The 71,205-nt window shown below is 45.0% G+C and overlaps 4 protein-coding genes and 1 long non-coding RNA gene across 8 annotated transcripts; 3 read left to right on the forward strand and 2 right to left on the reverse strand.

The window, feature by feature from the left end:
• Positions 1–13,030: 13,030 nt before the first annotated feature.
• LOC110518659 lies at positions 13,031–16,547 on the reverse strand. Its single transcript, XM_036972838.1, has 2 exons — positions 16,398–16,547; positions 13,031–15,987 (listed from the first exon to the last, which is right to left on the reverse strand). Exons 1-2 carry the CDS (start codon positions 16,493–16,495, stop codon positions 14,793–14,795), a joined length of 1,293 nt encoding a protein of 430 aa, XP_036828733.1. The 5' UTR covers positions 16,496–16,547; the 3' UTR covers positions 13,031–14,792.
• Positions 16,548–21,087: 4,540 nt separating this feature from the next.
• LOC118947738 lies at positions 21,088–21,689 on the reverse strand. Its single transcript, XR_005041920.1, has 2 exons — positions 21,547–21,689; positions 21,088–21,128 (listed from the first exon to the last, which is right to left on the reverse strand). It is a non-coding gene; the product is annotated as an uncharacterized LOC118947738 (long non-coding RNA).
• Positions 21,690–22,769: 1,080 nt separating this feature from the next.
• On the forward strand, positions 22,770–38,897 carry LOC118947721. The gene is made up of 6 exons (XM_036972775.1): positions 22,770–22,830; positions 37,038–37,139; positions 37,528–37,675; positions 37,768–37,804; positions 38,049–38,248; positions 38,489–38,897. The coding sequence occupies exons 3-6, from the start codon at positions 37,623–37,625 to the stop codon at positions 38,895–38,897; spliced, it is 699 nt and encodes a 232-aa protein (XP_036828670.1). The 5' UTR covers positions 22,770–22,830; positions 37,038–37,139; positions 37,528–37,622.
• Positions 38,898–38,899: 2 nt separating this feature from the next.
• Positions 38,900–40,893, forward strand: LOC110513488. Its single transcript, XM_036972850.1, has 3 exons — positions 38,900–40,165; positions 40,371–40,449; positions 40,692–40,893. The coding sequence occupies exons 1-3, from the start codon at positions 39,353–39,355 to the stop codon at positions 40,853–40,855; spliced, it is 1,056 nt and encodes a 351-aa protein (XP_036828745.1). The 5' UTR covers positions 38,900–39,352; the 3' UTR covers positions 40,856–40,893.
• Positions 40,894–63,292: 22,399 nt separating this feature from the next.
• LOC118947724 lies at positions 63,293–68,960 on the forward strand. 4 transcript variants are annotated; one of them, XM_036972781.1, is made up of 9 exons: positions 63,293–63,370; positions 65,018–65,119; positions 65,249–65,306; positions 65,513–65,660; positions 65,752–65,788; positions 66,035–66,315; positions 66,569–68,243; positions 68,436–68,514; positions 68,759–68,960. In XM_036972781.1, the coding sequence occupies exons 1-9, from the start codon at positions 63,359–63,361 to the stop codon at positions 68,920–68,922; spliced, it is 2,556 nt and encodes an 851-aa protein (XP_036828676.1). In that variant the 5' UTR covers positions 63,293–63,358; the 3' UTR covers positions 68,923–68,960. The 4 variants fall into 4 exon arrangements, with proteins under 4 accessions (XP_036828676.1, XP_036828678.1, XP_036828677.1 ...); XM_036972784.1 differs by lacking the exon at positions 65,249–65,306 and having other exon boundaries at positions 63,294–63,370; XM_036972783.1 differs by lacking the exons at positions 65,249–65,306; positions 65,513–65,660.
• The last annotated feature ends 2,245 nt before the right edge of the window (positions 68,961–71,205 follow it).

Below are 71,205 nucleotides of genomic sequence, written 5' to 3' on the forward strand. Positions count from 1 at the left end.
GACAAACATATGTGCAACAGAGGGCTCTGGATGAGAATGGTGCCTATCACCTGGGGTGACGCCAGAGTGCCCTGTCTGCTACCTCGATTCCCAGAGGAACCAACCGGCACCGACCAGCAGTGTGACCTCTGCGGCCACATATGGTGCACGAGAGGGAACCCCCTCCGGTCTCCCTGTGACCACGCACCTCCCAGCTCCATGGGTATCGGAGAGGGTGTGCGGGAGGATGGAACAACCAGACCCCGATCTGGACGTCCGCGAGTAGCCAGCAGGTTGTCCAGCCGGATGGACAGGTCCACCAGCTGGTCGAAGGTGCGGTGGTGTCTCTGCAGACCAGCTCCCGACGGACGTCCTCCCATAGACTACAGCGGCTGGTAATTGTCGATCAGGGCCCTGTTGCTCCATCCAGCGCCGGCAGCCAGGGTCCTAGACTCCAGCTCAAACTTCTGTGCGTCCTCATCTCCTGCCTCAGATGGTAGAGGCGCTCACCCGCCGCTCTGCCCTCGGGGGGTGGTCGAATACTGTCCGGAAACAGCGGGTGAACTCCTCAAAATCGTCCAACTTCGCATACTCCCCTCCACACACAGCTCTGGCCCACGCAGGGCTTTCCCGGTGAGGCACGAAACGAGGGCGAAACTCTTCTCACGGTCGATGGAGCTGGGTGGACCGTGGCCAGGTACATGCTTAGTTTAGGAGGAAACCCTGGCATCCGGCAGCATCCCGTCATATCCTTGTGGTATGGATAGATGGATCCTGCTAGGTTCAGGTGGGAAAGGGGTGTTCAGGGTAGACCCGGTTTGTCCTGGTAGAGGCGCTGGAAAAACTCCCTGTGGTCTCCCAGCGGTCCATATTCTGGACAACGCGATCCATGGCTGCGCTCAGTTTTGGAAATCATCGCCATATGTTCCATGACGCGCTCCTCCACCTCCACGGCTGGGGGGTACCTTCTCCTGCTGACTTCATTTTGGTCGGAGTTCTATCACAGTGTGTTTATAGGTGGCAGGGAAGTCAGGCGCAGGATAATTAAAACTTAAAACAACTCCAAAACATGAAATACAATGAAAAAAAGTGGGTACGAGGACCCGTCGCGCACCAAATACAAAACACGAATACTGAACATTAAAACAATCTCTGACAAAGACATGAGGGAAAACAGACGGTTAAATACACAACAGGTAATGAATGGGATTGAAACCAGGTGTATAGTAAGACAAGATAAAACCAATGGAAAATGAAAAATGGATCAATGATGGCTAGAAGAACCGGTGACGTCGACCGCCGAGCACCGCCCGAACAAGGAGAGGCTTCGACTTCCGCAGATGTTGTGACACCCACAGGGTGGGCTTTTTCATACATGCAGGATTTTCTTTCCCAATGTACCTCTAAATGTATTCTGCTCAACAGTATCTCCGTCTCAGACAGATGGACAACAAATCCCCAGCCGTGATGCTATCCTGACTGAAGCAGTAGGGTATGTGTCAACACAAATATTGAAATATCTCTCTGACTGGAATAAGGTTCTCATTGGCAAGGCTTTTCTTCGTCAAGAGAGACATCCATACAACGGTAAAAGAGCACCGGATCCCACTTTCTCTCACATTTGACACCGTTCAGAGGTAAATCAGGCACTCCTGAGATAACAGTCATAGGATGCCTGCCCTGTGCCTGAGCAGAAAGATGAAACTGACTCTGAAAGCCCCACCAGCTCTACCCAGTACTGCTTTATCTGCTCTGTCGGAATGCGGGAGACACTGTCAAAGGAGATGAGGATATCAAAACACAATGCTACACTCCAAAGTGCTGCCGTGGCGCTTTCCTGAGCTGAACAAACTAGCTGTAAAACCTCTCGCTTTCACTGGCTTCTAGATCAGAGCGCTTGCGTCATTGCTATTTTACAAGAGAATGAGAAATCGACTGAAGGGAAACAGTCAACCATGTTTCTTGTTTGAGAAATTTGACTTCATCTTGCCCTCATTCTTAAAAAGCTAGGGATGAAAATGATCTATTACAATAATAAAAAGCTACAAAAAACGAATGCACAATTCTGTATTTCATCACTTTCTACCTCTGTCAGACACACACACACAGGACACACACCACACACACAGGGAACAAGAGCAAAAAGTTGCGGTGTGATTCATCTACTGTCCTTAACACCATGACAGCTCCTGTCCTCTGAGGTCTGCTCAAACTCCTCCTCCCCAGGTTTAATGGGACCAGCCATTATGACCCTCAGAGGTTCCTCTGTGCTGTGGTTTCTGATTTTATGTCATGCCACAAAAACCCCTTCATGCTTAGCTCTGCATTGACCCACAGTGAAATCCTCCAATCCCTCACACTCATAACTACAATGACCTGTTACTCTGTTCATGTCTGTGATCAGCCTGATCTCATAGACTAGACGTAACATAGTAAATGTAAATCCGGGACACTCAAATTAGTATAATATGTTATGTTTGGTATGGTTATATAAGACAAATGGTTATTTAAGGCAAAAACGAAAGTAGGGTGGTTGGTCAGGGTGGAGGGGTGGGCATACAGTATAACACGGATGTTCTAACGATCCAAAGGTTATGATTTTTGAATCTCATCACAGAGGACTTTAGCTAATTAGCAAACTTTCAACTACTTACTACTTTTAGCTACTTTGTAACTACTTAGCAACCCTTCCCTAACTCTAACCTTAACCCTTTAACCTAACTCCTAAACTTAACTCTAACCTTAACCCTAACCCCTAGGCTAACTAACTTTAACCAGGTAACTTGTTTTTGATGGAAGAGGGAGGTGCAGATATGGGATAGATGGTAGAAGAGCAATGATAGGACACTGCCATCGTTTTTCTGAAAAAAAGTGCCTGATTTTATTTTTTATTTTATTTCACCCTTTATTTAACCAGGTCGGTAGTTGAGAACAAGTTCTCGTTTACAACTGCGACCTGGCCAAGATAAAGCATAGCAGTTTGAACAGACAACAACACAGAGTTACACGTGGAGTAAACAATAAACAAGTCAATAACACAGTAGAAAAAAATAGTCTATATACATTGTGTGCAAAAGGCATGAGGAGGTAGGCGAATAATTACAATTTAGCAGATAACACTGGAGTGATAAATGATCAGCATGGTCATGTGCAGGTAGAGATACTGGTGTGCAAAAGAGCAGTAAAAGTAAATAAATAAAAACGGTATGGGGAAGAGGTAGGTAAATTGGGTGGGCTATATATCGATGGACTATGTACAGCTGCAGTGATCGGTTAGCTGCTCAGATAGCAGATGTTTAAAGTTGGTGAGGGAGATAAAAGTCTCCAACTTCATAGATTTTTGCAATTCGTTCCAGTCACAGGCAGCAGAGAACTGGAAGAAAGGCGGCCAAATGAGGTGTTGGCTTAGGGATGATCAGTGAGATACACCTGCTGGAGAGCGTGTGCTACGGGTGGGTGTTGCCATCGTGACCAGTGAACTGAGATAAGGCGGAGCTTTACATAGCATGGACTTGTAGATGACCTGGAGCCAGTGGGTCTGGCGAAGATTATGTAGCGAGGGCCAGCCGACTAGAGCATACACGGTCGCAGTGGTGGGTGGTATAGGTGCTTTAGTAACAAAACGGATGGCACTGTGATAAACTGCATCCAGTTTGCTGAGTAGAGTATTGGAAGCTATTTTGTAGATGACATCGCCGAAGTCGAGGATCGGTAGCACCCCCATAGAGACTGCCAGAGGACCGGACAACATGCCTTCCAATTTGACACACTGAACTCTGTCTGCAAAGTAGTTGGTGAACCAGGCAAGGCAGTCATTAGAAAAACCGAGGCTACTGAGTCTGCCGATAAGAATATGGTGACTGAAGGAGTCGAAAGCCTTGGCCTGGTCGATGAAGACGGCCCTGCACAGTACTGTCTTTTATCGATGGCGGTTATGATATCGTTTAGTACCTTGAGCGTGGCTGAGGTGCACCCGTGACCGGCTCGGAAACCAGATTGCACAGCGGAGAAGGTACGGTGGGATTCGAGATGGTCAGTGATCTGTTTGTTGACTTGGCTTTCAAAGACCTTAGATAGGCAGGGCAGAATGGATATAGGTCTGTAACAGTTTGGGTCCAGGGTGTCTCCCCCTTTGAAGAGGGGGATGACTGCGGCAGCTTTCCAATCCTTGGGGATCTCAGAACATCTGCTATCTGGATTTGGGTAAAGGAGAAGCTGGGAAGGCTTGGGCGAGTAGCTGCGGGGGGGGGGGGGTTGGAGTAGCCAGGAGGTTGGAGTAGCCAGGAGGAAGGCATGGCCAGCCGTTGAGAAATGCTTGTTGAAGTTTTCAATTATCATGGATTTATCGGTGGTGACCGTGGTACCTAGCCTCATTGCAGTGGGCATTGTGGAGGAGGTGCTCTTGTTCTCCATGGACTTTACAGTTGTCCCGGAACTTTTTGGAGTTAGAGCAGGATGCTAATTTCTGCTTGAAAAAGCTAGCCTTTGCTTTCCTGACTGACTGCGTGTATTGGTTCCTGACTTCCCTGAACAGTTGCATATCGTGGGGACTATTCGATGCTATTGCAGTCCGCCACAGGATGTTTTTGTTCTGGTCGAGGGCAGTCAGGTCTGGAGTAAACCAAGGGCTATATCTGTTCTTAGTTCTGCATTTTTTGAACGGAGCATGCTTATCTAAGATGGTGAGGAAGTTACTTTTAAAGAATGACCAGGCATCCTCAACTGACAGGATGAGGTCAATATCCTTCCAGGATACCCGGGCCAGGTCGATTAGAAAGGCCTGCTCGCAGAAGTGTTTTAGGGAGCGTTTGACAGTGATGAGGGGTGGTCGTTTGACTGCGGACCCGTAGCGGATACAGGCAATGAGGCAGTGATCGCTGAGATCCTGATTGAAGACAGCGGAGGTGTATTTGGAGGGCCAGTTGGTCAGGATAACATCTATGAGGGTGCCCTTGTTTACAGATGCAGGGATGTACCTGGTGGGTTCCTTGATTATTTGTGTGAGATTGAGGGCATCTAGCTTAGATTGTAGGACTGCCGGGGTGTTAAGCATATCCCAGTTTAGGTCACCTAACAGAACAAACTCTGAAGCTAGATGTGGGGGCGATCAATTCACAAATGGTGTCCAGGGCACAGCTGGGAGCTGAGGGGGGTTGGTAGCAGGCGTCAACAGTGAGAGACTTATTTCTGGAGAGAGTAATTTTTAAAATTAGTAGTTTGAACTGTTTGGGTATGGACCTGGAAAGTATGACATTACTTTGCAGACTAACTCCTCCCCCTTTGGCAGTTCTATCTTGACGGAAAATGTTATAGTTGGGTATGGAAATCTCAGAATTTTTGGTGGCCTTCCTAAGCCAGGATTCAGACACGGCAAGGACATCAGGGTTGGCAGAGTGTGCTAAAGCAGTGAGTAAAACAAACTTAGGGAGGAGGCTTCTGATGTTGACATGCATGAAACCAATGCAATCACAGAAGTCAACAAATGAGGGTGCCTGGGGACATGCAGGGCCTGGGTTTACCTCCACATCACCCGTGGAACAAAGGAGGAGTAGTATGAGGGTGCGGCTAAAGGCTATCAAAACTGGTCGCCTAGAGAGTTGGGGACAAAGAATAAAAACACCACACCTTCCAAACCCCAGGAAAGTTACTCTGTCCTCTTCCACCCTAACTTTGAAAAAACTGTGGATACCCCTAAAACAATATTGCATTAACCCTCCACCATAGAAAATAACATGTAAAGAAAATAATCAAAGAAAGTTAGTTAGGATAGAGCCCTCCACACCAAACACTCAAACTCCAAAAAACTCCCAGCATGCATTGCAAGAGAGAGAGAGAGAGAGAGAGAGAGAGAGAGAGAGGTGGGGGAGAGGGAGAGATAGAGCGAAGATCGAAACAGCAGGTCCGTGACAAGGCATCTCGTCCGGAGAACACACATTTCTCTTCATGTGATACATGATGTTTGGCTGTGCTGTGCGAAGTGTTATCTTATGGGTTTGGTGATTGTTCTGTGTGAAGCCGTATTCTGCATTGCATCATGGAATGTGATGTGAAATCCCTGGGCCTATGGCTGTTGAAGATACTCCACTGCACTGCTGCTGTGAGCAGGAGTGGGAGAGAAGTCATGCTTTTATTATACTCTTGTTCTGTCACTCCTTCTCCTGCCTCTCCATCTCAAAGGCTGCCAAATATTTTGAAGAGTGGTTAAAGAGGTGGCTGTGTGTACACACACTCAGACTCCAACTCTATGTATAGGTTTGTCTTATTCCAGAATACACCCATAATTGTGATCAACACAGTATGGTTCTATGTTTTCCACTCTGTGATTAAAAGTAGTTCTCAGAGTAGAGCTATTTTGAATTGACCAAAGCCCTTCTCCCCCGATTGCTCAGTTTAGCCTGGTGGCCAGCTCTAGGAAGAGTCTTGGTGGTTCCAAACTTCTTCCGTTTAAGAATGATGGAGGCCACTGTGTCCTTGGGGACCTTCAATATTGCAGAAATGTTTTGGTACCCTTCACCAGATCTGTGCCTTGACACAATCATGTCTCTGAGCTCTACGGACAATTCCTTTGACCTCATGGCTTGGTTTTTTGCTCTGACATACACTGTCAACTGTTGGACCTTATATTTTCAACAAAATGCTCCAAGATGACATAGCAGTCAGACGCCTTTTGTCCTCGTCTTGTCGTGTCCCGTGTATATACATATATATACATATATATTTACAACTTTCTTCCTTGTTATATATATTTTTTTTTTCCATAAACTCATCTTCAAAACACTCTCCTGCAACCCGCCTCACCAATTTATATTTTAAAAAAAGAAAGTATTATTTACCTCAAATCTGTAATCCATAGAAGCTAACCAGAAGCCTGCCAGAAGCTAGCCAGAAGCTAGCCTGAAGCTAACCAGAAGATAGTTAGCTTCTTTACTGGCTAATCATTAGTATTCAGCTAACCACGGTTTGTGGTCATCAGTTATCCTTTAGCTCGAAAATCTATCGGCAGTTTTGTACGGCGCGGCTCGGACCGGAACATACCGGACCTATTTTTCTCTCCATGTCCCCGGATTTCAACCGCTAACTCTGGACATTTATACCTGGATCTCGCAGCTAGCTAGCTGCTATCCATGTGACTATCGGCTTACGTCGATTCCGGAGCAAACATCAATTATTCCGGAGCTAGCCAGCTGAAGAGTTCCATCAGTCACTCCTGGGCTACAATCACCTATCCGGACCCGTTTTACTGCCAACGTGGAGCCCCACCGGGCCATCACAACTGGAGTACTGACGTTATCTACCCAAGGGAGTTATCCGGCTGGCTCCTCCGTCGCGACGTTACCTGAACTTCCATCTGCGGTCCGCTAATCGTTAGCTGTCTTATCGGCTGCTATCTGAATAGACCTATCGGACAAAAAAAATGTATAATGTTTTTTTTTTCTTCTTGGGCTTCTATAACTATATCTATTTTTTTTTGCGAATTGGATTGATCCCCGCTACCACAAGGAACCCCACTAATCCTACTGACGGAAATGCACGAGGTGGCTAAAAACAGACCTCCATCCTATGCTAGCTTGCTACCGATGGCCCGGCTAGCTGTCTGAATCGCCGTGACCCCAACCAACCTCACTACTTTCTGGACCCTTTTGATCATTCGACTAAGCATGCCTCTCCTTAATGTCAATATGCCTTGTCCATTGCTGTTCTGGTTAGTGTTTATTGGCTTATTTCAATGTAGAGCCTCTAGTCCTGCTCACTATACCTTATCCAACCTATTAGTTCCACCACCCACACATGCGATGACATCTCCTGGTTTCAATGATGTTTCTAGAGACAATATCTCTCTCATCATCACTCAATACCTAGGTTTACCTCCACTGTATTCACATCCTACCATACCTTTGTCTGTACATTATACCTTGAAGCTATTTTATCGCCCCCAGAAACCTCCTTTTACTCTCTGTTCCAGACGTTCTAGACGACCAATTCTTATTGCTTTTAGCCATACCCTTATCCTACTCCTCCTCTGTTCCTCTGGCGATGTAGAGGTGAATCCAGGCCCTGCGGTGCCTAGCTCCACTCCTATTCCCCAGGCGCTCTCTTTTGATGACTTCTGTAACCGTAATAGCCTTGGTTTCATGCATGTTAACATTAGAAGCCTCCTCCCTAAGTTTGTTTTATTCACTGCTTTAGCACACTCTGCCAACCCGGATGTTCTAGCTGTGTCTGAATCCTGGCATAGGAAGACCACCAAAAATTCTGAAATTTTCATCCCAAACTACAACATTTTCAGACAAGATAGAACTGCAAAAGTGGGCGGTGTTGCAATCTACTGCAAAGATAGCCTGCAGAGTTCTGTCCTACTATCCAGGTCTGTACCCAAACAATTTGAACTTCTACTTTTAAAAATCCACCTCTCTAAAAACAAGTCTCTCACCGTTGCCGCCTGCTATAGACCACCCTCTGCCTCCAGCTGTGCTCTGGACACCATATGTGAACTGATTGCCCCCCATCTATCTTCAGAGCTCGTGCTGCTAGGCGACCTAAACTGGAACATGCTTAACACCCCAGCCATCCGACAATCTAAGCTTGATGCCCTCAATCTCACACAAATTATCAATGAACCTACCAGGTACCTCCCCAAAGCCTTAAACACGGGCACCCTCATAGATATCATCCTAACCAACTTGCCCTCTAAATACACCTCTGCTGTCTTCAACCAAGATCTCAGCGATCACTGCCTCATTGCCTGCATCCGTAATGGGTCAGCGGTCAAACGACCTCCAGTCATCACTGTCAAACGCTCCCTGAAACACTTCAGCGAGCAGGCCTTTCTAATCGACCTGGCCGGGGTATCCTGGAAGGATATTGATCTCATCCCGTCAGTAGAGGATGCCTGGTTATTTTTTTTAAATGCCTTCCTAACTATCTTAAATAAGCATGCCCCATTCAAGACATTTAGAACCAGGAACAGATATAGCCCTTGGTTCTCCCCAGACCTGACTGCCCTTAACCAACACAAAAACATCCTATGGCGTTCTGCATTAGCATCGAACAGCCCCCGTGATATGCAGCTGTTCAGGGAAGCTAGAAACCATTAACACAGGCAGTTAGAAAAGCCAAGGCTAGCTTTTTTTATTTGTTTGAATTTTTACCCATTTTTCTCCCCAATTTCGTGGTATCCAATTGTTGTGGTAGCTACTATCTTGTCTCATCACTACAACTCCCGTACGGGCTTGGGAGAGACGAAGGTTGAAAGTCATGCGTCCTCCGATACACAACCCAACCAAGCCGCACTGCTTCTTATCACAGCGCGCATCCAACCCGGAAGCCAGCCGCACCAATGTGTCGGAGGAAACACCGTGAACCTGGCAACCTTGGTTAGCGCACACTGCGCCCGGCCCGCCACAGGAGTCGCTGGTGCACGATGAGACAAGGACATCCCTACCGACCAAGCCCTCCCTAACCCGGACGACGCTAGGCCAATTGTGCGTAGCCCCACGGACCTCCCGGTCGCGGCCGGTTACGACAGAGCCTGGACGCGAACCCAGGGACTCTGATGGCACAGCTGGCGCTGCAGTACAGCGCCCTTAACCGCTGCGCCACCCGGGAGGCCAAGGCTAGCTTTTTCAAGCAGAAATTTGCTTCCTGCAACACCAACTCAAAAAAGTTTTGGGACACTGTAAAGTCCATGGAGAACAAGAACACCTCCTGCCAGCTTGCCACTACACTGAAGATTGGAAACACTGTCACCACTGATAAATACACTATAATTGAGAATTTCAATAAGCATTTTTCTACGGCTGGCCATGCTTTCCACCTGGCTACTCCTACCCCGGTCAACAGCACTGCACCCCCCACAGCAACTCGCCCAAGCCTTCCCCATTTCTCCTTCTCCCAAATCCAGTCAGCTGATGTTCTGAAAGAGCTGCAAAATCTGGACCCCTACAAATCACCCGGGCTAGACAATCTGGACCCTTTCTTTCTAAAATCTATCTAATATCTAATATATCTGCCGAAATTGTTGCCACCCCTATTACTAGCCTGTTTAACCTCTCTTTCGTGTCGTCTGAGATTCCCAAAGATTGGAAAGCAGCTGCGGTCATCCCCCTCTTCAAAGGGGGGGACACTCTTGACCCAAACTACTACAGACCTATATCTATCCTACCCTATCCTACTCTGAGGTCTTCGAAAGCCAAGTCAACAAACAGATTACTGACCATTTCGAATCTCACCATACCTTCTCTGCTATGCAATCTGGTTTCAGAGCTGGTCATGGGTGCACCTCAGCCACGCTCAAGGTCCTAAACGATATCTTAACCGCCATCGATAAGAAACATTACTGTGCAGCCGTATTCATTGATCTGGCCAAGGCTTTCGACTCTGTCAATCACCACATCCTCATCGTCAGACTCGACAGCCTTGGTTTCTCAAATGATTGCCTCGCCTGGTTCACCAACTACTTCTCTGATAGAGTTCAGTGTGTCAAATCGGAGGGTCTGCTGTTCGGACCTCTGGCAGTCTCTATGGGGGTGCCACAGGGTTAAATTCTTGGACCGATTCTCTTCTCTGTATACATCAATGATGTCGCTCTTGCTGCTGGTGAGTCTCTGATCCACCTCTACGCAGACAACACCATTCTGTATACTTCTAGCCCTTCTTTGGACACTGTGTTAACAACCCTCCAGGCAAGCTTCAATGCCATACAACTCTCCTTCCGTGGCCTCCAATTGCTCTTAAATACAAGTAAAACTAAATGCATGCTCTTCAACCGATCGCTGCCTGCACCTGCCCGCCTGTCCAACATCACTACTCTGGACGGCTCTGACTTAGAATACGTGGACAACTACAAATACCTAGGTGTCTGGTTAGACTGTAAACTCTCCTTCCAGACCCACATCAAACATCTCCAATCCAAAGTTAAATCTAGAATTGGCTTCCTATTTCGCAACAAAGCATCCTTCACTCATGCTGCCAAACATACCCTTGTAAAACTGACCACCCTACCAATACTCGGCTTTGGCGATGTCATTTACAAAATAGCCTCCAATACCCTACTCAACAAATTGGATGCAGTCTATCACAGTGCAATCCGTTTTGTCACCAAAGCCCCATATACTACCCACCATTGCGACCTGTACGCTCTCGTTGGCTGGCCCTCGCTTCATACTCGTCGCCAAACCCACTGGCTCCATGTCATCTACAAGACCCTGCTAGGTAAAGTCCCCCCTTATCTCAGCTCGCTGGTCACCATAGCATCACCCACCTGTAGCACGCGCTCCAGCAGGTATATCTCTCTGGTCACCCCCAAAACCAATTCTTTCTTTGGCCGCCTCTCCTTCCAGTTCTCTGCTGCCAATGACTGGGACGAACTACAAAAATCTCTGAAACTGGAAACACTTATCTCCCTCACTAGCTTTCAGCACCAACTGTCAGAGCAGCTCACAGATTACTGCACCTGTACATAGCCCACCTATAATTTAGCCCAATCAACTACCTCTTTCCCTACTGTAATTATTTTATTTATTTATTTAGCTCCTTGGCACCCCATCATTTTTTACTTCTACTTTGCACATTCTTCCACTGCAAATCTACCATTCCAGTGTTTTACTTGCTATAATGTATTTACTTTGCCACCATGGCCTTTTTTTGCCTTTACATCCCTTCTCTCACCTCATTTGCTCACATCGTATATAGACTTGTTTATACTGTATTACTGTTTGTTTTACTCCATGTGTAACCCTGTGTCGTTGTATGTGTCAAACTGCTTTGCTTTATCTTGGCCAAGTCGCAATTGTAAATGAGAACTTGTTCTCAACTTGCCTACCTGGTTAAATAAAGGTGAAATGAAAAAATATAGAAAAAAAATATAGAAAGCATCTCAGAGGGTTGATCTAGCTGCAGATAGCTAATTATCCTCTATGTGTTTTCCCTTGCTGCTAATAAGCTCTTACCAATCTAACTAAATTAATAGAGAACATCTGGTTATCTGACAGTCTATGCAGCAACTATTGTATTAGAGTCAAGCTCTGGTTATTTTATTTATTTTCCTAGACAAGTCAGTTCAGAACAAATTCTTATTTACAATGACAGCTTAGGAACAGTGGGTTAACTACCTTGTTCAGGAGCATAACAACATATTTGTTCAGGGATCTGACGCTAGCAACCTTTCGGTAACTGGCCCAATGCTCTAACCACAAGGCTACCTGACGCCCTATGTTCTGCCAACTCAAAAGCTGAACAATAAATGTGTAACCAAGGGGGAACTAGTGCATTTCTCTGAGAAAATCTGCTTCAGTATTATCAATCTTCCAAAACACTTGAAATTCTTGTAAAATCATTGGCATTTATTTGATCAAATAGACTTTGAAAGGGTAGACATGCAGAAATTCCTCTTGTCAAAAGTCTTGCTGTTACAAAAGTAGTTCTTTATGCAGCGTAACAGGTTACAGGTTCTTCTTGGTGAAGCGCCTGAATGGCTTCATCAGTGCTGAAAAGACCCTGACAATCAAGGATCGTTTTTTGACAGGCTGAGATATGGAGGGAGAAACCTCTCCAACTGGAGCTAGAAACACAAGAGAAATGGATGGGGTAAGAGAGAGAGAGAGATGCAGTGTAGTAACATTGAAAAATAACAGTGCTATGAGTTTGGTAGGCATACCTATGTTTCTAACACACACCTAAACAAAACTACAAGCTATAGCAGAGCTCTAAAACATCCTTACCTATGCAATGTCCATCAGTAGAGGGAATCTCAGTCTGGTCCTGGACTGAATGGCATTTTTGTGAATGAATGTCATTTTTGTTTCCTCTCTTGGAACGCTAACAGAAGAAAGGTAAAGAAAATGGTACAGAGAATAAATAAATAAATAAATGGAACACTTCTGAATCCAAGGCAACAATTTAGTGGTGAATAAAACATATTTATTTCATGTATTTGTCTTATCGTAGCCACATCAATAACATCAGCACCTAACTGGAACCAAAAACAAATGCTAACTCCCTGCTATACCTTGAAGTTGATCCTGAGTTTGGTCATTGAAAAGCAAAGGAAGCTCCTTCTTGCTTTCTGCTCAGCCCCCCTCTCTGTCTCAGCCTGGTCTGATGGGTTTGTTGCAGCAGAAGCTGGTCTTGACGCCTCCTTGTATCCCTGTACCAGCTGCTGGGTCAAGGACTTTACCAGGACTCGGTCAAATGCAGGGTCCTGGGAGGAAATAGCTGCTTGCAGGGTGTTATAAGAGCCAAACTCCTCCATGAGGTTTTTATGTACACCTCTGAACACCCTTTGGATGTTCAGGTTCTGGGAATAAGCCTGTGTCCTGGTGAATCTGGATGCAGCATAGAACTCAGACAGGACTTGTCTGATGAGTTGCTGAGATGTTTCTGTCAGATCTGCTGCCTGTTGGGAGGGTCTATCTAGGGCTGAGGGTCTGATCTCCGATAGCAACCTTATCACCAGTATGGTGACAAAACAGATGCCATCATCTTTGCTGGAGTCCATCAAGTACTGCAGTGGGAATGCAGTGGGAATGCTGATGTCCGGGGTGATTAAGAGCTCCCTCAGATGGCCAGAGCTGCTGGGGATACACACCTCATTCTCTTCAATGTCAATCCCATCTCCCTTTGGTACCAAAGTTGTTCGCTTGCTGGTGAAAGACGGAGTGGAGGATCGAAAAGAGGCTTTAGCACTCGGTGGTCGGCTGCTGTCAGTCATTGGACTGTTACGATGCTGGGGGTCATCTGTGTGTGCCATCATCTTTGTCTTTAGGTCACTTGAAGAAATCTCTGGCATTTTAGAGACCCTGGTGTCGATGCAGGAGCTCCTGACGATGGGGCAGGTCAGATCAAAAGGCACTTTGTCAGGGATGGGAGTGCCAGGGAGGTTGATCTCTAACTCACACTCTGACCTAGGACCATTTGAAGAGCTGGACAAGGAACTACGGCCATTTAAAGAAGTGGACAAAGATGAACATGTTCTAGGGATGTCTTGGCAGACTTGTTCACTGTCATCCTCACTTTTCTCAACCTCCTTCAGCATAGTTCCTACCATATCATTGATCTGAAGGAGCTCCCTGGAATCCTTCATTCGCCCGAAGTTTGAGACTTCACTCTGGATAGCAACCAGGATTTCCCCAAGGGTCGCTTTGGAAGAAGCCTTTTCTGTCCTTTCGGATCCGGATGGCTTCAGCCCTGTGAAGAAATCCTTAAGTGTGTTCTTCATACTGACGCAGATGGTCTTAGCTGTTGACCATAGCTTCTCCTCTGATATTTTAACACTCAATTCAGTATCATCCAGTTGGGAGCCCCCGTGGGAGCACTGCGAAACTCTCCCACTTCTTTCCAGTAGCACAGTGTCAGTGGACTCATTTTTCTGGAAAATAGTCGCCATTCCTTTGACAAAGGTTTCCACTAATCCAGAGGCTGTATTCTCAGAGGACATGGATTCTGAAAGGACATGGATCTCAGATGGTGAGCTAGATGATAAGCCAGCCTGCAGACTTTTCTGAAGACCAGTATGGCTGATCTGTGTGATAAAGGAATGACTGGATCTCATCAGCACTTTACTCACTGCCTCTTCTGCCTGAGTCTGAAAGTCATTGCTAGAGAGCTTCTTAATGCTCTGAATCAGACTAGTTGAGGACTCTGTGATTCTGACACTCTCTTCTGAGCTCAGTTGAGAATATTGAGTACTCACGCTCAAGTCTTCATTGGGTGAGGGTGACTGGGAAATAGAATAGTCATCAAGCTTTGATAGGACACCATCAACAAACCAACAAGCCTCAAGGGACTCATCAGATGAACTGACAACGGCCAAGGATTTACTCTCCACTTTTGATAACTGACTTGTAGATGGAAAAAACACTGCTAAGAACTTCTTGAGTACTGGTATCCAGATTGGAGAGACAGAGAGCTGGTATTGGTTGGCTCTCTCTGGGAACTCTACTAAGTTCGGTGCTGGGTAACTGGACCTCAACAGTTGAAACAGTTGCCTTTTCCAGGGTGTCTGAAGACTCCCGAAGAGAAGCATCCTTAGCCACACCTTCTTCTCGAGTGGATAGAGTTAAAAGGTCCCTCAGCTTTGCTCGTATACGGCCGTAGAGTGTGTGGGTTAGAGAGAAGGTTATCATCTGTGAAGATCCTGTTTTGTGGTCATTTACAGGAACTGGCCAATCAACTGCTTCACATGTGCCTTCAAATGATGCTATCGTCTCCATGCCTCCCACAAATGCCTTAACAATCACTGTGGCAGTGGAGGTTACAGATGTCAGGGCTGTGCAGCTGGTATTCAGGGGGGCTTCAGTAAGGCTAGGAGCAGCACTAGAAGGCCTAGAGGAAGGAGCCATGCCAGAAGAGCTGCTGACTTTCCTTGTAAGGATGGTGCTCACCGCCTTCAGGGCTTTAGACTGAAAGTCGGGGCTAGAGAGGGTCTGAATCTTTCTGGCCACCACACTGGTAGAGGACCCAGTCTCTTTGAGAAAGTGTGTGGTCCCTTCCTTCCCAGATGGACACTCAACATCAAGGTCACATTGAAGATTGGTCAGAAATTTAGACCCCAAGATTGTCATCTTCTTGGCCAGATCCAATAGGATGTTGAAGTCCTGTGCCATTTTGTCCATTGTGCCGACAATGGCATCCAGCACATCATCGGTCACAGGGTCCATGAAGGGCTCGATAAACCCTAACCACTCTGGCTCAGACGTTTGGCTCTGTAGCTCGGCCAGGATCTGCACCGAGGCTACCCGAATGACCTCCTTGCCTGCTGCTATGTCCTGACTGTCAATAGGGGGGCAACTCCCCGGGCTGGCCTCAATGGCCACTGAGAGGCCAGAGTTAAGCTGGTGTACCACCTCCCCCACGATAGCACAGCTCAACTCGGAGGAGGTGTGGTTGGAGTGACCCTCAACCAGGGATATCAGAAGGCTCTCTTCCGTTACCCCAAAAAGAGCCTTCAGAGGCTCCTCCATGAGGGGAGCCTCTCTAGTTGCAGGCAAGCTCTGCAATGAGGTCTGGGACCTTGAAGATAAACACACAATCACCACTTATGCCATGCAAATGTGACCAACTGTATCTAATCTGGGTCATTAGTGAGCCTGAAAACCAAATTAGAGCAATGATGGATTACTTCTCATACCACCGTAGTTCTAGAAGCCTAAAGCCAACTGACACGATTTTTTGCCTGATTTTTATGTTTGTACGACATCAGAATATGATTAATTCTGAAAGGCATGTACCTGATCTATTTATTCATAGATGACTTCATGGCTTACCCAGTTAAAAATGACTTTCACCTGGACCCACCCCCTCAGTGGCAACATTTCTGACCAGAACTTAAAACTACAAGGTGTGAATTCCAAGTTAATAATTTATGATAAGTATGGATCAGGTCTTGCAATTATTAAGTTGAAATATTGCTGTGAACATACCTCTTAGGCGAACAGCATGGTGATGAGGTTCTGCGAGTGGATTTTTGGCGGCATCCTGCACTGCCATTCCTCCTCCTCTCCTTAGTCCAGTAGTTCATCTCACTGATCAGCAGCCTTTTCTCTCTCTCATCCAGACTGCCTAAGGAATCCTCAGACCATGTCAGAGAGCACTGGGATTCTGGGGAGGTTGCCCCACTCCTCAGGTTCACCCCCATGATACGAGCCAGCGCTGGTAGGAGAATGCGGAGGGCTGTCTGGGTCACGACTTTAACAATCTTCAGACACAGCATGGAGAGCTGCTCGAATGTGAGCTATGGCCAACAAACAGAGTAATGTTTTTGTCAATCAAGCAATTCCATGACACCATTCCCTATATAGCGCACAACTTTTGACCAGAACCTTATGTGGAGAGACTTACGTTATTTTTCATGCCATGCTGAATCACTCTCCATTGACTAGAGAAAAGAAAAGAAAGGAAACATATTTTACCTGCACACTGGTGTTGAGTTAGTGGAGTCACTAGATAGCCATGTCAGGGAAAATAAACATGTATTTAAGCTATTAGCAAGTACATGAGACATTTTGTTCTTGATATACAGGAAGAGTTAGGTGTGTGGTTACAGTAATGTTAGGGTTAGGTGTAGTGTTTGAAATCCCATTTGTGGTTAGAAGGTGCACTATGATTATAAATTCAGAGTTGTTGTATGTGAGGTTGGAAAAAGACATGGGACTTGCTCATCAGTTAGACTCCTCAGGAAGGAGAGGAGGATTGGGGCACAGCATGTCCCAATCTTGAGAGAAGGCATTAGAGTCCTTTGAGCCTCCTTCTCCAGCTGCTCAATGATAGATCCCCTTTCCCGGAAACCACACCCGGGTGTCTGAGAAGACTCTGGGAAAGCGCATAGAGAAATCTAAAGTTGAATCTGAACTTGATCCCTAATTTCCTTCACCTTTAGTGATTTGATTGCACTGGACAGGTAAAAGCACATCTCTCTGCAGGCCTCCACTATATTGCTTTCACCTATATAGATACTATCTTAGATTAGTGCTGATGAATTTGAACACAACCTGCACCCAACATGAAGTAATCTCGGACCTGCACCAATGCTGCTGTCCTCCTCCACGGAAGTCTTCTTGGCACAGCCACTGGACTTACGTTTAGCCTACATGACAACAGATTATAGGTCTCATAGCAGATCTAAGGTCAGTGTAGCGTCTCCTCCTAATGCTTTAAGGCTAGGATTTAGTGATAGTAAACTAATCCTAGATCTGTGCCTAAGTAAGCAGAGCATGTGTAAAGGACAGCATATTTCTTACCTTGCCTCCTGTCCTGTCTTTGCTGGTCTCATGTGTCTCTGTTTCATCCTTCATATTCTCCACAACCTTATTTTGGTCATCCTAGGGATCCTCCCATTTCACGCTCTGGTGGATAAATAAGAGGTCAATATCAGTCCTAGGTTGTGACTTTATGAAAAAACTTATTCGCTCCTATTTCAAACAAAATGGCAATAGTGGTCAGATTTCAGGCCATGGATCAAACCAGTGAGACCTATTGCTGTGTTAGTGACCTACTATATTGTTAGTAATTTCTCCTCTAAACTCAAAATAGGCAAATGAACCATACCTTGCTGTCATCTGACATGATGAGTAGCTTATTGTTGTAGGCTGTTTAGAGGAAATACTAATACCTCCTTTGAAAAAACGTCAGTGAACCATCGGCAGACAACTGAAGTGAATATGAACGTCCTTGAATTATGCCAAAGCATTGTTGAATACTCGATTCCGATTGGCTGAAGGCAGAGCATTCTTCAAAGATGTCATACACACATGATGTCACAATTAGGCCTAAGTCTAATGTCTATATGAATTGTCAATGTCATTAGAAAACAAATCAAAGCTTGTCAAAGTTCTGCCAAACGAAAATATGTCTAAGTGCACGTTTTTGCGTTTAATTTATGGTTTATCATGCATCGTCATTCATCACCATATACAAAAACGTAACTCGCTGCCATCCATTAGCTATAATTCTGAGGTTGTAAAGCTGCAAAACTAGGACGTGCAATAAATTATAACCACTTGCAGAATAATTTCAAATCAGACGTTCAAGGGGGATTGAACTATTTCAGCACTGTGGAGCTGTCCGCTGCATAGAGCTGACACGTTTCTTGGCATCAGGGGACCGTCCCATCTCCCCTCTGGGCAGCACCTGAGCAGGGCTCAGTTCTATGGATATCTCATGCGGATTTTCCTGCTAGCCTATGTATAACGACACTATAATTACATATAATATCATCTAAAACCTTCAGAGAGATCCCTTAAAACTGTAGTATAAATTCTTCACGGCTGTTATGGTAGCGAGGTTAATTTAGCGAGACATGGACAAATCCAACACATAGCGTTTCTACTGAGTCCTGCTTAGAGGTGGCTGACCATCATGTTGCTAGTTGTAATGACGCTTTTAAAACAAGAATAGTTATTTCTAATTGCTCTGGGAGCTAATTATTGCAGAGCCCAGCTACACATCCTGCTCGCTGGGCTCATTATGGACAGCCAATGAGCAGTTCAGGTGAAAAAGTCATCCAGATCTGATCCCTATAACATACATGATACTAGGATCCTGTAGCAACCTGCCGGCCTGCACAATCATCCATGGCATGAATGCTACACGCGCAATATGGTATGCTAACATCCCACAACAATTCCCCAATTGGAATTACTTGCCTAAACTTCCAATCATACTTATTTTCTAATATCAACCATAGTTTCTGCACTTAAGGCAGACTTGCCATTAGAACAAGATGGGATTAGGACAACTGTAAAGCTCATTAAACGTAGGCTAAAATGAACCTTACCTGGCTGTCAGCCATTATGTGTAGCCCGTTAATTAAGGCTCTGCGCCTCTGATACTGCAGCTGTTCTGATAGGCTACTGTAGCTGTTCTGTAACTGTTAAACTCGTCTAGTCGTATCCGTTGAAAACTGGTCAGTGAACCGTCCTCAAACACAATGAACTGATGTCAATATGGACATGAACCTTCACATAAAGATATTAAATACATGACGTCAGATTTGCCTAGAGGTATTGTTGACTTGATCAGAATATATATCATAGTGTCACAGTACGTGCTGTTGACAGCCTACCCCGAAATCAAACAGGAACATGGATTTTGTGAAATCTGTTGTGAATGTATCGGGAATGTTTTTACAATTGTATAACTGCCTTCATTTTACTGGACCCCATGAAGAGTAACTGCTGCAGCTAAAGGGGATCCACAATAAATACAAATACAAACCCAATGCACCATGATAACACATGTATCAACTTGTTTTGACATATCACATGGGATCAGTTCCTGATTGTGAGATACTGTAAATCAACAGACCTTGAGAGGAGATAAAACATCATCTGTTGACCTATTTCACAGGTTTCTGGTGGTTTCTAAGCATTTTACATGTGTTGGGGAAGGAGGGTGGGATCTCTCCAGAGCATCTAATTATATCAATCATGTCTTGCTGTAACAGTATAACTTTAGACCGTCCCATCGCCCATACCCGGGCGCGAACCAGGGACCCTCTGCACACATCAACAACAGTCACCCTCGAAGCATCGTTACCCATCGCTCCACAAAAGCCCTCTGCAGACATCAACAACAGTCACCCACGAAGCGTCGTTACCCATCGCTCCACAAAAGCCGCGGCCCTTGCAGAGCAAGGGGAACCACACTACTTCAAGGTCTCAGAGCAAGTGACGTCACCGATTGAAACACTATTTAGCGCGAACCACCGCTAACTAAGCTAGCGTTTCACATCCGTTACATTGCCATGCATGTGATATGAGATAATGTTATGCACCACGTAAATATACATTGTAAATATACATTGCCTAAGGCTGCATCTAACAACAACATTGACGAATATGCTGATTCGGTGAGCGAGTTCATTAGAACGTGCGTTGAAGATGTCGTTCCCATAGCAACGATTAAAACATTCCCAAACCAGAAACCGTGGATTGATGGCAGCATTCGCGTGAAACTGAAAGCGCGAACCACTGCTTTTAATCAGGGCTAGGTGACCGGAAACATGACCGAATACAAACAGTGTAGCTATTCCCTCCGCAACGCAATCAAACAAGCTAAGCGTCAGTATAAAGACAAAGTAGAATCGCAATTCAACGGCTCAGACACAAGAGGTATGTGGCAGGGTCTACAGTCAATCACGGATTACAAAAAGAAAACCGGCCCAGTCACGGACCAGGATGTCTTGCTCCCAGGCAGACTAAATAACTTTTTTGCCCGCTTTGAGGACAATACAGTACCACTGACACGGCCCGCAACCAAAACATGCGGACTCTCCTTCACTGCAGCCGAGGTGAGTAAAACATTTAAACGTGTTAACCCTCGCAAGGCTGCAGGCCCAGACGGCATCCCCAGCCGCGCCCTCAGAGCATGCGCAGACCAGCTGGCTGGTGTGTTTACGGACATATTCAATCAATCCATATCCCAGTCTGCTGTTCCCACATGCTTCAAGAGGGCCACCATTGTTCCTGTTCCCAAGAAAGCTAAGGTAACTGAGCTAAACGACTACCGCCCCGTAGCACTCACTTCCGTTATTCTGCCCTTGAGTTGCGTTCCCATGCAAAACTAGACAGATAGCTAACAACTAAGTCTTCAATAAAACTCCCAAGGCGTGACTTTTCTTGAATGAATATATTGAAAACGTTTATGTTGTGAAACTGCAAAATACAGAAAAGAATATACTTTAGTATTCAATTCACACCGAAACACTGTAGCTGTACATTATACATTTGAAGTTGCATAAATACAAAGCACGCGCTAAGGTACCATGCATCTGGCATGATGCCAAACCATATAGCTAATTGTTACTCATATGGTAATTGGCTCCTTTCATTACTCTAATAATGTACAACCATTTATGTAGAATAACAAAGCACATTACACTAGGAACAGTAACAAAACTACAGTATTGTATATTTTACAATTCGTTTGCATGACGCACGAGCAAAGTAATACAGCTAACGACAACATGAAAGGCATTGCAATTTGTGAGTAAATGCAACCAACATTGATATGTAAGCAACTCTATCAATAACAATATTATAATCATTAGCTAAACGCTTGAATTGAACTTACAAACAAATATTTTCCAAGGCTGAAGCGTGACAAGAAATAACTACATTGAAAGACCTGCACCGTAGCGTTGTTTGTAGCTGCTTCTATGCGTGCAGAACAAATTCTCTCCTTCCTGTTTGCGTAGTCTTTCTAAGTACCAGAAACATCCACTAGGGGGCAAATAACACAATTGAACACAATGAAAATCCAATTGAACCATTGTAATAAAATAATCTGTTACCTTCTAACAGGATGGCAGCACATCCGTCATCATGAAGTGCTTTGAGAGACTAGTCAAGGACCATATCACCTCCACCCTACCTGACATCCTAGACCCACTCCAATTTGCTTACCGCCCAAATAGGACCACAGACGATGCAATCTCAACCACACTGCACACTGCCCTAACCCATCTGGACAAGAGGAATATGTGAGAATGCTGTTCATCGACTACAGCTCAGCATTTAACACCATAGTACCCTCCAAACTCGTCATCAAGCTCGAGACCCTGGGTCTCGACCCCGCCCTGTGCAACTGGGTACTGGACTTCCTGACGGGCCGCCCCCAGGTGGTGAGGGTAGGTAACAACATCTCCACCCTGCTGATCCTCAACACTGGGGCCCCACAAGGGTGTGTTCTGAGCCCTCTCCTGTACTCCCTGTTCACCCACGACTGCGTGGCCACGCACGCCTCCAAGTCAATCATCAAGTTTGCGGACGACACAACAGTGGTAGGCTTGATTACCAACAACGACGAGACGGCCTACAGGGAGGAGGTGAGGGCCCTCGGAATGTGGTGTCAGGAAAATAACCTCACACTCAACGTCAACAAAACTAAGGAGATGATTGTGGACTTCAGGAAACAGCAGAGGGAACACCCCCCTATCCACATCGATGGGACAGTAGTGGAGAGGGTAGTAAGTTTTAAGTTCCTCGACGTACACATCACAGACAAACTGAATTGGTCCACCCACACAGACAGCATCGTGAAGAAGGCGCAGCAGCGCCTCTTCAACCTCAGGAGGCTGAAGAAATTTGGCTTGTCACCAAAAGCACTCACAAACTTCTACAGATGCACAATCGAGAGCATCCTGTCGGGTTGTATCACCGCCTGGTACGGCAACTGCTCCGCCCACAACCGTAAGGCTCTCCAGAGGGTAATGAGGTCTCCACAGCGCATCACCGGGGGCAAACTACCTGCCCTCCAGGACACCTACACCACCCGATGTCACAGGAAGGCCATAAAGATCATCAAGGACAACAACCACCCGAGCCACTGCCTGTTCACCCCGCTATCATCCAGAAGGTGAGGTCAGTACAGGTGCATCAAAGCTGGGACCGAGAGACTGAAAAACAGCTTCTATCTCAAGGCCATCACTGTTAAACAGCCACCACTAACATTCAGTGGCTGCTGCCAACACACTGATTCAACTCTAGCCACTTTAATAATGGGAATTGATGGGAATTGATGTAAAATATATCACTAGCCACTTTAAACAATGCTACTTAATATAATGTTTATATACCCTACATTATTCATCTCATATGTATACGTATATACTGTACTCTATATCATCTACTGCATCTTGCCTATGCCGCTCTGTACCATCACTCATTCATATATCTGTATGTACATATTCTTTATCCCTTTACACTTGTGTGTATGAGGTAGTAGTTTTGGAATTGTTAGTTAGATTACTCGTTGGTTATTACTGCATTGTCGGAACTAGAAGCACAAGCATTTCGCTACACTCGCATTAACATCTGCTAACCATGTGTATGTGACAAATAGATTTGATTTGATTTATACTCCATGGAGACAGTGCCCAATGTTCATTTTACATGATGGATATATGCTACTCCATTTCATACAATCAATCATCAATCAATCAGTACAATTTATTTATAAAGCCCTTTTTACATCGGCAGATGTCACAAAATGCTTATTCCGACACCCAGCTTAAAACCTCAAATAGCATGCAATGCAGATTTAGAAGCACGGTGGCTAGGAAAAACTCTCTAGAAAAACAGGAACCTAGGAAGAAACCTAGAGAGGAACCAGGCTCTGAGGGGTGGCTAGTCCTCTTCTGGCTGTGCCGGTGGAGATTATAAGCGTACATGGCCAGAATGTAAGGCCAGATCGTTCTTCAAGTACTGTAGTTCAAACATTCTTCATAGATGACCAGCAGAATCAACAAAATAATGTGGTTACAGAGGGTGCAACAGGTCAGCACCTCCGGAGTAATTGTCAGTTGGCTTTTCATAGCCAAACATTCAGAGGTCGAGACAACAGGTGTGGTAGAGAGAGAGAAGGGAGAGAGAGAGGTGGGGGAGAGGGAGAGCGAAGATCAAAACAGCAGGTCCATGACAAGGTATCACGTCTGGAGAACACACATGCCTCTTCATGTGATACATTATGTTTGGCTGTGCTAAGTGTTATCTTATGGGTTTGGTGATTGTTCTGTGTGAAGCCGTATTCTGCATTGCATCATGGAATGTGATGTGAAATCCCTGGGCCTATGGCTGTTGAAGATACTCCACTGCACTGCTGCTCCACTGCACTGCCCTTCCCCCGATTGCTCAGTTTGGCCTGGCGGCCAGCTCTAGGAAGAGTCTTGGTGGTTCCAAACTTCTTCCGTTTAAGAATGATGGAGGCCACTGTGTCCTTGGGGACCTTCAATATTGCAGAAACGTTTTGGTACCCTTCACCAGATCTGTGTCTTGACACAATCATGTCTCTGAGCTCTATGGACAATTCCTTCGACCTCATGGCTTGGTTTTTGCTCTGACATACACTGTCAACTGTTGGACCTTATATTATCAACATATAGAAAACATCTCAGAGGGTTGATCTAGCTGCAGATAGCTAATTCTCATCTATGTGTTTTCCCCTTGCTGCTAATAAGCTCTTACCAATCTAACAAAATTAATAGAGAACATCTGGTTATCTGACAGTCTATGCAGCAACTATTGTATTAGAGTCAAGCTGTGGTTATTTTATTTATTTTCCTAGACAAGTCAGTTTAGAACAAATTCTTATTTACAATGACAGCTTAGGAACAGTGGGTTAACTACCTTGTTCAGGAGCAGAACGTCATATTTTTTACATGGTTAGCTCAGGGATCTGACCTAGCAACCTTTCAGTTACTGGCCCAATGCTCTAACCACAAGGCTACCTGCTGCCCAAGTCCTGCCAACTCAAAAACTGCACAATAAATGTGTAACCAAGGGGGAACTAGTGCATTTCTCTAAGAAAAGCTGCTTCAGTTTTACCAATCTTCCAAAACACTTGAAATTCTTGTAAAATAATTTGCATTTATTTGATCAAATAGACTTTGAAAGGGTAGACATGCAGAAATTCCTCTTGTCAAAAGTCTTGCTGTTACAAAAGTAGTTCTTCATGCAGCGTAACAGGTTACAGGTTCTTCTTGGTGATGCGCCTGAATGGCTTCATCATTGCTGAAAAGACCCGTACAATCAAGGATCGTTTTTTGACAGGCTGAGATATGGAGGGAGAAACCTCTCCAACTGGGGGGGGGGGGGGGGGGGGGGGGGGGGGGGGGAGAGAGATGCAGTATAGTAACATTGAACACACACCTAAACCAAACTACAAGCTATAGCAGAGCTCTAAAACATCCTTACCTATGCAATGTCCATCAGTAGAGGGAATCTCAGTCTGGTCCTGGACTGAATGGCAGTCCTTTTTGTTTGCTCTCTTGGAACGCTAACAGAAGAAAGGTAAAGAAAATGGTACAGAGAATAAATAAATAAATGGAAAACTTCTGAATCCAAGGCAACAATTTAGTGATGAATAAAGCAAATGTATTTCATGTATTTGTCTTATCATCAATAACATCAGCACCTAACTGGAACCAAAAACAAATGCTAACTCCCTGCTATACCTTGAAGTTGATCCTGAGTTTGGTAATTGAAAAGCAAAGGAAGCTCCTTCTTGCTTTCTGCTCAGCCCCCCTCTCTGTCTCAGCCTGGTCTGATGGGTTTGTTGCAGCAGAAGCTGGTCTTGACGCCTCCTTGCATCCCTGTACCAGCTGCTGGGTCAAGGACTTTACCAGGACTCTGTCAAATGCAGGGTCCTGGGAGGAAATAGCTGCTTGCAGGGCAGAGCCTAACTCCTCAATTAGGTTTTTATGTACACCTCTGAACACCCTTTGGATGTTCAGGATCTGGGAATATGCCTGTGTCCTGGAGAATCTGGATGCAGCACAGAACTCAGACAGGACTTGTCTGATGAGTTGCTGAGATGTTTCTGTCAGATCTGCTGCCTGTTGGGAGGGTCCATCTAGGGCTGAGGGTCTGATCTCCGATATCAACCTTATCACCAGTATGGTGACAAAACAGATGCCATCATCTTTGCTGGAGTCCATCAAGTACTGCAGTGGCACTGCTGATGTCCGGGGTTATTAAGAGCTCCCTCAGATGGCCAGAGCTGCTGGGGATACACACCTCCTTCTCTTCAATGTCAATCTCATCTCCCTTTGGTACCAAAGAGGTTCCCTTGCTGGTGAAAGATGGAGTGGAGGATCGAAAAGAGGCTTTAGCACTCGGTGGTCGGCTGCTGTCAGTCATTGGACTGTTACGATGCAGGGGTTCATCTGTGTGTTCCATCATCTTTGTCTTTAGGTCACTTGAAGAAATTTCTGGCATTTTAGAGACCCTGGTGTCGATGCAGGAGCTCCTGACGATGGGGCAGGTCAGATCAAAAGACACTTTGTCAGGGATGGGAGTGCCAGGGAGGTTGATCTCTAACTCACACTCTGACCTAGGACCATTTGAAGAGCTGGACAAGGAACTACGACCATTTAAAGAAGTGGACAAAGATGAACAGGTTCTAGGGATGTCTTGGCAGACTTATTCACTGTCATCCTCACTTTTCTCAACCTCCTTCAGCATAGTTCCTACCATATCATTGATCTGAAGGAGCTCCCTGGAATCCTTCATTCGCCCTAAGTTTGAGATCTCACTCTGGATTGCAACCAGGATTTCCCCAAGGGTCTCTTTGGAAGAAGCCTTTTCTGTCCTTTCGGATCCAGATGGCTTCAGCCCTGTGAAGAAATCCTTAAGTGTGTTCTTCATACTGACGCAGCTGTTGACCAAAGCTTCTCCTCTGATATTTTAACACTCAATTCAGTATCATCCAGTTGGGAGCCCCCGTGGAACTCTCCCACTTCTTTCCAGTAGCACAGTGTCAGTGGACTCATTTTTCTGGAAAATAGTCGCCATTCCTTTGACAAAGGTTTCCACTAATCCAGAGGCTGTATTATCAGAGGACATGGAGGACATGGATTCTGAAAGGACATGGATCTCTGATGGTGAGCTAGATGATAAGCCAGCCTGCAGACTTTTCTGAAGACCAGTATGGCTGATCTGTGTGATAAAGGAATGACTGGATCTCATCAGCACTTTACTCACTGCCTCTTCTGCCTGAGTCTGAAAGTCATTGCTAGAGAGCTTCTTAATGCTCTGAATCAGACTAGTTGAGGACTCTGTGATTCTGACACTCTCTTCTGAGCTCAGTTGAGAATATTGAGTACTCACGCTCAAGTCTTCATTGGGTGAGGGTGACTGGGAAATAGTATAGTCATCAAGCTTTGATAGGACACCATCAACAAACCAACAAGCCTCTAGGGACTCATCAGATGAACTGACAACGGCTAAGGATTTACTCTCCACTTTTGATAACTCTGACTTGTAGATGGAAAAAACACTGCTAAGAACTTCTTGAGTACTGGTATCCAGATTGGAGAGACAGAGAGCTGGTATTGGTTGACTCTCTCTGGGAACTCTACTGTGTTCGGTGCTGGGTAACTGGACCTCAACAGTTGAAACAGTTGCCTTTTCCAGGGTGTCTGAAGACTCCCGAAGAGAAGCATCCTTTGCCACACCTTCTTCTCGAGCGGCTAGAGTTAAAAGGTCCCTCAGCTTTGCTCGTATACGGCCATAGAGTGTGCCGGCTAGAGAGAAGGTTATCTTCTGTGAAGACCCTGTTTTGTGGTCATTTACAGGAACTGGCCAATCAACTGCTTCACATGTGCCTTCAAATGATGCTATCGTCTCCATGCCTCCCACAAATGCCTTAACAATCACTGTGGCAGTGGAGGTTACAGATGTCAGGAATGTGCAGCTGGTATTCAGGGGGGCTTCAGTAAGGCTAGGAGCAGCACTAGAAGGCCTAGAGGAAGGAGCCATGCCAGAAGAGCTGCTGACTTTCCTTGTAAGGATGGTGCTCACCGCCTTCAGGGCTTTAGACTGAAAGTCGGGGCTAGAGAGGGTCTGAATCTTTCTGGACGCCACACTGGTAGAGGATCCAGTCTCTTTGAGAAAGTGAGTGGTCCCTTCCTTCCCAGATGGACACTCAACATCAAGGTCACATTGAAGATTTGTCAGAAATTTAGACCCCAAGATTGTCATCTTCTTGGCCAGATCCAATAGGATGTTGAAGTCCTGTGCCATTTTGTCCATTGTGCCGACAATGGCATCCAGCACATCATCGGTCACAGGGTCCATGAGGGGCTCGATAAACCCCACCCACTCTGGCTCAGACGTTTGGCTCTGTAGCTCGGCCAGGATCTGCACCGAGGCTACCCGAATGACCTCCTTGCCTGCTGCTATGTCCTGACTGTCCATAGGGGGGCAACTCCCCGAGCTGGCCTGAATGGCCACTGAGAGGCCAGAGTTAAGCTGGTGTACTACCTCCCCCACGATAGCACAGCTCAACTCGGAGGAGCTGGAGGAGGTGGGGATGGAGTGACCCTCAACCAGGGATATCAGGAGGCTCTCTTCCGTTACCCCAAAAAGAGCCTTCAGAGGCTCCTCCATGAGGGGAGCCTCTCTAGTTGCAGGCAAGCTCTGCAATGAGGTCTGGGACCTTGAAGATAAACACACAATCACCACTTAAGCCATGCAAATGTGACCAACTGTATCTAATCTGGGTCATTAGTGAGCCTGAAAACCAAATTAGAGCAATGATGGATTACTTCTCATACCACCGTAGTTCTAGAAGCCTAAAGCCAACTGACACGATTTTTTGCCTGATTTTTATGTTTGTACGACATCAGAATATGATTAATTCTATTTATTCATAGATTACTTTATGGCTTACCCAGTTAAAAATGACTTTCACCTGGACCCACCCCCTCAGTGGCAACATTTCTGACCAGAACTTAAAACTACAAGGTGTGAATTCCAAGTTAATAATTTATGATAAGTATGGATCAGGTCTTGCAATTATTATGTTGAAATATTGCTGTGAACATACCTCTTAGGCGAACAGCATGGTGATGAGGTTCTGCGAGTGGATTTTTGGCGGCATCCTGTACTGCCATTCCTCCTCCTCTCCTTAGTCCAGTAGTTCATCTCACTGATCAGCAGCCTTTTCTCTCTCTCATCCAGACTGCCTAAGGAATCCTCAGACCCTGTCAGAGAGCACTGGGATTCTGGGGAGGTTGCCCCACTCCTCAGGTTCACCCCCATGATACGAGCTAGCGCTGGTAGGAGAATGCGGAGGGCTGTCTGGGTCACGACTTTAACAATCTTAACAATCCGTGACACCATTCCCTGTATAGCGCACAACTTTTGACCAGAACCTTATGTGGAGAGACTTATTTTTCATGCCCTGCTGAATCACTCTCCATTGGCTAGAGAAAAGAAAAGAAAGGAAACATATTTTACCTGTACACTGGTGTTGAGTTAGTGGAGTCACTAGATAGCCATGTTAAGGAAAATAAAAGTGTATTTAATTAAGCAATTAGCAAGTACATGAGACATTTTGATCTTGATTTACAGGAAGAGTTAGAGGTGTGGTTACAGTAATGTTAAATCAAATCAAATTTTATTTGTCACATACACATGGTTAGCAGATGTTAATGCGAGTGTAGCGAAATGCTTGTGCTTCTAGTTCCGACAATGCAGTAATAACCAACGAGTAATCTAGCTAACAATTCCAAAACTACTACCTTAGGGTTAGGTGTAATGTTTGAAATCCCATTTGTGGTTAGAAGGTGCACTATGACTATAAATTCAGAGTTGTATGTGAGGTTGGAAAAAGACATGGGACTTGCTCATCAGTTAGACTCCTCAGGAAGGAGAGGAGGATTGGGGCACAGCATGTCCCAATCTTGAGAGAAGGCATTAGAATCCTCTGAGCCTCCTTCTCCAGCTGCTCAATGATAGATCCCCTTTCCCAGAAACCACACCCGGGTGTCTGAGAAGACTCTGGGAAACCGCAAAGAGAAATCTAAAGTTGAATCTGAACTTGATCCCTAATTTCCTTCACCTTTAGGGATTTGATTGCACTGGACAGGTAAAGGCACATCTCTCTGCGGGCCTCCACTATATTGCTTTCACCTATATAGATACTATCTTCTCAGATTAGTGCTGATGAATTTGAACACAACCTGCACCCAACATGAAGTAATCTCGGACCTGCACCAATGCTGCTGTCCTCCTCCACGAAAGTCTTCTTGGCACAGCCACTGGACTTATGTTTAGCCTACATGACAACAGATTATAGGTCTCATAGCAGATCTAAGGTCAGTGTAGCGTCTCCTCCTAATGCTGTAAGGCTAGGATTTAGTGATAGTAAACTAATCCTAGATCTGTGCCTAAGTAGGCAGAGCATGTGTAAAGGACAGCATATTTCTTACCTTGCCTCCTGTCCTGTTCTTGTTGGTCTCATGTGTCTCTGTTTCATCCTTCATGTTCTCCACGACTTTATTTTGGTCATCCGGGGGATCCTCCCATTTCACGCTCTGGTGGATAAATAAGAGGTCAATATCAGTCCTAGGTTGTGACTTTATGAAACAACTTATTCGCTCCTATTTTAAACAAAACGGCAATAGTGGTCAGATTTCAGGCCATGGATCAAACCAGTGAGACCTATTGCTGTGTTAGTGACCTACTATATTGTTAGTAATTTCTCCTCTAAACTCAAAATAGGCTAAATGACCATACCTTGCTGTCATCTGACATGATGTGTAGCTTATTGTTGTAGGCTGTTTAGAGGAAATACTAATACCTCCTTTGAAAAAACGTCAGTGAACCATCGGCAGACAACTGAAGTGAATATGAACGTCCTTGAATTATGCCAAAGCATTGTTGAATACTCGATTCCGATTGGCTGAAGCCAGAGCATTCTTCAAAGATGTCATACACACATGATGTCACAATTAGGCCTAAGTCTAATGTCTATATGAATTGTCAATTTCATTAGAAAACAAATCAAAGCTTGTCAAAGTTCTGCCAAACGAAAATATGTCTAAGTGCACGTTTTTGCGTTTAATTTATGGTTTATCATGCATCGTCATTCATCACCATATACAAAAACGTAACTCGCTGCCATCCATTAGCTATAATTCTGAGGTTGTAAAGCTGCAAAAGTAGGACGTGCAATAAATTATAACCACTTGCAGAATAATTTCAAATCAGACGTTCAAGGGGGCTTGAACTATTTCAGCACTGTGGAGCTGTCCGCTGCATAGAGCTGACACGTTTCTTGGCGTCAGGGGACAGTGCCATGGTGCTGAAATGTTTCGAGTCTGGGCAGCACCTGAGACCGCGGCATTGTGCTGAAATGGAGCAGGGCTCAGTTCTATGGATATCTCATGCGGATTTTCCTGCTAGCCTATGTATAACGATACTATAATTACATTATTTTCATCCATCCGTCAACACAAATGCCATGTCAACGTTTCCCAAATAATAATGCAATGAAGCCAAGCCGAGATGTATGGTTCTTCATCCAGAAGACGAAGCACCACTGTATCATCTAAAACCTTCAGAGAGATCCCTTAAAACTGTAGTATAAATTCACCACGGCTGTTATGGTAGCGAGGTTAACTTAGCGAGACATGGACAAATCCAACACATAGCGTTTCTACTGAGTCCTGCTTAGAGGTGACTGACCGTCATGTTGCTAGTTGACGATTTTAAAACAAGAATAGTTATTTGTAATTGCTCTGGGAGCTAATTATTGCAGAGCCCAGCTACACATCCTGCTCGATGGGCTCATTATGGACAGCCAATGAGCAGTTCAGGTGAAAAAGTCAGCCAGATCTGATCCCTATAACATACATGATACTAGGATCCTGTAGCAACCTGCCGGCCTGCACAATCCTCCATGGCACGAATGCTACACGCGCAATATGGTAGGCTAACATCCCACAACAATTCCTGAATTGGAATTACTTGCCTAAACTTCCAATCATACTTATTTTGTCATATCAACCATAGTTTCTGCACTTAAGGCAGACTTGCCAATAGAACAAGATGGAATTAGGACAACTGTTAAAGCTCGTTAAACGTAGGCTAAAATGATCCTTACCTGGCTGTCGTCAGCCATTATGTGTAGCCCGTTAATTAAGGCTCTGCGCCTCTGATACTGCAGCTATTCTGTAACTGTTAAACTCGTCTAATCGTATCCGTTGAAAACCCGTCAGTGAACCGTCCTCAAACACAATGAACTGATGTCAATATGGACATTAACCTTCACATAAAGATATCAAATACATGACGTCAGATATGCCTAGAGGTATTGTTGACTTATCATAGTGTCACAGTACGTGCTGTTGACAGCCTGCCCCGAAATCAAACAGGAACATGGATTATGTGAAATCTGTTGTGAATGTATCGGGAATGTTTTTACAATTGTATAACTGCCTTCATTTTACTGGACCCCATGAAGAGTAGCTGCTGCAGCTAAAGGGGATCCACAATAAATTCAAATACAAACCCAATGCACCATGTATCAACTTGTTTTGACATATCACATGGGATATGACAGTTCCTGATTCTGAGATACTGTAAATCAACAGACCTTGAGAGGAGATAAAACATCATCTGTTGATCTATTTCACAGGTTTCTGGTGGTTTCTAAGCATCCTACATGTGTTGGGGAAGGAGGGTGGGATCTCTCCAGAGCATCTAATTAAATCAATCATGTCTTGCCATGCATGTGATATGAGATAATGTTATGCACCACTTAAATATACATTGCCTAAGGCTGCAGTGCTATACTCCATGGAGACAGTGCTCAATGTTCATTTTACATGATGGATATATGCTACTCCATTTCATACAATCAATCAATCAGTACAATTTATTTATAAAGCCCTTTTTACATCGGCAGATGTCACAAAATGCTTATTTCCGACACCCAGCTTAAAACCTCAAATAGCATGCAATGCAGACTTAGAAGCACGGTGGCTAGGAAAAACTCTCTAGAAAAACAGGAACCTAGGAAGAAACCTAGAGAGGAACCAGGCTCTGAGGGGTGGCTAGTCCTCTTCTGGCTGTGCCGGTGGAGATTATAAGTGTACATGGCCAGATCGTAAGGCCAGATCGTTCTTCAAGTACTGTAGTTCAAACATTCTTCATAGATGACCAGCAGAGTCAACAAAATAATGTGGTTACAGAGGGTGCAACAGGTCAGCACCTCCGGAGTAATTGTCAGTTGGCTTTTCATAGCCGAACATTCAGAGGTCGAGACAACAGGTGTGGTAGAGAGAGAGAGGGAGAGAGAGAGGTGGGGGAGAGGGAGAGAGAGAGCGAAGATCGAAATAGCAGGTCCATGACAAGGTATCACGTCTGGAGAACACCAATGCCTCTTCATGTGATACATGATGTTTGGCTGTGCTAAGTGTTATCTTATGGGTTTGGTGATTGTTCTGTGTGAATCCGTATTCTGCATTGCATCATGGAATGTGATGTGAAATCCCTGGGCCTATGGCTGTTGAAGATACTCCACTGCACTGCCCTTCTCCCCCGATTGCTCAGTTTGGCCTGGCGGCCAGCTCTAGGAAGAGTCTTGGTGGTTCCAAACTTCTTCCGTTTAAGAATGATGGAGGCCACTGTGTCCTTGGGGACCTTCAATATTGCAGAAACGTTTTGGTACCCTTCACCAGATCTGAAGAGAGAGAGAGAGCGAGAGAGATGCAGTATAGTAACATTGACAAATAACAGTGTTATGAGTTTGGTAGGCATTCCTATGTTTCTAACACACACCTAAACAAAACTACAAGCTATAGCAGAGCTCTAAAACATCCTTACCTATGCAATGTCCATCAGTAGAGGGAATCTCAGTCTGTTCCTGGACTGAATGACAGTCCTTTTTGTTTGCTCTCTTGGAACGCTAACAGATGAAAGGTAAAGAAAATGGTACAGAGAATAAATAAATGGAACACTTCTGAATCCAAGGCAACAATTTAGTGGTGAATAAAACATTTATTTAATGTATTTGTCTTATCATAGCCACATCAATAACATCAGCACCTAACTGGAACAAAAAACAAATGCTAACTCCCTGCTATACCTTGAAGTTGATCCTGAGTTTGGTCATTGAAAAGCAAAGGAAGCTCCTTCTTGCTTTCTGCTCAGCCCCCCTCTCCGTCTCAGCCTGGTCTGATGGGTTTGTTGCAGCAGAAGCTGGTCTTGACGCCTCCTTGCATCCCTGTACCAGCTGCTGGGTCAAGGACTTTACCAGGACTCTGTCAAATGCAGGGTCTGGGAGGAAATAGCTGCATGCAGGGTGTTATAAGAGCCAAACTCCTCCATGAGGTTTTTATGTACACCTCTGAACACCCTTTGGATGCTCAGGTTCTGGGAATATGCCTGTGTCCTGGAGAATCTGGATGCAGCACAGAACTCAGACAGGACTTGTCTGATGAGTTGCTGAGATGTTTCGGTCAGATCTGCTGCCTGTTGGGAGGGTCCATCTAGGGCTGAAGGTCTGATCTCCGATAGAAACCTTTTCACCAGTATGGTGACAAAACAGATGCCATCATCTTTGCTGGAGTCCATCAAGTACTGCAGTGGGAATGCAGTGGGAATGCTGATGTCCGGGGTGATGAAGAGCTCCCTCAGATGTCCAGAGCTATTGGGGATACACACCTCCTTTTCTTCAATGTCAATCCCATCTCCCTTTGGTACCAAAGAGGTTCCCTTGCTGGTGAAAGACGGAGTGGAGGATCGAAAAGAGGCTTTAGCACTCAGTGGTCGGCTGCTGTCAGTCATTGGACTGTTACTATGTCTGGGCATGGTAGAATATATTTAGGGCATAATGCGCAGCCAGGGGTATGGTGGGGTGCGGGTACAGCGGAGGTAAGCCCAAGCACTGGGTGATGATAAGAGAGGTTGTATCTCTGGACATTCTGGTTGTAATGGGTGAGGTCACCGCATGTGTGGGTGGTACAAAGGAGGTATCAGAGGTATGAAGAGTGGAACTAGGGGCTCCATGGTAAACCAAAACAATGATAACTAACCTGAACAACAGTATACAAGGCATATTGACATTTGAGAGAGACATACAGCAAGGCATGAAGTAATCGCAGGTGTTGATTGGGAGAGCTAGCTAAAACAACAGGTGAGACAACAACAGCTAATCAGCTAACACAACAACAGCAGGTAAAATGGCGATGACACACAGAGCCTGAGTTCGCGGCTGGGGCCGACAAATAAAAAAATAAATAAACAGAATGGAGTACCATGATTAATGGACAGTCCAGCAGACATCAGCTATGTAGCCAAGTGATAATAGTGTCCAGAAGGCAGCAGTAGATGGAACAGGGAAGCCGCCATTACGCTAGCACGCGGGCTACACGGCGTTTAAAGTTAGTAGCCCTCCGACGGAGACCGGTTGAAGGCACAGCGGATGGAGTATTCGTCGGCAGACCAGTCGTGGTGGTGCGGCTTGGGGCCGTGTCAACAGAGAATCCAAGCCAGATGGCGATAGATGTATTGTAGAATTTAGAATGCTAGCAGGGAGATGCGCCTGGCTCACGGCTAACTGGTGCTAGCTTCGTGGCAGTGGCGTTATCCACTATAGCCAATCGGTAGCAGCGATGAACCGGTGCCAAGGTCCAGAGTTTACAGCAAGGATCAGGTGGAGTATTGGGCTCTAGCCGTGTATGAGTGGGGTTCGGGAGAACAGCTGAGTTGGCCGGGAGGTGGGCCTCAGGGATAGCTTCGGTACTGGATGCCACGATGAGTGCAAGCTAGCTGTGAGCTAGTTAGCTGCAAGCTGTGATCTAGCTGTGAAGATCAGAAGTAGTGGTCCAGGGATTACGGCAGGAATCCGGCGTTGTTGTGGAGAGACAGTCCGATACTAGTAGACTGGCGAGTATTATCCAGGCTAAGAACAGGGCTGGTATCTGTGCAGAAGGTAAAAGCCGCTAGCATTGGCTAACAATGACTAAATAGCTTTTAGCTAATTAGCTAGTTAGCTTCTGGAGGTTCTTGAATGTGTTCTAAAATAAAAAATAATAGCGATACCGTATCACATTGGGTGAAGCAGAGTGTTACCTCTTTACTAGTGTATTGCTCTCTGTTTATGACTGATAATAGGACGTAACACAGGGATGAGGAGAAAACAATCATTTGGATCCTACACAACACGTTGTTGTACCTAAATAATTCCACAAGAGGGCGACATATAAACATTTCTTAAAACCAATTAACCTCTACTGCCTTCAGTCCATGACGTCCCCGACTAACTAAAAGTCTGCGTCTGCAAAAATGCTCTTTTATCATAACTCGACATGAAAGTAGCAAAGCCAAAACAGTCAATGACATGCTTTTCGGGATATACATTTAGCTATGGTGGAAGAAAAGGTAAGTGAAATATAGGGGAAGGTAGAACATGTTTTACAGTAAGTTTAAAGTTGTTATCACCAATTTAGCTCTGATAGGCCTTTGGCAATCCAAGCTTTTGGGATCGTACTCAAGGCTACTTGGTTTAGGCCTGGCTATAGCCTAGGGATACAGTCCAATAATATCTCCTTCTCCTGAAGTGTACACTCGTTCGCTTCTTCCTACAAATCTAAAATCATTGGATTGGTGGAGGCATGGGCTAGAGAGGAATATGCTACCAAATAGCACCTTATTCCCTAATGTAGGCCTACTTTTAAGGAATGCACTATAAGGAATAGATCAATCAACTGGCTCACTAAATGGGGTACCGAAATACATCCAAAAGAGGTCGACACGAAATTAGACTAGGTTTATTTCTGTTTTGACCTACTGAGTCGCAGTGCTTAGTGAACAGATTTCAATGTGGGCCTAGCTGTATCGAAAACGGTTGATGGGGAAAGTGTGTAATCTGATCAATATATTTCCCCCCCAATATTAATGAGAGAATGGGAATGTGCATAAAGGTCTAACATTCCATGACGTGGTATGAAGTTCTTAATTCGTCAGTGGCTGCAATATTGTCCTCAGTAAACTCAACATGAGTGAAAACAACACAGACAAGGACAAGTTTTTCGAGATATAAAAAATACTGTATGCTATTATGGATGAAGAAAAGGTAGGTTAAATGACACTAAATATTTGGGAATGTAACTAAGGAAAACGTCATTTAAGATAACATAGGCTATTGCAAAACAAATGTCTAATTCTCTCTATTAAGTCAATCACCAGTTTAGCTCTGATATGGCTGTAGCTCTATGATGTCCTTTGCAAGAATCTAATCTGACATTGACATGAAATTCCTATGTCCTTCAGGTAGTACAGAGAGATGATGATGATCCCCCGAGGGAGGGGAGGGAGGTTGTTGAGGAAGAACCAGTGGCCCAGCTCAAGAAGGAGCCCAAGAAGACAGGAAAGGTAAAATGGCAGGAGTGACAGGGCAACTACTAGACTAGTAACACTCAATTGTCACAATAGCTGCATTGACCTGATGTAACATGTCTATTATTTGTGATCTGGAATCTATTCTATTCTATCCAAGGCGAAGAGGAATAGTAGTTCCAAGAAGTCAGGGGAGCAGGGCACTGATACGGATCCAGGTCATAGATTTTCCCTCTGTAGTATGTTGGTTCTCTAAACTTGAATATCATAGATAAAGGTCATGTTAGAAACTGTAGTCAGTAAGAAATGTTGCATGGATAGTTTTATTCAATAGTCCTATTGTAGCAATTTTATCAAAGTATTGTATTAAGAGAAAAGCGTCTGACTTATCCTGAATTGTCCTATATGGTAATAACATATTTAGGATTGAGGAATAAACACCCGGACAGAGGATCTGTTATTGAGCTCTTGGAGAAGAATGCTCTTAAGGCTGCATTCGGCCCAGGCAACAAAGATGAGATGGAGGACTGCTACCCAATCCTCATCTCATTCATGCGCAATCTTACTGATGAGTATGTTAGAACCATGTTTTGCTCTAGCCTCACATACTTTGTGCAGAAGGAAATAAAAAGTAAGTAAAACACATTTCTTTTTTCTTTTCTAGGCAATGGCAAGTGATCTATAAAGGATTTAAAAAACCTGTAAGTTTCTCCATCAGCCTTTGACCTTTGATTTGGGAATGTTGTGTTGAATCAAGAGAGAGGAATTAACCATAGTTCTATTCTGCTATTACGTTCATTAATCTGTCATACTTCATCCAACTTTGAATTCAGTCACAGATAAGGAAAACGATGTTGGTGAAATGCATTCTGTTCAATCTAGAATACTTTACATCAGAGTTTCATTTCCAAACCTGCTGTGTTCTGTTTTGTTTGTGCAATGCAGATGACAAAGGAACAGCTTGCAAAATTGTGCAAGACCATTGTCAACTCCATTACACAGACCACCCTGCAGATCCTGCTGCCGGCCCTGGCCCGCATTCTAGGGGTGACGGGCTTTTATGACAACAAATATTTGGCGAAGGAGATGTGTAGCTGTGGCGGCAGGGCTCTCCGACCAAGGTCTAGCACACCCTCTTCCAAGAGGTACTGTATGTTCCCCATAATGTGTGTGTGTGTGCAGTTAATCCTAACCCTCAAACTGATGAACAATAATTTCTCCATTTCAATATTTTCCAACTTTCTAACAGGTGTGTTTTGCAATATCTAATGCACACATATAAATTACATTTAGAATACTCAATTATAATGCTTGTTAGATTTGTTAGCACTAAGATATTGATTTTCCAACTTCAGACAGCAATTAACATGCTTTGCTTGTTAAAGTTCCCAGACCTCACTGAAAGCCCACCTGGGAATGCCAGAGGACAGTATCATCAGCAGTGCCCAGGAGCAACTGTCAAAATCTGACCAAATGGTGGCTGCAGGACAGCTTTCAGAAATAGATAAAGTGGTTGGAACTATGCTGGAGAACATTGAGAAGATAAGCAGCGAATTTGGCGAGGAATTGGTCTATCAAGAGTCACTGCGGTCTTCTTCCTCGTTGTCATTCTCAACTGCCAAATCACAGAAGACAGAGTGGGAATTTGCACTCCCTGGCACTCCCATTCCTTCTGAGTTACCCGAGAGTACTGCTCAGCCCATTGTAAGATGCTCAGTCATTGACATGAGCGAATCTACTAAGCCAAAAACAATGGTGTGTGATGCCAGAACAAGCATGTTTGCCATAGCCTGATACCATCATGAAGAAGGTATATCCAGAGGCAGAAGGGCAGGTTACATCTCACCCTGATCTAACAGATCCAATAGCTAGACTGGAGGAGCTCATATCTCAGGGTAGGATTGGTGCTCTCTCCCGTGATCTCAGTCACCAAGTGAACCGCATAATTTCCGATAGCAACTTGACCCCTCTGGGACTGACAGTGGCGGCTGGAAAGAGTGCATCTGATACCATCCTTTCGAAGCTGAAGAGGAATGACAAGGTGGGGAAGCCCACAACTTACGAGCTGGTTCAGCTGTTTGTAGAGGAGTCTGTTAAGTGCCTCCTGCTTCCTAGTTTTGTGCCCTATTCAACTTCAATGAGTTTGGCTCAGGGGGCCAAGGTGTTGGCTAGAGTGTCTGAAGATAGAATTTCATGCTCTTCTTCTTCTTCATCAGTATTTAGTGACAGTCAGTCTCTTTACCAAAGTTATGGTAAGCCAGGTCATGTACTCTGTGGATTCTGATGCAGAAAGTAGAGGATCCTCTCCAACTGAATCTCTCCAAACATCTGAACCCACTATATCTGATGTAGGCAATCTATTGAGTGGCAAGTCCTCCCCTCGGCTGTCTCCTTCTGGCACCATTATGGCAACAAGCGAGACCTCCAATGCAGCACAAATCTTGAAGGCCAACATTGATGGAGAGGAAGTGGATACCACCAGTCATTCTGGTGTAGCTCAAAACATTGTCAAGGACGATATGTCAACCAGCCCAGACATGGTCAAAGATGTCACACTTCCAACCCCATCCTCTGATAACTTGGGCAGTGATGATGACGTCACCGGCCTCATCAGCATGTTAGTAATGAGAATTCTAACAGAAATCCAAACCCCAGCAGAAGATTACCCAGTTGACGTCACACGCAAGTCACAAGACCTTATCCCTAAAGTTATGGAGGTCTTCTGTGCATGGTCAGGCTGCTCTGAGACACAAGCCTATCCAGAGAACTTGAGGATTCATAAAGTCTACAGAGTCGTCTATAAAAATCTGTTGGAGGAGTTTGGCTCGGAGAAAATCCTCCAACAGGCCGTGACGACTCAGGACTCTTCATTTGATAGGATTCTTGTCAAGTCTTTGAGTGAAGCGCTTCTCCACAGATGTAATGAGGCATTGAGGGCAGCCTCAAGAACATCAGTCAAAACCACCGGGCCTAAGGCTCTTCCACTGGCTGAGGATGTGAGGGCTAGCAGCGGGAAACTATCTTTTCTACAAAGGCTGGTCAGGCTGACAAGCAACTTAAAGGTACAGCAAACGTATTTAAATGAACAGTTGTGGGAGATAATGTGAGTAAACAATGCTATTCAGTGTAAAAAATATAAAACCATCCGTTCATTCCAAAACCAATCATAAATGTTGTTGTGCTGGTGTGGTAGGTGTGATTGTTATCATCATGAAGTTGGTCAGCTGTGACATTTTTTAAAACATGTTTTTCTCTTTAAATACTTAGCTATTCAAGAAGGGGAACAAGAAGGATTCCCACCGCTCTGAATCAGAACAAGTACAGACCACTGCTGAAGATGGCATGCGTAAGTTCACACAACAGGACAACAGTCTGTTTGAGAGATTGGTGTACAAATAAATGCCACTTCAAAATAACCTTACAAAGGTTATATATGCAATCAGTAGCCATCTCTTATGTAAAAGTAATTATATTCTCCAAAACTCAAGCTGTTGGTTCTCATTTATCAGTGTCAGTTATGTTGAGTTGTAACATACATTACATCATTTCTAAATTAAAGTGCATGTCAACTCTCTCTCTCTTCTGTAGTGCCCAGCATAGTGCCACATGCTGCTATGTCTGCACTGCCAAAGGATCTCCCCGCCAGCTCCCAACAGGAGACGCCTCACAAACGTCCACTTCTCGTCAGGATGTTTTCTGCCATCTCCAAAGGCCTGTTCAAGCCCTTCAAACAGTCCTTAAAGACCAAGTAACTTCAGACAATTTATTAAACGTCATTCATTGCATTAAATTGGCCTTTGTCTTCTTATGTGCTCCCGTTAACAGACCAGATTACAACACTGGTCTTTTAAATGTTAGCAGGGATAGCAACATTGACTATAGTGGTGTGTGTATAGCCCTTCTACACAGTCTGACTCTTCTGACACTGCGTGACATGCCCTCTGATCCAGTGATCTAGGATATTCTGAGTGGCTTTAGGCCTGAATCTCTGCCCTCTGGCCCAAATAAATGTTTTCTCTTCTGATATATCTGCCACTGTCAGCAGCCAGCAGGGGAAAACAGACAACGCTGTTGAGAGCTTTCTTATCTCCCTCATGACTAAAACACTGAGAAAGGCTTTTATCTATTGCAGCATATTCCATCTTTTGATTTAACCTATTATACGGTAGAAGTACCCATTATTTCCCAACGGTTATATCACAGGAAATGTGTTATAAAAAGTAAACTTACAGTGCATCCGGAAAGTATTCAGACCACTTGACTTTTTCCACATTGTTACATTACAGCCTTATTCTACAATTTATACAATTATTTTTTCCTCTCATTAAGCTACACAAAACACCTCATGACAAAGCGAAAAGTGTAGAACATTTTAGCAAATTTATTAAGAATAAAAACAGAATTACCTTATTTAAATAATTATTGAGAACCTTTGCTATGAGACTCGAAATTGATCTCAGGTGCATCCTGTTTCCATTGATCATCCTTGAGATGTTTCTACAACTTGTTTGGAGTCCTGTGGTAAATTCAATTGATTGGACATGATTTGGAAAGAAACACAGACCTGGGGGAAGGGTATGAGAAACAATATTCTCTGATCTGATGATACCGAGATTGAACTCTTTGGCCTGAATCAGGATCCTGGGAAAGATGAACGGAGCAAAGTACAGAGATCCTTGATGAAAACCTGCTCCAGAGGTTCACCTTCCAACAGGACAACGACCCTAAGCACACAGCCAAGACAATGCAGGAGTGGATTCGGGACAAGTCTCTGAATGTCCATGAATGGCCCAGCCAGAGCCCGGACCTGAACCCAATCGAACATCTCTGGAGAGACCTGAAAAAACTGTGCATCCCCATCCAGTCTGACAGAACATGAGAGGATCTGCAGAGAAAAATGGGAGAAACTCCCCAAATACAGGTGTACCAAGCTTGTAGCGTCATACCCAAAAAGACTCGAGGCTGTAATCGCTACCAAAGGTGCTTCAACAAAGTACTGAGTAAAGGGTCTGAATATTTGTAAATGTGATCAGTATTTTATTTTTAGTACATAGGTTTTTGATTAAAAAAATAATAGAACAGTTTTTGCTTACTTATTATGGGTTACTATCTGTAGAGGGGGGGGATTGAATCAATTTTAGAATAAGCCTGTAACGTAACAATGTGGAAAAGGTCAAGGGGTCTGAATACTTTCCGAATGCACTTTATGTAATGAAAATATTAGCTGGTTGCCACTATAGACAGCTAGGTTATCCAGTGCAGTGGTAATACTGCCTGCCTTGGGAGATAACGTAGGATGCGTGCTTATCCGGGTGCCAGAGACACAATCACAAGCTTTCTTCAGACTACATAGCTCAAACTTACAACGTAAAGATATGATTATCACTACATAGGTTTTTTTAACAAGAAGGGTGTTTTCTATATCTACCAACTATGAAATTACAGACATCATAAACGGTAAGCATGAGAATAATATCATCAAGGCGGACAGGGACAATGTATGAATACACAAAACATTATTCAAATGGACATTCCCCAAATGAGCTATGCACCAGCCCATAGCCACAGGATATCTATGGAGTAACATTAATATATTCATCAATTTAAAAAAAGGCATGAATATTGTTTTTCTGCTTTTCTGATCTTAAACCCTGGATGTTGGTCCAGGTTTCCTCCAGGGGAGACCTTCTGAAACAGTCGCGAAGGAAACAGCCGACAGTTACAGTACTGTGTTGAAGATAGATGATGACACTCTTAAAAGACAGGTCATTCCTTTACATGGAGCAGTTCCTTAAACCAGGTTAGATTCAACACAGCCACCTCAGACTGGACTCCACCACTCCTTCATAACGCTGGATCTCTTCATAATGCTGCTCCTCAGTCACTGAGTGCATTTACACTGATGAGATGTCCTGCTTAGTCTAGCTGAAAGGGGAGCTCTAACTAGTCCTGCGGGCACCTAGCTGCTGCCCCCGCTAGGCTTGGACTGGGTCTTGCACCTCAAGGCCCCTCCGCGAGCCTGGCCCTTGGATGGCTGCTGCTGTACTGGGGACTCTGCTGCAACAGAAACTGGGGCCTGTTGGGCCGGGCTGTGAGGAGGGGCGGTCTGTATCTGAAGCGAGGCAGCTGCAGTCACCACCTGCTGCTGGAGGAGTTTCTGCTGAACCACCTGGGCTGTGCCTGCTGGAATCATCTGGACCTGGGGATGTAGTCTGGGTCAGGGCAACCGTCAGGGGCTGGATCTGTTACGAGACAGGATGAGGGTCACATTAAATCAGACAGAAAACAACATGTTATAAAGTGTAAGTTGATCACTCGTGGTTGTAATCTGTTGGCACCGTCCCTAGGTGTCACTTCTGTAGCAGTATTGTTAAGAGTGTATGATTGTTTTTAAATTTTAACTTTAGGCAAGTCAGTTAAGAACAAATTCTTATTTACAACGACGGCCATAGGAACAGTGGGTTAATTGCCTTGTTCAAGGGCAGAACAACAGATTTTTACCTTGTCAGCTCGGGGATTTGATCTGGCAACCTCTCGGTTACTGGCCCAATGCTCTAACCACGAGGCTACCTGCAGCCCCACATACATACATACATACATACATTGTATGTATGTATGTAATGTATGTATGTATGTATGTATGTATGTATGTATGTATGTATGTATGTATGTATGTATGTATGTATGTATGTATGTATGTATGTATGTATGTATGGTGGAAAATAAGAATTTGGTCAATAACAAAAGTTTATCTCAATACTTTGTTATATACCCTTTGTTGGCAATGACAGAGGTCAAACGTTTTCTGTAAGTCTTCACAAGGTTTTCACACACTGTTGCTGGTATTTTGGCCCATTCCTCTATGCAGACCTCCTCTAGAGCAGTGATGTTTTGGGGCTGTTGCTGGGCAACACGGACTTTCAACTCCCTCCAAAGATTTTCTATGGGGTTGAGATCTGGAGACTGGCTAGGCCATTCCAGGACCTTGAAATGCTTCTTACGAAGCCACTCCTTCGTTGCCCGGGCGGTGTGTTTGGGATCATTGTCATACTGAAAGACCCAGCCACGTTTCATCTTCAATGCCCTTGCTGATGGAAGGAGGTTTTCACTCAAAATCTCACGATACATGGCCCCATTCATTCTTTCCTTTACACGGAGCAGTCGTCCTGGTCCATTTGCAGAAAAACAGCCCCAAAGCATGCTGTTTCCACCCCCATGCTTCACAGTAGGAATGGTGTTCTTTGGATGCAACTCAGCATTCTTTGTCCTCCAAACACGACGAGTTGAGTTTTTACCAGAAAGTTATATTTTGGTTTCATCTGACCATATGACATTCTCCCAATCTTCTTCTGGATCATCCAAATGCTCTCTAGCAAACTTCAGACGGGCCTGGACATGTACTGGCTTAAGCAGGGGGACACGTCTGGCACTGCAGGATTTGAGTCCCTGGCGGCGTAGTGTGTTACTGATGGTAGGCTTTGTGTGTGTGTGTGTGTGTGTGTGTGTGTGTGTGTGTGTGTGTGTGTGTGTGTGTGTGTGTATATGTATGTATGTCCTCTCACTGTCAACTGCAATTATTTTCAGCAAACGTAACACGTGTAAATATTTGTATGAACATAAGATTCAAAAACTGAGACAAACTGAACAAGTTCCACAGATATGTGACGAACAGAAATTGAATAATGTGTCCCTGAACGAAAGGGGAAGGGCAAAATCAAAAGTAACAGTCAGTATCTGGTGTGGCCACCAGCAGCATTAAGTACTGCAGTGCATCTCCTCCTCATGGACTGCACCAGACTTGCCAGATATTCCTGTGAGATGTTACCCCACTCTTCCACCAAGGCACCTGCAAGATCCCAGACATTTCTAGGGGGGAATGGCCCTGTCCTCTCCATCCGATCCAACAGGTCCTAGACATGCTCAATGTGATTGAGATCCGGGCTCTTTGCTGGCCATGGCAAAACACTGACATTCCTGTCTTGTAGGAAATCAGCCATACTGCTCGTTCTGTGCGTGGTGGCATTGTCATGCTGCAGGGTCATGTCAGGATGAGCCTGCAGGAAGGGTACCACATGAGGGAGGAGGATGTCTTCCCTGTAACGCACAGCATTGAGATTGCCTGCAATGACAACAAGCTCAGTCCAATGATGCTGTGACACACCGCCCCAGCCCATGACGGACCCTCCAACTCAAATCGATCCCGCTGCAGAGTACAGGCCTCTGTAACGCTCATTCTTTCGACGATAAACGCAAATCCTGACCATCGCCCCTGGTGAGACAAAACCGCGACTCGTCAGTGAAGAACACTTTTTGCCAGTCCTGTCTGGTCCAGCGACGGTGGGTTTGTGCCCAGAGGTGACGTTGTTGCTGGTGATGTCTGGTGAGGACCTGCCTTACAACAGGCCTACAAGCCCCCAGTCCAGCCTCTCTCAGCCTATTATTCAGTCTATTCAGTCTGAGCACTGATGGAGGGATTGTGCTTTCCTGGTGTAACTCGGGCAGTTGTTGTTGCCATCCTGTACCTGTCCCGCAGGTGTGATGTTCGCATGTACCGATGCGGGTGTTGTTACACGTGGTCTGTGCAGGTGTTACATGTGGTCTGCCACTGCGAGGACCATCAGCTGTTCGTCCTGTCTCCCTGTAGCGCTGTCTTCGGCATCTCACACTACGAACATTGCAATTTATTGCCCTGGCCACATCTTCAGTCCTCATAACTCCTCGCAGCATGCCTAAGGCATGTTCACGCAGATGAGCAGGGACCCTGGGCATTTTTCTTTTGGTGATTTTCAGAGTCAGTAGAAAGGCCTCTTTAGTGTCCTAAGTTTTCATAATTGTGACCTGAATTGCCTACCATCTGTAAGCTGTTAGTGTCTTAACGACCATTCTACAGGTGCATGTTCATTGTTTGGCGCCCCGGATAAACCTCCGGTAGTAGTTGGCAAACTCTAAAAGTCACTGCACCTCCTTTACCTTGGTGGGAGTCGGCTAATTACGCACGGCTGCAACCCATACGGCATGACGAGGTACTCATAATGCCCTGAGGTGGTACTAAATGCCGTCTTACGCTCATCTCCCTTCCGAATACACACCAGATTGTACGCACTCCTGAGATCCAGTTTATTGAAGAAGCGAGCCCTGTGCATTGACTCAATCGCCATAGCAATAAGAGGTAGCGGTCAACAGCACTGCACCCCCCACAGCAACTCGCCCAAGCCTTCCCCATTTCTCCTTCTCCCAAATCCAGTCAGCCAGTCAGCTGATGTTCTGAAAGAGCTGCAAAATCTGGGCCCGTACAAATCAGCCGGGCTAGACAATCTGGACCCTTTCTTTCTAAAATTATCTGCCGAAATTGTTGCCACCCCTATTACTAGCCTTTCTTTCGTGTCGTCTGAGATTCCCAAAGATTGGAAAGCAGCTTCAAAGAGGGGGACAATCTTGACCCATACTACTACAGACCTATATCTATCATACCCTGCCTTTCTAAGGTCTTCGAAAGCCAAGTCAACAAACAGATTACCGACCATTTCGAATCTCACCATACCTTCTCTGCTATGCAATCTGGTTTCAGAGCTGGTCATGGGTGCACCTCAGCCACGCTCAAGGTCCTAAACGATATCTTAACTGCCATGGATAAGAAACATTACTGTGCAGCCGTATTCATTGATCTGGCCAAGGCTTTCGACTTTGTCAATCACCACATCCTCATCGGCAGACTCGACAGCCTTGGTTTCTCAAATGATTGCCTTGCCTGGTTCACCAACTACTTCTCTGATAGAGTTCAGTGTGTCAAATCTGAGGGTCTGCTGTCCGAACCTCTGGCAGTCTCTATGGGGGTGCCACAGGGTTCAATTCTTGGACCGACTCTCTTCTCTGTATACATCAATGATGTCGCTCTTGCTGCTGGTGAGTCTCTGATCCACCTCTACGCAGACGACACCATTCTGTATACTTCTGGCCCTTCTTTGGACACTGTGTTAACAACCCTCCAGGCAAGCTTCAATGCCATACAACTCTCCTTCCGTGGCCTCCAATTGCTCTTAAATACAAGTACAACTAAATGCATGCTCTTTAACCGATCGCTGCCTGCACCTGCCCGCCTGTCCAACATCACTACTCTGGACGGCTCTGACTTAGAATACGTGGACAACTACAAATACCTAGGTGTCTGGTTAGACTGTAAACTCTCCTTCCAGACCTACATAAAACATCTCCAATACAAAGTTAAATATAGAATTGGCTTCCTATTTCGCAACAAAGCATCCTTCACTCATGCTGCCAAACATACCCTTGTAAAACTGACCATCCTACCAATCCTCGACTTCGGCAATGTCATTTACAAAATAGCCTCCAATACCCTACTCAACAAATTGGATGCAGTCTATCACAGTGCAATCCGTTTTGTCACCAAAGCCCCATATACTACCCACCATTGCGACCTGTACGCTCTCATTGGCTGGCCCTCGCTTCATACTCGTCGCCAAACCCACTGGCTCCATGTCATCTACAAGACCCTGCTAGGTAAAGTCCCCCCTTATCTCAGCTCGCTGGTCACCATAGCATCACCCACCTGTAGCACGCGCTCCAGCAGGTATATCTCTCTGGTCACCCCCAAAACCAATTATTTCTTTGGCCGCCTCTCCTTCCAGTTCTCTGCTGCCAATGACTGGGACGAACTACAAAAATCTCTGAAACTGGAAACACTTATCTCCCTCACTAGCTTTAAGCACCAACTGTCAGAGCAGCTCACAGATTACTGCACCTGTACATAGCCCACCTATAATTTAGCCCAATCAACTACCTCTTTCCCTACTGTATTTATTTTATTTATTTATTTAGCTCCTTTGCACCCCATTATTTTTTACTTCTACTTTGCACATTCTTCCACTGCAAATCTACCATTCCAGTGTTTTACTTGCTATATTGTATTTACTTTGCCACCATGGCCTTTTTTTGCCTTTACATCCCTTCTCTCACCTCATTTGCTCACATCGTATATAGACTTGTTTATACTGTATTATTGACTGTATGTTTGTTTTACTCCATGTGTAACTCTGTGTCGTTGTGTGTCGAACTGCTTTGCTTTATCTTGGCCAGGTCGCAATTGTAAATGAGAACTTGTTCTCGACTTGCCTACCTGGTTAAATAAAGGTGAAATAAAAAAAAATATTCAAAAAATATAGAAAGGATCTCAGAGGGTTGATCTAGCTGCAGATAGCTAATTCTCCTCTATGTGTTTTCCCTTGCTGCTAATAAGCTCTTACCAATCTAACTAAATTAATAGAGAACATCTGGTTATCTGACAGTCTATGCAGCAACTATTGTATTAGAGTCAAGCTGTGGTTATTTTACTTATTTTACTAGACAAGTCAGTTTAGAACAAATTCTTATTTACAATGACAGCTTAGGAACAGTGGGTTAACTACCTTGTTCAGGAGCAGAACGACATATTTTTACATGGCCAGCTCAGGGATCTGACGCTAGCAACCTTTCGGTTACTGGCCCAATGCTCTAACCACAAGGCTACCTGACGCCCTATGTCCTGCCAACTCAAAAGCTGAACAATAAATGTGTAACCAAGGGGGAACTAGTGCATTTCTCTGAGAAAATCTGCTTAAGTATTATCAATCTTCCAAAACACTTGAAATTCTTGTAAAATCATATTTGATCAAATAGACTTTGAAAGGTTAGACATGCAGAAATTCCTCTTGTCAAAAGTCTTGCTGTTACAAAAGTAGTTCTTCATGCAGCGTAACAGGTTACAGGTTCTTCTTGGTGAAGCGCCTGAATGGCTTCATCATTGCTGAAAAGACCCTGACAATCAAGGATCGTTTTTTGACAGGCTGAGATATGGAGGGAGAAACCTCTCCAACTGGAGCTAGAAACACAAGAGAAATGGATGGGGTAAGAGAGAGAGAGAGAGAGAGATGTAGTATAGTAACGTTGAAAAATAACAGTGCTATGAGTTTGGTAGGCATTCCTATGTTTCTAACACACACCTAAACAAAACTACAAGCTATAGCAGAGCTCTAAAAATCCTTACCTATGCAATGTCCATCAGTAGAGGGAATCTCAGTCTGGTCTTGGACTGAATGGCAGTCCTTTTTGTTTCCTCTCTTGGAACGCTAACAGAAGAAAGGTAAAGAAAATGGTACAGAGAATAAATAAATGGAACACTCCTGAATCCAAGGCAACAATTTAGTGGTGAATAAAAAATATTTATTTCATGTATTTGTCTTATCATAGCCACATCAATAACATCAGCACCTAACTGGAACAAAAAACAAATGCTAACTCCCTGCTATACCTTGAAGTTGATCCTGAGTTTGGTCATTGAAAAGCAAAGGAAGCTCCTTCTTGCTTTCTGCTCAGCCCCCCTCTCCGTCTCAGCCTGGTCTGATGGGTTTGTTGCAGCAGAAGCTGGTCTTGACGCCTCCTTGCATCCCTGTACCAGCTGCTGGGTCAAGGACTTTACCAGGACTCTGTCAAATGCAGGGTCCTGGGAGGACATAGCTGCTTGCAGGGTGTTATAAGAGCCAAACTCCTCCATGAGGTTTTTATGTACACCTCTGAACACCCTTTGGATGTTCAGGTTCTGGGAATATGCCTGTGTCCTGGATAATCTAGATGCAGCACAGAACTCAGACAGGACTTGTCTGATGAGTTGCTGAGATGTTTCTGTCAGATCTGCTGCCTGTTGGGAGGGTCCATCTAGGGCTGAGGGTCTGATCTCCGATAGCAACCTTATCACCAGTATGGTGACAAAACAGATGCCATCATCTTTGCTGGAGTCCATCAAGTACTGCAGTGGGAATGCAGTGGCACTGCTGATGTCCGGGATGATTAAGAGCTCCCTCAGATGGCCAGAGCTGCTGGGAATACACATATGGTAATGGCTATAGTGTAAAACACAGAAACCTCAGAGGTCACCGCATGTGTGGGAGGTGGTACAAAGTAGATATCAGAGGTATGAATAGTGGAACTAGGGGCTCCATTGTAAACCAAAACAATGATAACTAACCTGAACAACAGTATACAAGGCATATTGACATTTGAGAGAGACATACAGCGAGGCATAAAGTAATCGCAGGTGTTGATTGGGAGAGCTAGCTAAAACAACAGGTGAGACAACAACAGCTAATCAGCTAACACAACAACAGCAGGTAAAATGGCGATGACACACAGAGCCTGAGATCGCGGCTGGCTGGGGCCGACAGATAAAAAATAAATAACAGAATGGAGTACCGTGATTAATCGACAGTCCAGCAGGCATCAGCTATGTAGCCAAGTGATAACAGTGTCCAGAAGGCAGCAGTAGATGGTACTAGCACGCGGGCTACACTGCGTTTAAAGTTAGTAGCCCTCCGACGGAGGCCGGTTGAAGGCACAGCGGATGGAGTATTCGTCGGCAGACCAGTCGTGGTGGTGCGGTGGGGGGCAGGTAGAATTTAGAATGCTAGCAGGGAGATGCGCCTGGCTCACGGCTAACTGGTGCTACCTTCGTGGCAGTGGCGTTATCCACTATAGATCCACTATAGCCAATCGGTAGCAGCGATGAACCGGTGCCAAGGTCCATAGTTTACAGCAAGGATCAGGTGGAGTATTGGGCTCTAGCCGTGTATGAGTGGGGTTCGGGAGAACAGCTGAGTAGGCCGGGAGGTGGGCCTCAGGGATAGCTTCGGTACTGGATGCCACGATAAGTGCAAGCTAGCTGTGAGCTAGTTAGCTGCAAGCTGTGATCTAGCTGTGAAGATCAGAAGTAGTGGTCCAGGGATTACGGCAGGAATCCGGCGTTGTTGTGGAGAGACAGTCCGATACTAGTAGACTGGCGAGTATTATCCAGGCTAAGAACAGGGCTGGTATCTGTGCAGAAGGTAAAAGCCGCTAGCATTGGCTAACTATGACTAAATAGCTTTTAGCTAATTAGCTAGTTAGCTTCTGGAGGTTCTTGAATGTGTTCTAAAATAAAATAAAAAATAATAGCGATACCGTATCACATTGGGTGAAGCAGTGTTACCTCTTTACTATTAAAGTGTATTGCTCTCTGTTTATGACTGATAATAGGACGTAACACAGGGATGAGGAGAAAACAATCATTTGGATCCTACACAACACGTTGTTGTACCTAAATAATTCCACAAGAGGGCGACATATAAACATTTCTTAAAACCAATTAACCTCTACTGCCTTCAGTCCATGACGTCCCCGACTAACTAAAAGTCTGCGTCTGCAAAAATGCTCTTTTATCATAACTCGACATGAGAGTAGCAAAGCCAAAACAGTCAATGACATGCTTTTCGGGATATACAATTAGCTATGGTGGAAGAAAAGGTAAGTGAAATATAGGGGAAGGTAGAACATGTTTTACAGTAAGTTTAAAGTTGTTATCACCAATTTAGCTCTGATAGGCCTTTGGCAATCCAAGCTTTTGGGATCGTACTCAAGGCTACTTGGTTTAGCCTGGCCATAGCCTAGGGATACAGTCCAATAATATCTCTTTCTCCTGAAGTGTACACTCTCGTTCGCTTCTTCCTACAAATCTAAAATCATTGGATTGGTGGAGGCATGGGCTAGAGAGGAATATGCTACCAAATAGCACCTTATTCCCTAATGTAGGCCTACTTTTAAGGAATGCACTATAAGGAATAGATCAATCAACTGGCTCACTAAATGGGGTACCGAAATACATCCAAAAGAGGTCGACACGAAATTAGACTAGGTTTATTTCTGTTTTGACCTGCTGAGTCGCAGTGCTTAGTGAACAGATTTCAATGTGGGCCTAGCTGTATCGAAAACGGTTGATGGGGAAAGTGTGTAATCTGATCAATATATTTCCCCCCCAATATTAATGAGAGAATGGGAATGTGCATAAAGGTTTAACATTCCATGACGTGGTATGAAGTTCTTAATTCGTCAGTGGCTGCAATATTGTCCTCAGTAAACTCAACATGAGTGAAAACAACACAGATAAGGACACGTTTTTCGAGATATAAAAAATACTGTATGCTATTATGGATGAAGAAAAGGTAGGTTAAATGACACTAAATATTTGGGAATGTAACTAAGGAAAACGTCATTTAAGATAACATAGGCTATTGCAAAACAAATGTCTAATTCTCTCTATTAAGTCAATCACCAGTTTAGCTCTGATATGGCTGTAGCTCTATGATGTCCTTTGCAAGAATCTAATCTGACATTGACATGAAATTCCTATGTCCTTCAGGTAGTACAGAGAGATGATGATGATCCCCAGAGGGAGGGGAGGGAGGTTGTTGAGGAAGAACCAGTGGCCCAGCTCAAGAAGGAGCCCAAGAAGACAGGAAAGGTAAAATGTCAGGAGTGACAGGGCAACTACTAGACTAGTAACACTCAATTGTCACAATAGCTGCATTGACCTGATGTAACATGTCTATTATTTGTGATCTGGAATCTATTCTATTATATTCTATCCAAGGCGAAGAGGAAAAGTAGTGCCAAGAAGTCAGGGGAGCAGGGCACTGATACGGATGCAGGTCATAGATTTTCCCTCTGTAGTATGTTGGTTCTCTAAACCTGCATATCATAGATAAAGGTCATGTTAGAATCTGTAGTCAGTAAGACATTTTGCATGGATAGTTTTATTCAATAGTCCTATTGTAGCAATTTTATCGAAGTATTGTATTAAGAGAAAAGCGTCTGACCTATCCTGAATTGTCCTATATGGTAATAACATATTTAGGATTGAGGAATAAACACCCGGACAGAGGATCTGTTATTGAGCTCTTGGAGAAGAATGCTCTTAAGGCTGCATTCGGTCCAGGCAACAAAGTAGAGATGGAGGACTGCTACCCAATCCTCATCTCATTCATGCGCAATCTTACTGATGAGTATGTTAGAACCATGTTTTGCTCTAGCCTCACATATTTTGTGCAGAAGGAAATAAAAAGTAAGTAAAACACATTTATTTTTTATTTTCTAGGCAATGGCAAGTGATCTATAAAGGATTTAAAAAACCTGTAAGTTTCTCCATCAGCCTTTGACCTTTGATTTGGGAATGTTGTGTTGAATCAAGTAGTTCTATTCTGCTATTACGTTCATTAATCTGTCATACTTCATCCAACTTTGAATTCAGCCACAGATAAGGAAAATGATGTTGGTGAAATGCATTCTGTTCAATCTAGAATACTTTACATCAGAGTCTCATTGCCAAACCTGCTGTGTTCTGTTTTGTTTGTGCAATGCAGATGACAAAGGAACAGCTTGCAAAATTGTGCAAGACCATTGTCAACTTCATTGCACAGACCACCCTGCAGATCCTGCTGCCGGCCCTGGCCCGCATTCTAGGGGTGACGGGCTTTTATGACAACGCTGACTCACTCAAGAGGGGTGGCAGTGCAAGATCCTTCACTGCCTTTGAGCAGAAAAGACTAGAGCTCATCCAGGAAGTTAAATATTTGGCGAAGTAACTGTGGCGGCAGGGCTCTCCGACCAAGGTCTAGCACACCCTCTTCCAAGAGGTACTGTATGTTCCCCATAATGTGTGTGTGTGTGTGTGTGTGTGTGTGTGTGTGTGTGTGTGTGTGTGTGCAGTTATTCTGTGTGTTTTGCAATATCTAATGCACACATATAAATTACATTTAGAATACTCAATTATAATGCTTGTTAGATTTGTTAGCACTAAGATATCGATTTTCCAACTTCAGACAGCAATTAACATGCTTTGCTTGTTCATTTTAAAGTTCCCAGACCTCACTGAAAGTCCACCTGGGAATGCCAGAGGACAGTATCATCAGCAGTGTCCAGGAGCAACTGTCAAAATCTGACCAAATGGTGGCTGCAGGACAGCTTTCACAAATAGATAAAGTGGTTGGAACTATGCTGGAGAACATTGAGAAGATAAGCAGCGAATGTGGCGAGGAATTGGTCTATCAAGAGTCACTGCGGTCTTCCTCCTCGTTGTCATTCTCAACTGCCAAATCACAGAAGACAGAGTGGGAATTTGCACTCCCATTCCTTCTGAGTTACCCGAGAGTACTGCTCAGCCCATTGTAAGATGCTCAGTCATTGACATGAGCGAATCTACTAAGCCAAAAACAATGGTGTGTGATGCCAGAACAAGCATGTTTGCCATAGCCGATACCATCATGAAGAAGGTATATCCAGAGGCAGAAGGGCAGGTTACATCTCACCCTGATCTAACAGATCCAATAGCTAGACTGGAGGAGCTCATATCTCAGGGTAGGATTGGTGCTCTCTCCCGTGATCTCAGTCACCAAGTCAACCGCATAATTTCCGATAGCAACTTGACCCCTCTGGGACTGACAGTGGTGGCTGGAAAGAGTGCATCTGATACCATCCTTTCGAAGCTGAAGAGGAATGACAAGGTGGGGAAGCCCACAACTTACGAGCTGGTTCAGCTGTTTGTAGAGGAGTCTGTTAAGTGCCTCCTGCTTCCTAGTTTTGTGCCCTATTCAACTTCAATGAGTTTGGCTCAGGGGGCCAAGGTGTTGGCTAGAGTGTCTGAAGATAGAATTTCATGCTCTTCTTCTTCTTCATCAGTATTTAGTGACAGTCAGTCTCTTTACCAAAGTTATGGTAAGCCAGGTCATGTACTCTGTGGATTCTGATGCAGAAAGTAGAGGATCCTCTCCAACTGAATCTCTCCAAACATCTGAACCCACTATATCTGATGTAGGCAATCTATTGAGTGGCAAGTTCTCCCCTCGGCTGTCTCCTTCTGGCACCATTATGGCAACAAGCGAGACCTCCAATGCAGCACAAATCTTGAAGGCCAACATTGATGGAGAGGAAGTGGATACCACCAGTCATTCTGGTGTAGCTCAAAACATTGTCAGGGACGATATGTCAACCAGCCCAGACATGGTCAAAGATGTCACACTTCCAACCCCATCCTCTGATAACTTGGGCGGTGATGATGACTTCACCGGCCTCATCAGCATGTTAGTAATGAGAATTCTAACAGAAATCCAAACCCCAGCAGAAGATTACCCAGTTGACGTCACACGCAAGTCACAAGACCTGATCCCTAAAGTTATGGAGGTCTTCTGTGCATGGTCAGGCTGCTCTGAGACACAAGCCTATCCAGAGAACTTGAGGATTCATAAAGTCTACAGAGTCGTCTATAAAAATCTGTTGGAGGAGTTTGGCTCGGAGAAAATCCTCCAACAGGCCGTGTCGACTCAGGACTCTTCATTTGATAGGATTCTTGTCAAGTCTTTGAGTGAAGCGCTTCTCCACAGATGTAATGAGGCATTGAGGGCAGCCTCAAGAACATCAGTCAAAACCACCGGGCCTAAGGCTCTTCCACTGGCTGAGGATGTGAGGGCTAGCAGCGGGAAACTATATTTTCTACAAAGGCTGGTCAGGCTGACAAGCAACTTAAAGGTACAGCAAACGTATTTAAATGAACAGTTGTGAGTAAACAATGCTATTCAGTGTAAAAATATAAAACCATCCGTTCATTCCAAAACCAATCATAAATGTTGTTGTGCTGGTGTGGTAGGTGTGATTGTTATCATCATGAGGTTGGTCAGCTGTGACATTTTTTAAAACATGTTTTTCTCTTTAAATACTTAGCTATTCAAGAAGGGGAACAAGAAGGATTCCCACCGCTCTGAATCAGAACAAGTACAGACCACTGCTGAAGATGGCATGCGTAAGTTCACACAACAGGACAACAGTCTGAGATATTGGTGAACAAATAAATGCCATTTCAAAATAACCTTACAAAGGTTATATACGCAATCAGTAGTCATCTCTTATGTAAAAGTAATTATATTCTCCAAAACTCAAGCTGTTGGTTCTCATTTTATCAGTGTCAGTTATGTTGAGTTGTAACATACATTACATCATTTCTGAATTAAAGTGCATGTAAACGCTCTCTCTCTCTTCTGTAGTGCCCAGCATAGTGCCACATGCTGCCATGTCTGCACTGCCAAAGGATCTCCCCGCCAGCTCCCAACAGGAGACGCCTCACAAACGTCCACTTCTCGTCAGGATGTTTTCTGCCATCTCCAAAGGCCTTTTCAAGCCCTTCTTCACAGTCTGACTCTTCTGACACTGTGTGACATGCCCTCTGATCCAGTGATCTAGGATATTCTGAGTGGCTTTAGGCCTGAATCTCTGCCCTCCTGCCCAAATAAATGTTTTCTCTTCTGATATATCTGCCTCTGTCAGCAGCCAGCAGGGGAAAACAGACAGCACTGTTGAGAGCTGTGGGCACCTAGCTGCTGCCCCCGCTGGGCTTGGACTGGGTCTTGCCCCTCATGGCCCCTCCGCGAGCCTGGCCCTTGGCTGGCTGCTGCTGTACTGGGGACTCTGCTGCAGCGGAAACTGGGGCCTGTTGGGCCGGGCTGTGAGGAGGGGGGTCTGTATCTGAAGCGAGGCAGCTGCAGTCCCCACCTGCTGCTGGAGGAGCTTCTGCTGAACCACCTGGGCTGTGCCTGCTGGAATCATCTGGACCTGGGGATGTAGTCTGGGTCAGGGCAACCGTCAGGGGCTGGATCTGTTACGAGACAGGAAGAGGGTCACATTAAATCAGACAGAAGACAACATCAAGTGTAAAATGATCACTCGTGGTTGTAATCTGTTGATCACTCGTGGTTGTAATCTGTTGATCACTCGTGGTTGTAATCTGTTGGCACCGTCCCTGGGTGTCACTTCTGTAGCAGTATTGTTAAGAGTGTATGATTGTTTTTTTTAAATTTTAACTTTAACTTTTTAACTTCAGTTAAGAACAAATTCTTATTTACAACGACGGCCATAAGAACAGTGGGTTAATTGCCTTGTTCAAGGGCAGAACGACAGATTTTTACCTTGTCAGCTCGGGGATTTGATCTGGCAACCTCTCGGTTACTGGCCCAATGCTCTAACCACGAGGCTACCTGCCGCCCCACATACATGTATGTATGTATGTATGTATGTATGTATGTACGTACAGTAGGGCAAAAAAGTATTTAGTCAGCCACCAATTGTGCAAGTTCCCCCACTTAAAAAGATGAGAGGCCTGTAATTTTCATCATAGGTACACTTCAACTAACTAATTTATTTTAAATTAAGGTGGAAAATAAGTATTTGGTCAATAACAAAAGTTTATCTCAATACTTTGTTATATACCCTTTGTTGGCAATGACAAAGGTCAAATGTTTTCTGTAAGTCTTCACAAGGTTTTCACACACTGTTGCTGGTATTTTGGCCCATTCCTCCATGCAGACCTCCTCTAGAGCAGTGATGTTTTGGGGCTGTTGCTGGGCAACACGGACTTTCAACTCCCTCCAAAGATTTTCTATGGGGTTGAGATCTGGAGACTGGCTAGGCCACAGGACCTTGAAATGCTTCTTACGAAGCCACTCCTTCCTTGCCCGGGTGGTGTGTTTGGGATCATTGTCATACTGAAAGACACAGCCACGTTTCATCTTCAATGCCCTTGCTGATGGAAGGAGGTTTTCACTCAAAATCTCACGATACATGGCCCCATTCATTCTTTCCTTTACACGGAGCAGTTGTCCTGGTCTCTTTGCAGAAAAACAGCCCCAAGCTGTTTCCACCCCCATGCTTCACAGTAGGTATGGTGTTCTTTGGATGCAACTCAGCATTCTTTGTCCTCCAAACACGACAAGTTGAGTTTTTACCAAAAAGTTATATTTTGGTTTCATCTGACCGTATGACATTCTCCCAATCTGGCACTGCAGGATTTGAGTCCCTGGCGGCGTAGTGTGTTACTGATGGTAGGCTTTGTTACTTTGGTCCCAGCTCTCTGCAGGTCATTCACTAGGTCCCCCCGTGTGGTTCTGGGATTTTTGCTCACCGTTCTTGTGATCATTTTGACCCCACGGGGTGAGATCTTGCGTTGAGCCCCAGATCGAGGGAGATTATCAGTGGTTTTGTATGCCTTCCATTTCCTAATATTTGCTCCCACAGTTGATTTCTTCAAAGTTTGGAGTTTGGAGTGTGACTGTTTGAGGTTGTGGACAGATGTCTTTTATACTGATAACAAGATCAAACATTAAGACAAACATTAATACAGGTAACGAGTGGAAGACAGAGGAGCCTCTTCAAGAAGAAGTTACAGGCCTGTGAGAGCCAGAAATCTTGCTTGTTTGTAGGTGACCAAATACTTATTTTCCACCATAATTTGCAAATAAATTCATTAAAAATCCTACAATGTGATTTTCTGGATTTTCTTTTCTCCTTTTGTCTGTCATAGTTGAAGTGTACCTATGATGAAAATTACAGGCCTCTCTCATCTTTTTAAGTGGGAGAACTTGCACAATTGGTGGCTGACTAAATACTTTTTTGCCCCACTGTATGTATGTATGTACACTGCTCAAAAAAAGAAAGGGAACACTAAAATAACACATCCTAGATCTGAATGAATGAAATATTCTTATTAAATACTTTTTTCTTTACATAGTTGAATGTGCTGACAACAAAATCACACACAAATTATCAATGGAAATCAAATGTATCAACCCATGGAGGTCTGGATTTGGAGTCACACTCAAAATTAAAGTGGAAAACCACACTACAGGCTGATCCAACTTTGATGTAATGTCCTTAAAAGAAGTCAAAATGAGGCTCAGTAGTGTATGTGGCCTCCACTTGCCTGTATGAGCTCCCTACAACGCTTGGGCATGCTCCTGATGAGGTGGCGGATGGTCTCCAGAGGGATCTCCTCCCAGACCTGGACTAAAGCATCCGCCAACTCCTGGACAGTCTGTGGTGCAACGTGGCGTTGGTGGATGGAGCGAGACATGATGTCCCAGATGTGCTCAATTGGATTCAGGTCTGGGGAACGGGCGGGCCAGTCCATAGCATCAATGCCTTCCTCTTGCAGGAACTGCTGACACACTCCAGCCACATGAGGTCTAGCATTGTCTTGCATTAGGAGGAACCCAGGGCCAACCGCACCAGCATATGGTCTCAAGGGGTCTGAGGATCTCATCTCGGTACCTAATGGCAGTCAGGCTACCTCTGGCGAGCATATGGAGGGCTGTGCACCCCCCTCAAAGAAATGCCACCCCACACCATGACTGACCCACCGCCAAACCGGTCATGCTGGAGGATGTTGCAGGCAGCAGAACGTTCTCCACGGTGTCTCCAGACTCTGTCACGTCTGTCACGTGCTCAGTGTGAACCTGCTTTCATCTGTGAAGAACACGGGACGCCAGTGGCGAATTTGCCAATCTTGGTGTTCTCTGGCAAATGCCAAACGTCCTGCACGGTGTTGGGCTGTAAGCACAACCCCCACCTGTGGACATCGGGCCCTCATACCACCCTCATGGAGTCTGTTTCTGACCGTTTGAGCAGACACATGCACATTTGTGGCCTGCTGGAGGTCATTTTGCAGGGCTCTGGCAGTGCTCCTCCTAGCACAAAGGCGGTGCTAGCGGTCCTGCTGCTGGGTTGTTGCCCTCCTACGGCCTCCTCCACGTCTCCTGATGTACTGGCCTGTCTCCTGGTAGCGCATCCATGCTCTGGACACTACGCTGACAGACACAGCAAACCTTCTTGCCACAGCTCGCATTGATTTTTCCATCCTGATGAGCTGCACTACCTGAGCCACTTGTGTGGGTTGTAGGCTCCGTCTCATGTACCACTAGAGTGAAAGCACCGCCAGCATTCAAAAGTGACCAAAACATCAGCCAGGAAGCATAGGAACTGAGAAGTGGTCTGTGGTCCCCACCTGCAGAACCGCTCCTTTATTGGGGGTGTTTGCTAATTGCCTATAATTTCCACCTGTGTCTATTCCATTTGCACAACAGCATGTGAAATTTATTGTCAATCAGTGTTGCTTCCTAAGTGGACAGTTGATTTCACAGAAGTGTGATTGACTTGTGTTACATTGTGTTGTTTGAGTGTTCCCTTTATTTTTTTGAGCAGTGTATGTATGTATGTATGTATGTATGTAGTGTGTGGTGTGTTTATGTCCTCTCACTGTCAACTGCAATATTTTCAGCAAACGTAACACGTGTAAATATTTGTACGAACATAAGATTCAAAAACTGAGACAAACTGAATAAGTTCCACAGATATGTGACGAACAGAATTTAATAATGTGTCCCTGAACGAAAGGGGAAGGGCAAAATCAAAAGTAACAGTCAGTATCTGGGGTGGCCACCAGCAGCATTAAGTAGTGCAGTGCATCTCCTCCTCATGGACTGCACCAGACTTGCCAGTTATTCCTGTGAGATGTTACCCCCCTTTTCCACCAAGGCACCTGCAAGATCCCAGACATTTCTAGGGGGGAATGGCCCTGTCCTCTCCATCCAATCCAACAGGTACTAGACATGCTCAATGGGATTGAGAACGGGCTCTTTGCTGGCATGGCAAAACACTGACATTTCTGTCTTGTAGGAAATCAGCCATACTGCTCGTTCTGTGCGTGGTGGCATTGTCATGCTGCAGGGTCATGTCAGGATGAGCCTGCAGGAATGGTACCACATGAGGGAGGAGGATGTCTTCCCTGTAACGCACAGCATTGAGATAGCCTGCAATGACAACAAGCTCAGTCCGATTATGCTGTGACACACCGCCCTAGACACACCGCCCCAGCCCATGACGGACCTTCCAACTCCAAATCGATCCCGCTGCAGAGTACAGGCCTCTGTAACGCTCATTCTTTCGACGATAAACGCAAATCCGACCATCACCTTTGGTGAGACAAAAACCGTGACTCGTCAGTGAAGAACACTTTTTGCCAGTCCTGTCTGGTCCAGCAACGGTGGGTTTGTGCCCATAGGCGATGTTGTTGCCGGTGATGTAAGGCAGGTCTTCACCAGACAACAGGCCTACAAGCCCCCAGTCCAGCCTATTATTCAGTCTATTCAGTCTGAGCACTGATGGAGAGATTGTGCTATCCTGGTGTAACTCGGGCAGTTGTTCTTGCCATCCTGTGCCTGTCCCGCAGGTGTGATGTTCGCATGTACCGATGTGGGTGTTGTTACACGTGGTCTGCCACTGCGAGGACCAATCAGGACCTGTCCCGTCCTGTCTCCCTGTATCGCTGTCTTCGGCGTCTCACACTACGAACATTGCAATTTATTGCCCTGGCCACATCTGCAGTCCTCATGCCTCCTTGCAGCATGCCTAAGGCATGTTCACGCAGATGAGCAGGGACCCTGGGCATCTTTCTTTTGGTGGTTTCAGAATCAGTAGAAAGGCCTCTTTAGTGTCCTAAGTTTTCATAACTGTGACCTGAATTGCCTACCATCTGTAAGCTGTTAGTGTCTTAACACCATTCTACAGGTGCATGTTCATTGTTTGGCGCCACCAAACAAGAGGCTGGAAGTATGGGAGTGGATCCATGGACCGCTCCTCTGTGTCATACAGCCGGGACAGTGCGTCTGCCTTAAACGTTCTGGGAAGCCTGGTCTGTAAGAGAAGGTAAACACAAAATGGGTGAAAAACATGGCCCCCTGCCTGACGAGGATTCAGTCTCCTCGCCTCCCGGATGTACTCCAGTTTGCGATGGTCAGTCCAGATGAGAAAAGGGTGTTTAGCCCCTCATGCCAATGTCTCCACGCCTTCAAGGCCTTGACGACAGCCAACAGCTCCCGGTCCCCACATCATAGTTTCGCTCCGCCAGGCTGAGGTCTTCGAAAAGAAGGCACAGGGCTAAAACCCATACGGCATGACGGGTACTCATAATGCCTGAGGTGGTACTAAATGCTGTCTTACGCTCGTCTGCCTTCCGAATATGCACCAGATGTACGCACTCCTGAGATCCAGTTTATTGAAGAAGCGAGCCCTGTGCATTGACTCAATGGCCATAGCAATAAGAGGTAGGGGTAACTATACCTCACCATGATTTTATTGAGACCTCAATAATCAATGCACGGGCACAAACCTCCATCCTCTTCTTCACAGAAAAAGAAAATCGAGGAGACAGGTGAAATGGAGGGCTGAATGTACCCCTGACGCAGGGATTCGGAGACATATGTCTCCATAGCCACCGTCTTCCGCTTGCGACAGGGGATACACGTGGACTTCTGGGAAGTGCAGCGTCTACCAGGAGATCTATCGCACAATCCCCCCGTCGATGGGGTGGTAAGTGAGTCGCCTTCTTTTTACAGAAGGTGAGAGCTAAACTATGAGCTAATCCTTTATTAATGAAATTCCCAGCCGCGCCTGAATCTACTAGCACCTTATGCTGGGAACGCGGGGAAAATTCAGGAAAAGTAACAGACAAAAACATATGTGCAACAGAGGGCTCTGGATGAGAATAGTGCCTACTCACCTGGGTGACACCAGAGTGCCCTGCCTGCTACCTCGATTCCCAGAGGAACCAACCCGGCACCGACCAGCAGTGTGACCTCTGCGGCCACATATGGTGCACGAGAGGGAACCCCCTCCGGTCTCCCTGCGCACCGCACCTCCCAGCTCAATGGGTATCGGAGAGGGTGTGCGGGAGGATGGAACAACCAGACCCCGATCTGGACGTCCGCGAGTAGCCAGCAGGTTGTCCAGCCGGATGGACAGGTCCACCAGCTTGTCGAAGGTGAGGGTGGTGTCTCTGCAGACCAGATCCCGACGGGCGTCCTCACGTAGACTACAGCGGTAATGGTCGATCAGGGCCCTGTTGCTCCATCCAGCGCCGGCAGCCAGGGTCCTAAACTCCAGCGCAACTTCTGGGAGCAGGGCCTGGGTTTACCTCCACATCACCTGCGGAACAAAGGAGGAGTAGTATGAGGGTGCGGCTAAAGGCTATCAAACTGGTCGCCTAGAGAGTTGGGGACAAAGAATAAAAGGAGGCAGATTTCTGGGCATGGTATAATATATTTAGGGCATAATGCGCAGACAGGGGTATGGTGGGGGTGCGGGTACAGCGGAGGTAAGCCCAGGCACTGGTGATGATAAGAAAGGTTGTATCTCTGGACATGCTGGTTGTAATGGGTGAGGTCACCGCATGTGTGGGAGGTGGTACAAAGGAGGTATCAGAGGTATGAAGAGTGGAACTACACTACCATTGTAAACCGTGGCTGGGGCCGACAGATAAAAAAATAAATAACAGAATGGAGTACGTGATTAATGGACAGTCCAGCAGGCATCAGCTCTGTAGCCAAGTGATAATAGTGTCCAGAAGGCAGCAGTAGATGGTACAGGGAAGCCGCAATTACGCTAGCACGCGGGCTACACGGCGTTTAAAGTTAGTAGCCCTCCGACGGAGGCCGGTTGAAGGCACAGCGGATGGAGTATTCGTCGGCAGACCAGTCGTGGTGGTGCGGCGGGGGGCCGTGTCGACAGAGAATCCAAGCCAGATGGCGAAAGAGGTATTGTAAAATTTAGAATGCTAGCAGGGAGATGCGCCTGGCTCACGGCTAACTGGTGCTAGCTTCGTGGCAGTGGCGTAGCCACTATAGATCCACTATAGCCAATCGGTAGCAGCGATTAACCGGTGCCAAGGTCCAGAGTTTACAGCAAGGATCAGGTGGAGTATTGGGCTCTAGCCGTGTATGAGTGGGGTTCGGGAGAACAGCTGAGTATATATATATATATTATATATATATAATATACAAAAAAATACGAAAGTACACGAGACATGAACCCAATGCTGACAACACAATAGCCCCTTGCGGTGCATCAAATAATTACATCGCAAAGAGTGTTTAACCCTCTACTATTAAAGTGTATTGCTCTCTGTTTGAGACTGATAATAGGACGTAACACAGGGATGAGGAGAAAACAATCATTTGGATCCTACACAACACATTGTTGTTGTACCTAAATAATTCCACAAGAGGGCAACATATCAACATTTGTTAACATTTCTACTGCCTTCAGTCCATGACGTCCCCGACTAACTAAAAGTCTGCGTCTGCAAAAATGCTCTTTTATCATAACTCGACATGAAAGTAGCAAAGCCAAAACAGTCCATGACGTCCCGACTAACTAAAAGTCTGCGTCTGCAAAAATGCTCTTTTATCATAACTCGACATGAGAGTAGCAAAGCCAAAACAGTCAATGACATGCTTTTCGATATATAAATGAGCTATGGTGGAAGAAAAGGTAAGAGAAATATAGGGGAAGGTAGAACATGTTTTACAGTAAGTTTAAAGTTGTTATCACCAATTTAGCTCTTATAGGCCTTTGGCAATCCAAGCTTTTGGTTTCGTATTCAAGGCTACTTGGTTTAGGACTGGCTATAGCCTAGGGATACAGTCCAATAATATCTCCCTTCTCCTGAAGTGTACACTCTCGTTCGCTTCTTCCTACAAATCTAAAATCATTGGATTGGTGGAGGCATGGGCTAGAGAGGAATATGCTACCAAATAGCACCTTATTCCCTAATGTAGGCCTACTTTTAAGGAATGCACTATAAGGAATATATCAATCAACTGGCTCACTAAATGGGGTACCGAAATAAATCCAAAAGAGGTCGACACGAAATTAGACTAGGTTTATTTATGTTTTGACCTGCTGAGTCACAGTGCTTAGTGAACAGATTTCAATGTGGGCCTAGCTGTATCGAAAACGGTTGATGGGGAAATTGTGTGATCTGATCAATATATTTCCCCCCAATATTAATGAGAGAATGGGAATGTGCAATTAGCCCCTGATGTCATAAAGGTCTAACATTCCATGACGTGGTATGAAGTTCTTAATTCGTCAGTGGCTGCAATATTGTCCTCAGTAAACTCAACATGAGTGAAAACAACACAGACAAGGACAAGTTTTTCGAGATATAAAAAATACTGTATGCTATTATGGATGAAGAAAGGGTAGGTTAAATGAAACAACATATTTGGGAATGTAACTAAGGAAAACGTCATTTAAGATAACATAGGCTATTGCAAAAACAAATGTCTAATTCTCTCTATTAAGTCAATCACCAGTTTAGCTCTGATATGGCTGTAGCTCTATGATGTCCTTTGCAAGAATCTAATCTGACATTGACATGAAATTCCTATGTCCTTCAGGTAGTACAGAGAGATGATGATGATCCCCCGAGGGAGGGGAGGGAGGTTGTTGAGGAAGAACCAGTGGCCCAGCTCAAGAAGGAGCCCAAGAAGACAGGAAAGGTAAAATGGCAGGTGTGACAGGGCAACTACTAGACTAGTAACACTCAATTGTCACAATAGCTGCATTGACCTGATGTAACATGTCTATTATTTGTGATCTGGAATCTATTCTATTATATTCTATCCAAGGCGAAGAGGAAAAGTAGTGCCAAGAAGTCAGGGGAGCAGGGCACTGATACGGATGCAGGTCATAGATTTTCACTCTGTAGTATGTTGGTTCTCTAAACCTGCATATCATAGATAAAGGTCATGTTAGAAACTGGAGTCAGTAAGAAATGTTGCATGGATAGTTTTATTCAATAGTCCTATTGTAGCAATTTTATCAAAGTATTGTATTAAGAGAAAAGCGTCTGACTTATCCTGAATTGTCCTATACGGTAATAACATATTTAGGATTGAGGAATAAACACCCGGACAGAGGATCTGTTATTGAGCTCTTGGAGAAGAATGCTCTTAAGGCTGCATTCGGCCCAGGCAACAAAGATGAGATGGAGGACTGCTACCCAATCCTCATCTCATTCATGCGCAATCTTACTGATGAGTATGTTAGGCCCATGTTTTGCTCTAGCCTCACATATTTTGTGCAGAAGGAAATAAAAGTAACTAAAACACATTTCTTTTTTCTTTTCTAGGCAATGGCAAGTGATCTATAAAGGATTTAAAAAACCTGTAAGTTTCTCCATCAGCCTTTGACCTTTGATTTGGGAATGTTATGTTGAATCGAGAGAGGAATTAACCATAGTTCTATTCTGCTATTACGTTCATTAATCTGTCATACTTCATCCAACTTTGAATTCAGTCACAGATAAGGAAAACGATGTTGATGAAATGCATTCTGTTCAATCTAGAATACTTTACATCAGAGTTTCATTGCCAAACCTGCTGTGTGTGTTCTGTTTTGTTTGTGCAATGCAGATGACAAAGGAACAGCTTGCAAAATTGTGCAAGACCATTGTCAACTTCATTGCACAGACCACCCTGCAGATCCTGCTGCCGGCCCTGGCCCGCATTCTAGGGGTGACGGGCTTTTATGACAACGCTGACTCACTCAAGAGGGGCGGCAGTGCAAGATCCTTCACTGCCTTTGAGCAGAAAAGACTAGAACTCATCCAGGAAGTTAAATATTTGGCAAAGGAGATGTGTAACTGTGGCGGCAGGGCTCTCCGACCAAGGTCTAGCACACCCTCTTCCAAGAGGTACTGTATGTTCCCCATAATGCGTCTGTGTGTGTGTGTGCAGTTAATCCTAACCCTCAAACTGATGAACAATAATTTCCCCATTTCAATATTTTCCAGCTTTCTAACAGGTGTGTTTTGCAATATCTAATGCACACATATAAATTACATTTAGAATACTCAATTATAATGCTTGTTAGATTTGTTAGCACTAAGATATTGATTTTCCAACTCCAGACAGCAATTAACATGCTTTTGCTTGTTCATTTTAAAGTTCCCAGACCTCACTGAAAGCCCACCTGGGAATGCCAGAGGACAGTATCATCAGCAGTGTCCAGGAGCAACTGTCAAAATCTGACCAAATGGTGGCTGCAGGACAGCTTTCACAAATAGATAAAGTGGTTGGAACTATGCTGGAGAACATTGAGAAGATAAGCAGCGAATTTGGCGAGGAATTGGTCTATCAAGAGTCACTGCGGTCTTCTTCCTCGTTGTCATTCTCAACTGCCAAATCACAGAAGACAGAGTGGGAATTTGCACTCCCTGGCACTCCCATTCCTTCTGAGTTACCCGAGAGTACTGCTCAGCCCATTGTAAGATGCTCAGTCATTGACATGAGCGAATCTAGTAAGCCAAAAACAATGGTGTGTGATGCCAGAACAAGCATGTTTGCCATAGCCGATACCATCATGAAGAAAGTATATCCAGAGGCAGAAGGGCAGGTTACATCTCACCCTGATCTAACAGATGCAATAGCTAGACTGGAGGAGCTCATATCTCAGGGTAAGATTGGTGCTCTCTCCCGTGATCTCAGTCACCAAGTCAACCGCATAATTTCTGATAGCAACTTGACCCCTCTGGGACTGACAGTGGCGGCTGGAAAGAGTGCATCTGATACCATCGTTTCGAAGCTGAAGAGGAATGACAAGGTGGGGAAGCCCACAACTTACGAGCTGGTTCAGCTGTTTGTAGAGGAGTCTGTTAAGTGCCTCCTGCTTCCTAGTTTTGTGCCCTATTCAACTTCAATGAGTTTGGCTCAGGGGGCCAAGGTTTTGGCTAGAGTGTCTGAAGATAGAATTTCATGCTCTTCTTCCTCATCAGTATTTAGTGACACAGTCAGTCTCTTTACCAAAGTTATGGTAAGCCAGGTCATGTACTCTGTGGATTCTGATGCAGAAAGTATAGGATCCTCTCCAACTGAATCTCTCCAAACATCTGAAACCACTATATCTGATGTAGGCAATCTATTGAGTGACAAGTCCTCCCCTCGGCTGTCTCCTTCTGGCACCATTATGGCAACAAGCGAGACCTCCAATGCGGCACAAATCTTGAAGGCCAACATTGATGGAGAGGAAGTGGATACCACCAGTCATTCTGGTGTAGCTCAAAACATTGTCAGGGACGATATGTCAACCAGCCCAGACATGGTCAAAGATGTCACACTTCCAACCCCATCCTCTGATAACTTGGGCAGTGATGATGACGTCACCGACCTCATCAGCATGTTAGTAATGAGAATTCTAACAGAAATCCAAACCCCAGCAGAAGATTACCCAGTTGACGTCACACGCAAGTCACAAGACCTGATCCCCAAAGTTATGGAGGTCTTCTGTGCATGGTCAGGCTGCTCTGAGACACAAGCCTATCCAGAGAACTTGAGGATTCATAAAGTCTACAGAGTCGTCTATAAAAATCTGTTGGAGGAGTTTGGCTCGGAGAAAATCCTCCAACAGGCCGTGTCGACTCAGGACTCTTCATTTGATAGGATTCTTGTCAAGTCTTTGAGTGAAGCGCTTCTCCACAGATGTAATGAGGCATTGAGGGCAGCCTCAAGAACATCAGTCAAAACCACCGGGCCTAAGGCTCTTCCACTGGCTGAGGATGTGAGGGCTAGCAGCGGGAAACTATCTTTTCTACAAAGGCTGGTCAGGCTGACAAGCAACTTAAAGGTACAGCAAACGTATTTAAATGAACAGTTGTGAGTAAACAATGCTATTCAGTGTAAAAATATAAAACCATCCGTTCATTCCAAAACCAATCATAAATGTTGTTGTGCTGGTGTGGTAGGTGTGATTGTTATCATCATGAGGTTGGTCAGCTGTGACATTTTTTAAAACATGTTTTTCTCTTTAAATACTTAGCTATTCAAGAAGGGGAACAAGAAGGATTCCCACCGCTCTGAATCAGAACAAGTACAGACCACTGCTGAAGATGGCATGCGTAAGTTCACACAACAGGACAACAGTCTGTTTGAGATATTGGTGTACAAAGAAATGCCATTTCAAAATAACCTTACAAAGGTTATATACGCAATCATTAGTCATCTCTTATGTAAAAGTAATTATATTCTCCAAAACTCAAGCTGTTGGTTCTCATTTATCAGTGTCAGTTATGTTGAGTTGTAACATACATTACATCATTTCTGAATTAAAGTGCATGTAAACTCTCTGTCTCTCTTCTGTAGTGCCCAGCATAGTGCCACATGCTGCCATGTCTGCACTGCCAAAGGATCTCCCCGCCAGCTCCCAACAGGAGACGCCTCACAAACGTCCACTTCTCGTCAGGATGTTTTCTGCCATCTCCAAAGGCCTGTTCAAGCCCTTCAAACAGTCCTTAAAGACCAAGTAACTTCAGACAATTTATTAAACGTCATTCATTGCATTAAATTGGCCTTTGTCTTCTTATGTGCTCCCGTTAACAGACCAGATTACAATACTGGTCTTTTAAATGTTAGCAGTGATAGCAACATTAACTATAGTGGAGTGTATAGCCCTTCTACACAGTCTGACTCTTCTGACACTGTGTGACATGCCCTCTGATCCAGTGATCTAGGATATTCTGAGTGGCTTTAGGCCTGAATCTCTGCCCTCCTACCCAAATAAATGTTTTCTCTTCTGATATAGTAACATTAATATATTCATCAATTTAAAAAAAGGCATGAATATTGTTTTTCTGCTTTTCTGATCTTAAACCTCCCCCTGGATGTTGGTCCAGGTTTCCTCCAGGGGAGACCTTCTGAAACAGTCGCGAAGGAAACAGCCGACAGTTACAGTACTGTGTTGAAGATAGATGATGACACTCTTAAAAGACAGGTCATTCCTTTACATGGAGCAGTTCCTTAAACCAGGTTAGATTCAACACAGCCACCTCAGACTGGACTCCACCACTCCTTCATAACGCTGGATCTCTTCATAATGCTGCTCCTCAGTCACTGAGTGCATTTACACTGATGAGATGTCCTGCTTAGCCTAGCTGAAAGGGGAGCTCTAACTAGTCCTGTGTGCACCTAGCTGCTGCCCCCGCTGGGCTTGGCCTGGGCCTTTCCCCTCATGGCCCCTCCGCGAGCCTGGCCCTTGGCTGGCTGCTGCTGTACTGGGGACTGCTGCAGCGGAAATTGGGGCCTGTTGGGCCGGGCTGTGAGGAGAGGGCTCTGTATCTGAAGCGAGGCAGCTGCAGTCACCACCTGCTGCTGGAAGAGCTTCTGCTGAACCTCCTGGGCTGTGCCTGCTGGAATCATCTGGACCTGGGGATGTAGTCTGGGTCAGGGCCACCGTCAGGGGCTGGATCTGTTACGAGACAGGAAGAGGGTCACATTAAATCAGACAGAAGACAACATGTTATAAAGTGTAAGTTGATCACTCATGGCTGTAATCTTTTGGGACCGTCCCTGTCCGGGTGTCACTTCTGTAGCATTATTGTTAGAGTGTATGATTGTTTTTTATTTATTTTAACTTAAGGCAAGTCAGTTATTATTATTATTTAAACATTTTTTTTTTTTTACAATTATTATTTACAACGACGGCCATAGGAACAGTGGGTTAATTGCCTTGTTCAAGGGCAGAACGACAGAGTTTTACCTTGTCAGCTCGGGGATTTGATCTGGCAACCGATCGGTTACTGGCCCAATGCTCTAACCACGAGGCTACCTGCCGCCCCACACACATACATGTATGTATGTATGTATGTATTTATGAATGTATGTACACTGCTCAACAAAAAAAAGGGAACACTAAAATAACACATCCTAGATCTGAATGAATGAAATATTCTTATTAAATACTTTTTTCTTTACATAGTTGAATGTGCTGACAACAAAATCACCCAAAAATGCTCCTGATGAGGTGGCGGATGGTCTCCTGAGGGATCTCCTCCCAGACCTGGACTAAAGCATCGAGCGAGACATGATGTCCCAGATGTGCTCAATTGGATTCAGGTCTGGGGAACGGATGGGCATGTCCATAGCATCAATGCCTTCCTCTTGCAGGAACTGCTGACACACTCCAGCCACATGAGGTCTAGCATTGTCTTGCATTAGGATGAACCCAGGGCCAACCGCACCAGCATATGGTCTCACAAGGGGTCTGAGGATCTCATCTTTGTACCTAATGGCAGTCAGGCTACCTCTGGCGAGCACATGGAGGGCTGTGCGCCCCCCCCCCCAAAGAAATGCCACCCCACACCATGACTGACCCACCGCCAAACCGGTCATGCTGGAGGATGTTGCAGGCAGCAGAACGTTCTCCACGGCGTCTCCAGACTGTCACGTCTGTCACGTGCTCAGTGTGAACCTGCTTTCATCTGTGAAGAGCAAAGGGCGCCAGTGGCGAATTTGCCAATCTTGGTGGGTTAATTGCCTTGTTCAAGGGCAGAACGACAGATTTTTACCTTGTCAGCTCGGGGATTTGATCTGGCAACCTCTCGGTTACTGGCCGAATGCTCTATCCACGAGGCTACTTGCCGCCCCACATACATGTATGTATGTATGTATGTATGTATGCATGTATGCTTGTATGCGTGTATGCGTGTATGTGTGTGTGTGTGTGTGTGTGTGTGTGTGTGTGTGTATGTATGTATGTCTTCTCACTGTCAACTGCAATTATTTTCAGCAAACGTAACACGTGTAAATATTTG

The sequence above is a fragment of the Oncorhynchus mykiss genome, unplaced genomic scaffold (assembly GCF_013265735.2).
Source record: "Oncorhynchus mykiss isolate Arlee unplaced genomic scaffold, USDA_OmykA_1.1 un_scaffold_195, whole genome shotgun sequence".
In the NCBI taxonomy this organism is placed as follows: Eukaryota; Metazoa; Chordata; class Actinopteri; order Salmoniformes; family Salmonidae; genus Oncorhynchus; species Oncorhynchus mykiss.

Bases quoted from the DNA above. Each gene is read 5' to 3' on its own strand.
- LOC110518659 (XM_036972838.1), bottom strand. From the start codon at position 16,495: ATGAACTACTGGACTAAGGAGAGGAGGAGGAATGGCAGTGCAGGATGC. The intron at 15,988-16,397 runs GTATGTTCACAG...TTTATCTTCAAG, and splicing joins CCATGCTGTTCGCCTAAGAG to GTCCCAGACCTCATTGCAGA.
- LOC118947721 (XM_036972775.1), top strand. From the start codon at position 37,623: ATGGAGGACTGCTACCCAATCCTCATCTCATTCATGCGCAATCTTACT. The intron at 37,676-37,767 runs GTATGTTAGAAC...TTTCTTTTCTAG, and splicing joins ATGCGCAATCTTACTGATGA to GCAATGGCAAGTGATCTATA. The intron at 38,249-38,488 runs GTACTGTATGTT...TGCTTGTTAAAG, and splicing joins AGCACACCCTCTTCCAAGAG to TTCCCAGACCTCACTGAAAG.
- LOC110513488 (XM_036972850.1), top strand. From the start codon at position 39,353: ATGGTAAGCCAGGTCATGTACTCTGTGGATTCTGATGCAGAAAGTAGA. The intron at 40,166-40,370 runs GTACAGCAAACG...TTAAATACTTAG, and splicing joins GGCTGACAAGCAACTTAAAG to CTATTCAAGAAGGGGAACAA. The intron at 40,450-40,691 runs GTAAGTTCACAC...TCTCTTCTGTAG, and splicing joins CACTGCTGAAGATGGCATGC to TGCCCAGCATAGTGCCACAT.
- LOC118947724 (XM_036972781.1), top strand. The intron at 65,661-65,751 runs GTATGTTAGGCC...TTTCTTTTCTAG, and splicing joins ATGCGCAATCTTACTGATGA to GCAATGGCAAGTGATCTATA. The intron at 65,789-66,034 runs GTAAGTTTCTCC...TGTGCAATGCAG, and splicing joins ATAAAGGATTTAAAAAACCT to ATGACAAAGGAACAGCTTGC.